Source organism: Ursus maritimus, unplaced genomic scaffold, assembly GCF_017311325.1.
Source record: "Ursus maritimus isolate PB19 unplaced genomic scaffold, ASM1731132v1 scaffold_21, whole genome shotgun sequence".
Classification (NCBI taxonomy): Eukaryota; Metazoa; Chordata; class Mammalia; order Carnivora; family Ursidae; genus Ursus; species Ursus maritimus.
The window spans coordinates 24,511,458-24,583,546 of NW_024424564.1; the positions used below are offsets into that span (position 1 = coordinate 24,511,458).

At 36.9% G+C, this 72,089-nt stretch overlaps 1 protein-coding gene across 1 annotated transcript; it reads left to right on the forward strand.

Annotated features, from left to right (window-relative positions):
* The first annotated feature begins 27,164 nt into the window (after positions 1 to 27,164).
* On the forward strand, positions 27,165 to 37,405 carry NTS (neurotensin). Its single transcript, XM_008687742.2, has 4 exons — positions 27,165 to 27,237; positions 29,461 to 29,522; positions 35,398 to 35,622; positions 37,253 to 37,405. The coding sequence occupies exons 1-4, from the start codon at positions 27,165 to 27,167 to the stop codon at positions 37,403 to 37,405; spliced, it is 513 nt and encodes a 170-aa protein (XP_008685964.2).
* Positions 37,406 to 72,089: the final 34,684 nt, after the last annotated feature.

The following is a 72,089-nucleotide window of genomic DNA, read 5'->3' on the forward strand; positions in this document are numbered from 1 at the left end:
AATACCCGTGGAATGGGAATTTCATTCCGTTTGGAAACCCCCCCTCCCCCACTTTCCACACCCAATCACACAAGGTGAACTAAACACATAAAAGGATTAAAAGTAAATACCCCTTCCTCCCAACCAGCTCCAGTCTGTGAAAAGTAATCTGATCGTGGCAAGCAAGAGTGAGGGCCAAGAACTTTTTGTCTACCGATTGGACACAAAAATCCCCTGCCCAAGATTTGGGGTGGGGGGGGTAGTGGGGGCGGATCAGGGCTGTAAAATACGTTGAGGAGGAGCGAAGCCGGAGACGGAATCAAGGTGGACTCAGAGGTCATTTGGAAATTGGAGCCTAAGAGTATCCCCCAGCTCCACTCCTCCACACTTCTCAAGCTCATTTTCCAAAAGTTGAAGGAGCTGAAGGACCAAAGGGCTCCAGGGCTGACTGATGACAGCATCAGCAGTCAGAACCAGCCGGGATGTGGGGTCCGATTCCCGAGGCGTTTAAACAGACCCTTGCCGGGTCGGTGGCATTTACTGAGCCTTTGGGGCCGTGCGACTTTGAAGGAAGAGCCAACTGTTTGCTCCCGCCTCTCAACTAGTGAAGTGAGAGAGGACGCGCCTGGAGGACTTCATGGAACTCGAAGTGTGCAGTGCAGGTCGAGGGGGTGAGAGCGGGCATCCCTGGTCCCACGCGAGTTCGAACCCACGATCCGCACAACCCGGGCAGAGCGCGAGCGGACGTCAGTGCCGGCAGCTGGTCACAGTGCCCACCCTGCTCCCCTGCGCCCGTCATGCCGTGGGAAAGCACCGTCCAGGGCCCAGAGCCCGCAGAATTTTCCCAGGACTTTTTTTCCTAGGATTTCGGGACCCCAGACCATCTCCCTCCCCTCCTGTCCTTCCCCCGCCTCTTCAGCTTCCCCCCTTATCACCCCCCACCCCCCGCCCCGGGCAACGCCAAGCTTCCAATCTTTGGCTTCCGCGGCTAGGGGCGGGAGCCAGGGAAAGGAAATCGAAGGGACTATGGGTTCACTCTGACTCGCATTTCAAGCTAGTGGATCTCTGGATCTTGGCAGAGAATATGAATGGCACACACTTTCTTTAGGAGCCCCAACCCCCAACAACAGCAAACAAAAAAGTGATCTTAAAGGTTTCTATAATTCTTACATGCACCAATTTAGACAAGATTCTACAGAGCTCAAAAAATCGTTTTTTTCCCCAATATTTACTATCATAATTGCTCTCTAGTTCTCCATATTGTATATACGTGTATTTCTATATGTATATAAACATATATGTTTTATGTGACATTACCTTATTTTAAATTTGTTATGTATTGTTTATAATTGTTCATAAATATTATATATAAATCCCAATTGTTATAAATTAGAAAACATTACAATAGCCAATGCCTTAATTCAATGACCTTTTTTCAATTACTGGAAAAATGGATAATTTTAAGAAAATATACCCATCTTTTAAATGGATCTATAGTAGTGTTACCAGAGAAAACCTTTAAAATACCAAAGGCAGTGATGATATATTTTTTATACATATATATTACATGCATATATACACACGTTATATTTAACATAAATAATGTTGGGTATACTTCGGTTTTGGTTTTTATGTTACAAGCAAGTCACAAAAACAATGATTTAAACTATTATGGAAGATTGCCCATAATTTCTAAATTGTTCAAAATATAATCCCCTAAAGCTATACTGTTTACTTACTAATATAATGATTGCAGTCAATTTACAAAGAATTTTGCATTTACGAATATCCCCGTGTTTCCTCTAGTTTCGGTACTCCACCCTTATTAACATTACTTGTATATATAGTTTTCACATAAAACATTTTTCATTAAGAGAGTTTTAATGGAACAAGAGGAAACAACATTACATCTTTATTAGCATAATCTTATGTTGAGTTTCAAGTTAGTACAGATGAATCTCATTTAGGATGTTATTATTCCTCACATAAAATATTCTATTAATACTATTTATGACAAACTCTTTGATGTGTAAGAATAAAACACAAAGGGTTAATGTCCCTTAGATATTAAAAGCTGAAAGGAGTAGAAAACATGGGCACTAATATTTAAATAGAAAAATAAGCAAATAACAATTTTAAAAGAAAATAATAAAACCATGTTTAAAAATATCAACTTTATAAGTAACCAGATATATATAGGTAAATTGAAATGAGGTTTTATTTTGCATCTACCAAATTGCTTGATTTTTAAAATGATGTTGCCTGAGTCTGTCAGTGTGGTGGTCAGAGTAGTCTTCTCTACATGAGTAGTGCAGATAACCATATTCCTTGTACGAATGAATTTGGCTCTACATATCAATAACCTTCAAAATATTCAAAATCCTTTAACTAAGTTTATTCTCATAAGAATGTTTTCCAAGGAAATAATCAGAGTTTTATAAAAAGCCTTATTCTTATTGATATTCATGAGAACTAAATGAAATCTTGCACACAAAGTGCAGACACATAGTATTAGACAAAGTACTATTTTTTGTACAGGGTAGAGAATTATATGAAAAATTATCTCAACTTGAAAATAAGGCAAACTAATGAATGCATGCTCTTTCAATGATACAGTGGAGCATTGCCTAACAGTTCCTCCCAAATATTATCCAATACTCTGGAATAATGCATTTTTTAACATGCTATTTACTATTGATTGGGCCCAAATTCTATGAAATTAGATGTTAAATTATTTTTTAAAAAGGTAAATTGCAAATGATTTTTTGTTCAGAAAGCAATGCAAATGATTTTATCTGGTAGAAAGATAACACAAAAGGTTATGGTTTTATTGCCCTGTAGGACATCAACAAATTTTATATTCAACCTATTTTTATTTCAGCATTCTTTCTTTAATTCACTAACTATATAGCAGTCTTTCCTATCCAACTTTGGACCAGCTTTGCAATTCTACTAGACCCCTCATTAAAAAGTTGAATCTTTGACATTTGCCCACTATATATTTCTATGAGACTCATACATTTCAATTTTTTGAAAATTAAACTTTTAATAACTCTGAGCTTGCATCAGTTTTTTTCTGAACCAGTAGGAAGTCTTCATAGAAGAAAGGTGGTTACTTACCTTAAAAGATATAATGTGTAAAAATGAGTTTTATTGATAGAGAATAGTTAGAACATCCTTTCACTCACCTATAAATATGAAGTTCAGCCAAAATAAATAGATGTTTATTTCTTAACATATTTAGATTAATGTATGAAAAATCAACATGGAAGATGGTACATTATACTTAATGAAAGAATGAATGAATATTCTTCACTCAAAGGAGGATTATATAATCTGTTGTTGAGTTGATAGCAATAGCTAAACAGTATTAGAGCATGTATGTCGAGGAAAAACCCTGTTTTGAAAGAGAAAAGAAAGAAACAAACAGAAAATAAGTGTATCAATTCTTGTTCTAGTTTATTCATAGACCCAGCCCCCTTTGTATTAGGAATTTTTTTAATTGAATTTTCCCCAGTTGTATTGAGATACAATTGGCATGCATCACGTAAGTTTAAGGTGTACAGCATAATGGTTTCACTTACAGATATTGTGAAATAATTACCATAATAACTTTAGTTGCCAGCCATCATCTCATATAGACACAATGAAAAGAGAAAACAAAAAGAGAAAAATGAATAATTTCCCTTGTGATGAGAACTCTTAGGAGTTGCTCCCTTAACAACTTTTATGCATTTCATACAGCAGTGTTAACCATAGTTATTATGATGTACTTTCTATTCCCAGTACTTATTTATCTTGTAACCGGAAGTTTGCACTTCTGGACCACCTTTTCCCAACACCCCCTGTTTTGTCTCCACTGCCTGTACTTCACTTCTCATAACCACATTCAAGGCTTTTTGTTATTATATGTACTTTTCTGTCTTTTAGCTTTATCACATATGACTTCATTAAAAGGGTAGTAGATATAGGGATTAAGATCATGAGTTTTGAAGCTACATAGACAGGGATCCATGTCATAGCTCTGCCATTTTCTAGTAAAGATCTTGGGTAGATTACTTAACCTAAGTTTCAGTTTTCTGATCTCCAAAATGAAAAAAAAAAAATGATAATAATGCATTCTCATTTTCCATTAGATGTTAGTTTAAAGGGATTTTTTTTTCAAAAATATTGTTTTGTGCCAATGTGTTGTATTCTTATTACCAGAAATTTATTCTTCACATTTGAATGATTATTTTGGCTTACTGGTATAAGTTTCATACATATCTGTGTGGGTAAGAGCCAGTTTTCCCCCAGGACCTGCATAAAAAGCATAGCAGAGCTCAGGGTCTAGATCTTGGATCATACACAGATACTCGACTTTGAGCTGATTTGTCACCACTTATATGGTCATCTGTGAGGAAATATCACACCATATGGTTTGTTATAATCAATCAGTTTATCTGATTTACTCAAAACCCCATTCTCAATTAATGGAGAAATAGTAAGATACAGAGGCTGTTCTGTTTGGACAACTGAGGACTCAGAAATAATTAAAACTGGCCCAAAGAGTGAAATCAGAACTGGGATGAGAATCTCAGACAATTAAGACAAGGCAAAAGGGCACTACTCAGTATAGAACTGTTTCTGGCAGAAGGTAGAAACTCCCCCAAAGGTCAGTAGGAAATAAGTGGCTAAACTAAACTCCAAAGGCATTATTATTAATATAATTATTATTACTCTAATGAGTATCTGTCTTCTGAAATTATTTCCTGTCTTACATTTGTTCACAGTAATACAAATCATGTCTAAAAATTGGAATGGGTATCACTTCTCACAGAAGCTTTTAAATAATGTGTGTTGGTGTCATGGGTTGTGAGATAACCTATCTAAAAGGTTTGGAGTATGGAAGAAATAATTACCTTGTATGGTTTAGGAAAAGCCCATTTCAGCTCTAGGGTTCTATGTTCTTTTGCTTCTCCAGAAAAGCTTAAAACGGCATTTTTAACTTTTGTAGGACTTATATAATAATGTGTCTAATTAGTCACCCAGCTTCAATAGGCGGCTCCAAGCTTTTAATTAATTAAACAGTGTTTGAACAGCTGACTAGTTGGGTGTTGGCCAGATACCTGTGTCCTAAATAAAAGACCAAATTTCTTCACTTAGTAGCCTTGGCTTTTATTAACTCTAATGAGATAAAGTGACAAATCCATTTGAGGGTGGCTGCCACTAGAAATTGCTCAACTTCAAAGAAAGGGTTGTGAAACACAGATACTTTAATAAAATTAGATGGGTGCGTGTCAGTGTATAAACACCCTCAGATAATACGTTCACCTACTATACTAAGTAATAGAATCGTAATATTATGGTGTAACGCTTTGCACAAATCACTTTTATGTCTGATACCTCATTTGATTATAATATGGTCAGTAAAAAAGAACATATTATTTCAGGTTTATGAATAAGAAAACCACGTTTCAAGCCACGTGATCAATCAATTTAACTGTTGCTCAAAACAAGGAACAGTTAAACTGGAATCAAAGATGGTTTTAGAGTAGCCAAGAAATATAGATAGCATCATCTCCAATCTCTCATCATATACTTGAAGAACATGAGACTCAGAGAGAAATGCACGTGCTCACGGACATGTGTCAGCATAGAGTAGAACCAAGAAGAGAATTGCTGGAGCACATTAATAACTCAGATATAGCCTTTTCAATTAACATATAAAATAGAACAAAGTAAAAATCTAGGGACTAAAAAAGACCTTAGAATTCATCCGCGCTGGGGTTCATTTTTCTGCTTGGGATATTCTGAGCGCAGAAGAAAATTAATTAATTCTGAAACGTCACACTTCACACAGTAGTACGCTTGAAAGATGATTCTCCGGGGTCAGTATTCTTTTAAAATCATATAACTGTATATGCTCAGTCAATCTGCAAGTACTTGAATAACTTGGGTCGAATTTCACAGGCCTAAATGTCCTCTATTTCACAGTTTTATAAGGAAAGAAAGTAGTTTTAATCCAATGACAAGAATTTTTATGAATTCAGGAAGCTCTAGTACAATTAAAATTTAAAAAACAGTAAGTCTTATAAAGATATATGATGTGCTTATTAGTAGAAATTTATTCTTTAAATTTTAATGTGTCTAATGAGACTAATGAGTTTAAAATGTACAACTCTCCTTTAACAAATATGGGGTAGATAAGGAAAGAAAAGGTAATACCGTATGTTTCCAGTTAGGATACTAAGCAACTCTTTAGGTAGTTCAAGCCAAGCAAAGTTTGATGCAGAGAATTGGTTACAGAAATGTTGAAAAGAATGGAGAAGCGGAAGCAGAATCCTAGGGAGCTGCTTCCATACTTCTGCTGGAACCCGTGAGCCAGCAATGGCTTCTCAACTGCTGGAGAAATGTCTTTGACCTTCTGCTCCTGCAGGGATGCTTCTTTTTTCTTTTTCTTTCTTTCTTTCTTTTTTTAGAGAGAGAGCACTCACATGGGGGGGGGGGCGTGGATGGGGGAGGAGGGGCAGAGGGCGAGGGATCAAATCTTAAGCAGGCTCCATGCCCTGCTCAGAGCCCAACACAGGCCTGGATCTCCCGACCCTGAGATCATGACCTGAGCCAAAATCAAGAGTTGTAGGCTTAACCAAAAAAGCCACCCAGGTACCCTGAGAACTGGAGGGCTGCTCCTTTCAAAAGCCCTGAAGTGGGTACTCCAACAGTAATGAGCTAATATTTGCAAGTGCCCTGGCTCCTCCCGCTTTTCAAACCTCTGCTAACATTTCTCAGTGTTAGAATTTAAGGAAGGTTGGCACTTAAGCCTCTAGCTTGGTAAAGTGTCTCTAAAATATACTTTGCAGGCTTCTAAACCTGTTGCCACAGGAGGAAATACAGAAGGATATGGAGTTGAGAACAATTAAATCATGCACAATTTGACATTTGGTAAATACTTTTCAATAGATTGCTACCTAGAAGATTACCAAGACAAAAGACATTTTCTGCGTGTGAACTAAGTGGGGATAAAACAATTCAGGACCGTGGTACATACTTCCAAGGGAGAGAGACTGAGTAAAGGCAAAGCTATCGGATATGTCCTATTTCGTGACTGAGGTAAATTTTAAAATATAACAATGGGTGCTCAGAACTTGGTGATGAAAATTCCCAGTTAATGCTCCCTTCCCTTAAAAAGGCACAAATGTTCCAAGAGAGAGAATTACTGCCATATAGTATCATTCCTACTGACTTAGATCATGTGTTCTGGAATCAGATATATCTGAATTTGAATTTGGCTTCTGTTCTTTATTGGTTGTATGACATTGGGGCATTGAGTTATTTAAACTCTATGAACTTTATTTTCCTAACTAACCTCAAATGGATAGAATCCACCCCTCATATGATTGTTGTAAAAATTACAACAGATAACATAGACCGTTCCAAGCACATAATACATGGCCAATGAATGTTAGTTCAATTCCCTCCAGTTCCTGCCACTTTGAGTATGTATGATTCAGGTTAAAATTATTATGCTGGAATGGATTGTTCCTACACAAAATTAGGCTCACTTTTCTTTTCCCACCTCTTCAACTACTCACACGTGAAACTGCCAGAATTATTACTTGTAAGGAATTAAAGTTGGTGGTTAGTATTCAGGTTTGACTGAGTTACAGATATTATCAGTAAATATTAAAGATGAATAAGCATTTGTACAGAAGGAAATAATTCAAAAATTCTTCAATTCAGAGCATTTAAAAAATATTACAAAGAACAATCATTTGTTGGTTTAAGACCTTAGAGTTTACTTTAAATATTATTAATATCAAAAATAAAAATCTTATCCCCCTTTGAAATGCATCATGTGAGAGATTAATATAAATTTTTGGTAAAGTTGAAGAGAATATTATGTAATATAGGACTACAAATTGTTAAATTATTAGTGTTAAAAGATACAAACATAATCTTAAATTTGTTAATCATTATTTCTTACCATGTATTGTTCATGTTTAAAAAACACATTGACTTGAAGCTAATTAGTTATTTGATACAATAAATATTTATTGGATGCCTAGAGTATTGCAAGGTACTGATATAAAGCTTACTATTCAAAGATGAGAAGGCAAAGTTCTGGCTTTCAAAAAGCTTGAGTAGAATAGGAAAAACAATTATAATATAAAGTATCATTGCTTGAATTGAGCTATACAGAAAGTACAATGGTGATGTGAGAGGGAAGCAATTAAATCTAAGAAGAGTTGAGGAAAAATAGTAACTCAGAGAAGTAGGTATTAGTATTCCTGTTTTATAGATGTTGACAACAATAATGATTTAAAATTATAATACAATTGCTTACATGGCTTTTGGAAATTTGTTCTTAACTGACACTTCGTGAATGTGAGTTTTTTGTGTGTATGTGTGTGAATCTCAGTCTAATTCACCACGCTGCAGCCATCTTTCCTTGTGATATGGAGAACGTATTAGCTTCATAGGTGTCAAAGCACTAATACCAATTGTTATGGATTGAATTGTGCCCCTCAAAATTAATATGTTGAAGCTCTAATCCCCAATTTGACTGTATTCAAACATAGGGCATTTAGGGAATTATCTAAATGAGGTTAAATTAAGTCATATGGGTGCGGCCCTAATCAAATAGGGCTAGTATCCTTATTAGTTACAAGAAAAAGGGACACAGAACTCTCACCAAAAGCACACACAAGAAAGGGTCAGATGGACACAGAAAGAAGGTGGGAATTTACAAGCCAGGATGAGCGTCCTCGCTAGAATTGAATTTGCCAAAACATTGATTATGGACTTCTGGCCTCCGGAGCTCAGAGAAGATGAATTTCTGTTGCTTGAGCTGCCCAGTCTGTGATATTTTGTGCTGGCAGTTCAACCAGACTAATTTAATAATAACATGAAGCATATAAACTTGGGCTAATTTTCCTTGAGGAAGAACATCACAGTACTTTTTGCCCTTTAGGAAAAAAGAAAAGAAAAAAGGAAAGCTACCTCCTATAATATCGCTTTGTGTTCTGGGAGAAGAGGTGGGTGGGTTTGCACCTGGATCTGGGAACCTCCTGGGGAGCTCAGGGGTCTCAGTCCACACCTTCTCTTTGAGGTTCAATGATACAGACTTTTGCAAAGAATAAAAGTGCCATTCTGCCTGACAGGATCCCAGAGTTGCTAAGGATGATTGAAATCCAACTGTAAGGAAGTCTGCAGGTTGTACCCTTCTCAGTAGGGTCCTACAGAAACCCCTGTATGCAGCCTTGTAAGGGAATACTCATTCTGGAAAAGTCTAAAGACACAGCCACCATAGCCCTCCAATTCTAGCTAACTTTGTTAGTGTGGGTTAGGAAGAAAGGTGTGACTCTCAAAGTTGCCCTTTCAGCACTTTCAGGGATCCAGGCTTGTTTGTAGTGGGCGCAGAGGTAGCTTTGTGGCTCCTGTCTTTGAGCTTGACACCTTGTGAGAGCAAGAGAAACAAGGGCAGCTAGAAAGCCATTGCTGCAAGTAAGCAGTTCGCATTTTCAAAATTCCCTTCCCAGTATTCTGTCAGCAGGACTCCTTTGTTTTTATAGATTAAGAGGAGGGAAGTGGGGGCGCCTGGGTGGCACAGCGGTTAAGCGTCTGCCTTCAGCTCAGGGCGTGATCCTGGCGTTCTGGGATCTAGCCCCACATCAGGCTCTTCCGCTATGAGCCTCCTTCTTCCTCTCCCACTCCCCCTGCTTGTGTTCCCTCTCTCGCTGGCTGTCTCTATCTCTGTCGAATAAATAAATAAAATCTTTAAAAAAAAAAAAAAGAGGAGGGAAGTGAAGGAGAGAGAGCTGATGCTAGATTTCCTGATGAATATAGGCATTTACTCAAGTGATTGATAGGAGAAATATAAAAATGTGACTCTACTGCTACCCCAATCTAGTGCTGAAATCTTATAGATTGTCGTATGAATGTAGTTTGACAGGAGAATGTTTTAATAAATAAGGCACTCCAATTACAGACAACTCTGAGTATTAAAAATAATAAGTTAGATATATATATACGATTTGATGAAATGATAACAGTAATTACTTTCCTTCCAGTTAAACTACATATCAAGGATTGCTAATGAAAATGCCTGAGGGTGTTAAGCAGACGGGGTTAATGAATTCAGTGACCGGATATCACTATCGGATTGCCACTGTGTGGAATGTGGGTCTATTATTGCTACATTTTCTGATTTTTCAAGAGAACCCATGAAAATCCAAACTTCTAAAAAGTTTGTATTTAAATTCCAGTTAGTTAACATACAGGGTAATATTAGTTTCAGGTATACACTATAGTGATTCAACACATCCATACAACACCTGGTGCTCATCACAGCAAGAGTCCTCCTTAATCCCCATCACCTATTTCCCCCATCCCCTGACCCACCTCCCCTCTGGTAACCATCAGTTTGTTCTCTATATAGAGTCTGTTTCTTAATTTGCCTCCTTCTCTCCTTTTCCCCCCTTTGCTCATTTGTTTTGTTTCTTAAATTCCACATATGAGTTAAAGTATATTCATCTTTCTCTGGCTTATTTCGCTTAGCATAATACTGTCTACCTCCATCGATGTCCTTGCAAATGGTTAGGTTTCATTCTTTTTTATGGCTGAGTAATATTTCATTGTATACACATGTATACCACCTCTTCTTTATCCATTCATTAGTGGATGGACACTTCAGCTGTTTCCATAATTTTGCAATTGTAGATAATACTGCTATAAACTTCAGGGTGCATGTATCCCTTTGAATTAGTATTTTTGTATTCTTTGGGTAAATACCTAGCAGTACAATTGCTGGATCATAGGGTAGCTCTATTTTTAACTTTTTGAGAAACCTCCGTACTGTTTTCCACAGTGGTTGCATCAGTTTGCTTTCCCACCAGCAGTGCAAGAGGGTCCCCCTCCTCTGAATCCTGGCCAACACCTGTTCTTTCTTGTGTTGTTAATGTTAGCCATTCTGATAGGTGTGAGGTGGTATCACATTATAGTTTTGATTTGTATTTCCCTAATATTGAGTGACATTGAGTATCTTTTCATGCGTCTGTTGCCATCTCTATGTCTTTTTTGGAAAAATGTCTATCCATGTCTTCTGCCCATTTTTTAATTGGATTATTCATTTTTGGGGTGTTGAGTGTGGTAAGTTCTTTATATATTTTGGATACTAACCCTTTATCAGATATGTCATTTGCAAATACCTTCTCCCGTTCTGTGGGTTGTCTTTTAGTTTTATTGATTGTTTCCTTAGCTTCTGTTTCCAGAAGCTTTATTCTGAAGTCCCAATAGTTTGTTTTTGCTTTTGTTTCCCTTCCTTTCCCTAGTTAGGAAGTAGTTGCTATGGCTGATGTCTAAGAAGTTATTGCCTATGTTACCCTCTAGGATTTTTATGGTTTCAAGTCTCACATTTAAATCCTTACTCCATTTGGAATTTATTTTTGTGTATGGTATAATAAAGTGGTCCAGTTTCATTGTTTTGCATGTTGCTGTCCAGTTTTCCCAACACCATCGGCTGTATTTCTATACACCATTGAAGAAGCACAAAAAGAAATTAAGGAATCAATCCCATTTATAATTGCACCAAAAACAATAAGATACCTAGGAATAAACCTAACCAAAAAGGTAAAAAATCTGTACTCTGAAAATTATAGAACACTGATGAAAGAAATCGATGAGGACACAAAGAAATGGAAACATTCCACGCTCATGGATTAGAAGAACGACTATTGTAAAAATGTCTATACTACCCAAAGCAAACTACACATTTAATGCAATCCTTATTTAAAAAAAAAAAAAAACCAACATTTCTCACAGAGCTAGAACAAACAATCCTAAAAGTTTTATGAAACTACAAGAGACTTGAATAGCCGAAACAACCTTGAAAAAGAAAAGCAGAGCTGGAGACATCACAATTCTGGACTTTAAGTTATGTTACGAAGCTATAGTGATTAAAACAGTATGGTACTTGCACAAAAACAGACACATAGATCAATTGAACACAATAGAAAACCCAGAAATGAACCCATAACTGTATGGTCAATTAATCCTCAGCAAAGCAGGAAAGAATAGCCAATGACTTTTTTTAAATATGACATCTTACCATATTAAATGCATGGCAACAAATTACGATTTTAAAGATGCTGAAGCCAAATTCAATATTTCTGAATGCAGACACCAACCAGAGTGTTCGAGGTTGAGATCTAACTATTAATTAACAATAATGGATTAAGAAGAGTTATTCAAGGCCACCTGACAAACTTCACTGAAACAAGATTGAATTCATTTTCATATCTAAAGAAATAATGTCTTGGTCAAAGAGATGCTAGCCAGCGACTGAAACATAGAGAAGTAGAGAGAGAGAGAAGTGACTTGCCAAGCAATCTCTGTACAAGTACTGCCCATCCCAAGAATCAGTATATCAGATCTTGATATAGTAGACTCTGCATAGCCCTACAGATGAGGGCTTGAGAATTTGAGCTCTTGAGCCAGACTCCATATGTTCGAATCCCACAACCACTTACTAGTTACTCAGACTCTCTGGGCCTCAGTGTCTCTATTTGTAAAACAGGGATTTTAATGGAATGTACCACATCAACATGCTCTGGGAAAGTAGTGTCTCGATAAATATTAGCTATTATTCCTGTGAGAATGAAATATTAGATTACCAGAGCCTGGTGCCAGAAACCATTCTTATCATTTAATGGTCATTGTGCTGAATTCATTCTCATAAAACAATTCCTGATTATAATAGACTTGTGTGCCGTGAAAGAATGTCTTGGCCTGAGGATGTGAGAGCAGACACTGTAAAGATCTTAGTATAATTTAAGAAATTGCTTTTGTGATTAAAGTACTTTATTCTCTGGTGAGTTCAGTTATCACAAATTAGTTGCCTAGAATTTGATTATATCTAGAACTGAGACATGATCCAGTTCTCCAGATCCTAAACCATGTTGAATTCACCAAGATAGATGCCAACCAAAGAGGACCCATGCAGTTAGAGTGTTCTTTTCTTTCACCATGAGATTCTTCCTTCAGATTTTCTCTTTCCAAACAGCATAAAAGAATGTAGCTCTCTTATTCACTGTTTAATCTCTAATCTTTAGCTCAGGGCTTAACAAAAAGTAAAGGGTCAATAAATATAAATTGAAAGAATTAACTAAAAATGAATGAATACTTAAAAAAAAGAGCTTCTTTTTATCAGGTTGTTTGCTGACATTCACCTTGTTTCAATCAATGTGTTGTTTAGAGAGTTATTTCTGATTCATTGATGGTCCTGTTTAATTGAGTTCCAAATATTAAATATTTTGCTGCTTTTTATCGTTGGAGTAGACATTGGAGACTGGAAAATGAAAACAGAAGAAATGAAAAGCAACTAGGTCTTTCACGGAATATCTTTCACTTAGTTGAGGATAACGAGTTGCAATAATGATTGTGTGTGTGTGTGTGTGTGTGTGTGTGTGTGTGTGTGTGTATAACACCAGTTCTGGCCACAGCAGAGTAATGGAGTAATAGATATCAGGTTTACTGGTCTGACATAAAAAAAATCAACAAAACAGGATCAAATATATGAAACAACTCTTTGGAGGCTCTGGGAAAAACATAGCATACAACTGTAGTTCCTGAAAGAAGGGTAACTGTTGAGCTGAGTCCCACATTCACCCTGGTTTTCTGCCTGAGCACTTCCCAAACAGCAGCACCAGGAAGCTGGGCCCAAAGCCTCGCTGGACAAAGAGAAGAGTGGTGGCATTTTGGAACTGCCGAGGCTGCTGGTATTCTGTGGCACAAGGTAGGAGAAATGAGAGACTTGCACAGAAAAGGAGCTTCAAACATCTGCATATTTCAGACTTTGGCTCAACACAAAGCCATGGTACAAGGCTTGACTCCACGGGCCTAGCATAGAATAATTGCTGGGAGGATAAGAAAAGAACAGAGATTGTAGAAGTAGCCCAGGGTTGGGGAGAAATTTGATTTCTAAACCAGTAGAGTGAAGAAGTCTCAGAAAGGCCACCCCTTGAGAGTAAGGACTGTGCCGAAAGCAGTGATCTCTCAAATCTGGTCTGCAGAACCGCAGCATCAGCACCATGTGAGAACTTGCTGGAAATGTTAATTCTCTGACTCCAGCCCTATCCACTGAGTCAGAAATTCTGTGGGTAGAATCCAGCACTCTGTAGATCAAATTAAAGTTCACACGAAAATTAGAAAATATTTCTAAATGAGTGGTAGTGAGAATACAGTTTATCAAAATTAGTGGAAAGTAGCTCATGATTTGATGGAAATTTATAGATTTAAATATTTCTATTATAAAAGAGAAAAGACTTGAAATCAATATTCTAATGTAAAAAAAAAGAAAAGGAATAATTCAAACCAAAAGTAAATAAAAGGAAATAACGAGACTGAAAATCAGTAAAACAAAGAACAAAAGATGCAGAAAATGAGCATACCTAAAAGTTGGTCTTTTGAAAAGATAAATAAAACTAAAAAATCTTTAACAAAATTGATCCAAAAAGAAGAAAGAAAAACACAAGTGATATCAGGAATGAAAAAGAGAAGGCTGCTAGAGCTCCTCCAGACAATAAGATATAATAAAGAAATATTCTGAGCAAATGCTTATGAATAAGTTTGGTTATTTAGGTAATATAGTAAAATCCATTGAAAAACACTAATCACTAGAACAAGGCTAATCCAGTCGGGTTCTATATATGCCTTTAAAACCAGAAAGATACTTACTGAGGCAGCATCTCAAACTAGTATTGTGATCATATTGGCAGAATTTGTAGACCGTTTCCTAGCATGATCATGATGGAAGATAATTATTGTGATGTGTTCGTCTTAATATTTATGTTCATTTAAACTGTTGATTATCCATGCCTTAATTAATTTGTGACACCCCCTCAACGTCTTGTAGACCTACATGGAAGGACTTAAAGTAAGCACCAGATGACCCTTCTGTCATGATTAGTTTTTGATAAAAGATAGATTAGATAAAATAAATAGAACATACGAATAAGACTAGATTTATTTATTTATTTTTAAGATTTTATTTATTTATTTGACAGAGATAGAGACAGGCAGCGAGAGAGGGAACACAAGCAGGGGGAGTGGGAGAGGGAGAAGCAGGCTCACAGCAGAGGAGCCCAACGTGGGGCTCGATCCCACAACGCCGGGATCACGCCCTGAGCCGAAGGCAGGCGCCCAACCGCTGTGCCACCCAGGTGCCCCAAGACTAGATTTATTTTAAAAAAATTGAACTTTCCCCACAAAGTCAAGGTGTTTTTACTTGTAGATTCTAAACAATGATAAAACAATCATACCAATCTTAGACAAACTTATCAGAATATGGAAGAGAAAAGATCACCTCCCACCTCATTTTCTAAGGCCAGAAAAACACTGATATTAAAATTAGTCAAATATAGTCCAAGAAAAAAAACAAAACTACAGACCACTATCTCTCATGAAAAAACATGGAAAAATCCTTAACAAAGTACAAGGAAATTACATCCAGCAGTATATTAAAATACAACGAGAAGACTTAATGAGCCTTATCCAAGTAACAAAACATGGATTTATTATTTAAAATATCAGTACAAGCAATCCATTACATTAATAGAATGAAAAAAATCCGTATGGTATCTTAATAGATGTGAAAAAAGTATTTGACAAAAATTAATACCCATTAATTTCTAGTTCAGCAAACTAGAAAAAGAAGGAAAAAAATTTTGGTTAGCATAAAACTTAATTGTGAAATATTGAACTCCTCTCACTTAATATCAGGAATAGGGTAAGGATTTCTGCTCTTGCCACTTTGTCTCAAAATTGTTCTAACGATTCTAGCAAATTCAATCAGGGGGAAGAAAACACAAGCAAGCAAATGACTTAAAGTTTAGAAGGAACACATACAGATGTCTTTATTGGTAGATAATATGATTGTTTAAGTAGAAAAACCAAGGGAATATACAAAAAAGCTAGTAGGTCCAATAAGTGAATTTAATAAGATCGCAGGACACGATGATAAAATACATTATCTATCTGGTGTTTATATGCTAACAATAAACAATTGGAAAATGAAATTTAACAGACCACTAGTCTGAAAACCGTAAAGATGTTACTGAGGGAAGTTAAGTATAAAAAGACCCAAAAAAAAGGTATTTCAAATATCTATTATCCTCAATTTGTTCTCTAGATTCGTGTCAAACCCAATCAAAAGAAGGTTTTAAAATATAAACAAAGACCTCAATTTTAAAATTGATGGGAAATACACAGAGCCTAGAGTAGCAAAAATGATTTGGCTGAAGATGAAGTTGGGGAATTTATACTTGCTGATTTCAAAGCTACTATAAAGCCACAGTAACCAATAGAGTGTGACATTTACATAAGGACAAATAGATCAATGAAAGATAACAGATCCATACACATCTGATCAATGGTTGTTTAAAGGAGGTGCCAAAAAATTTCAATGCGGAAACAAACATCTATCCAACAAATAATATGGAAGCAGTTGAATATAAAAAGGCAAGTTTTAATCTTGACCTCTGAAGCATTTACAAAAAAAATATATGTCTTATAGATCTAAATTTAAAAGCGAAAATTATAGAGCTTCTCAAAACAAACATAGAGAAACATTTTCATGACATCGGGATAAGCAAAGATTTCTTAGGATATTAAGAGCACTAATCAGAAAGAATAAAAGGGGTAAATTAGATTTCATCAAACTTACACACTTGTTAATTGAAAGACATCCTTATAAAAATAACCAAGTTGTAAACCGGGAGAAAGTATTTGCGATATATGTACCTACTCACAAAACCGTATAATGTAGCAATAAAAAGACAAGCGATCCAAATAAATAACAAGTAAAGACCTGAAAAGAACACTTCCCCCCCAAAATATAAAAATGTTTACCAGGCACATGAAAGAGTTCAACGTTATTAGTCATGAAGGAAAAGCAAAGTGAAATCAGATACCACTCTATACCTAATACAATGACTAAAATTCAAAAGAATGGCCACACCAAATGTTTGCAAGAATAGTATTGGTGGGATTTTAAAATGGTACAACCCACATAGGAAACTGGCAATTTGTTTTTAAGTTAACCACACACCTACTCCATCACCCAGAACATCCATTCCAAATATTTTATACAAGAGCAGTGAAGATTTATGTCCAGGAAAATACTTAAATGTGAGTGTTCATAAGAGCTTTATTCATAATAACTCCAACCTGGAAAAACACAATGTCCATTTCAAAGGAGACTGTACACACAAATGATAATACGTGTCTACAACAGAATAATAACAGCAATGACGTGCAAGCTGTTCATATGTGCAATAACTTAAGTTAGTCTTAAAAACATTATACTGCACAATAGTAATGCTCACAAAAAAGTACACAATGTTTGATTGCATTTATATGAAGATCAAGAATAAGCAAAACTAAGTGTTTGCCTGTGATGTCAGAGGAATTCACTGGGAATGTGCATGAGAAAATTTTCAGGTGTGAAAAATGATCTTCATCTTTAATGGGTTTTGAATTGCACAAATCCAAACATTTGTCAAAATTCATCAATCTTTACACTTAGGATCTAAGCCTTTCACTGTATGTACATTATACCTCAACTAAAAAACAAGCCACGGAGGGACAAAAGTTCTATATTGGACTACCATTAAAAGATCTCCAAATTGGAAAACAAAGAGTCTTTGGAGAGAAAGAAGAAAAAAGTTTACATGGAATTTCTGAGATAGAGTCTAATTTAAGATCTTGAGAACAGATTCTAGAATGATCCAAAAAGATTAAGATACATAAATGTCAAATAGAGGATAATCGGAAGCACAGACTCACACAGTTGAGTGCTTGGCATACACACTTTGTGCATACACATTTTGTGATCTGTGCATACCGTATAGGAAAAAAAATAATCCACATATTGATGAAATCAGCTCAGAGAGTTAAAATCTAAAGCCACAACTCAACAGTGATTGGAATAAGACTTAAACCAGGGACTAACACAATGGTCTTGAGGCTCAGTTCAGGACAGAGACATTTCAATTTGTCCTGCCAGGGAACAAGATTTCTTATTTCCTTCAAGGGTCCTTCTAGCTGGGGTAGGAATCAGATTGCCATGAGACAGATTAACCGGAGAAAATCAACTTTAATTGCGTACATACAGGGAATCCACACAGGTATAGAAATTCCAAAGACAGTCAGGCAAAATGAGGTATATCTGTCATTCCGAACTAAGGAGAAGGGGTGTGGGTCTGGGACATCAGAGGAAAAGAATGCAATTCACAGGGCAATAAGAAGAAGAACAGATATTTAGTAATTAGATGTTTACACTGCCATGCAGATGGGACACTCAGATAAAACCTATTTCTGCTAGTAACTCTTGTTCTGGGAGAGACCTCCAATTTAGACTTTTTTATATAGTTAAGGGAGGGGCAAAATTCTTCAATTGCCTTCAGCTCAGAATAATATTCATGTCAAAAGTGGTCTACCTTGGCCCATGTAGTTCACTGAGTATCGTGAAAAAGAAAAATTAAACTAAATATTTGCATTTAAAGATTGTGACAGTTCCATAAAAATCTGAATTTCTGGGAAATGCTGAAAAATTGGAAGATCTTTCATCTTGGGTCTGTATTTTCACACGAACAAAAACAATGTGAGCTCGGTTGCAAGCAGATGACCCTCTTAAATGAGACTTACAGTAGGTCGTACTATCTTCCTGCTGCCTGTAGGCATTGAGTGTGGATCCCTGACGTATGGCCACGGTTACCTGACTTCAAGGCCAAAGAGGACAGAGAAAAAAAGGTGATATTATAACATAGAGGGGAGACAAAAGATCATATGAAGAGAGAATCCATGATTTAGAAACTAACAGATTTGTTTTTATTGAAAGATAGCAATGGAAACTAATAATGCCCAAAGCAAGACATTATAGTTTAACAGAAAAGGACAAAATGAGAGGCCTGTCCAAAAGGAAAGCCCATTTGATAGTGACTAACACTCTTTGGATGTTTCCCAACTCATTGTGGAAATGCTGCACTAGAAAAACTCACAGAAGATCAATTCATTTCTCAAACTAGCTTGACTGATGTTGGAGAATAACCTTTCTCTTAGGGTAAGAAGTGAAGTTAGGCTGAGCAGTCATGACCAATGTGACAAAGGCTTGGAAGGGGAAGGAAATTTGTAATGCACGAAGAGTATCTAGGTCTGTGTTTCCTTCCCTGTAAAATGGAAGTATAAGACTAGCTGTTCAATACGGCCCTTTCAGTTCCAACATTCTTTGCTTTAAGGGACTAGGATAGCATTAAAGCACGCTGTAGTACCCCAAGAGGGCTTTTCTGATATTTTCATTCTATACGTACTAGTGCTCCACCTAGAGTACAAAGTGGGAAATGTTCTTCTTCCAAGGCCACTCGCTGGACTCCCCTTGGGCTGTGAGTAACCCCCCTCTCTTCTCTTCATTCTCTGATCAGACTTCCTTATCTGCCACCCTAGTTAAAACAACGCAATTCATGCAGAGCCCACTTAGATTCTACTTGGTCCTTCTGAGAAAAAGAAAGATGCTGCCTTAAAAAGTTTCTTTATCTATTATGTATAATATACACTTAAGCCTGGAAAGGAAGAAAGACAAGGTTGAACTGATGAATCGCAATCAGTTAGAAAATACAATCCAATCTGACTTTTTACTAAATGTACTTCTAAGTTAAAAGTGTTAGCCTGTCTTTTATTTGGCATACTATTTTCTACAACATGTTAATACAAGATATTCTTTAACTTGTACTTGGATGCAGTGTTAATATTAGAATGACGAGCTGTTGTAATAGAAAGCATTGTTTAGTCTCATCCAAGCTCTACTTAATAAGTCCCCTTATCCTTATTTAAACTTATTAAGTCCCCTTATCCTTATTTAAACTCTCTGCCTTTTTAAATTTTTTTAAGCTACACAATGGGAATAATATTGAACTCTCCTTCATAGTATGCTGTGTTACATGAAATCAAACTAACCTGGCACAGTGTGCCTTGGGCCAGAGAATAGGTTTTCAGTGAATGAATTTGAGGTTTAATCTTTAGTTTAGGGACGCCTCGGTGGTTCAGTCAGTTAAGCGTCTGCCTTCGGCTCAGGTCATGATCCCAGAGTCCTGGGATCAAGTCCCACATCGAGCTCCCTGCTCAGCAGGGAGCCTGCTTCTCCCTCTGCCTGCTGCTCCCCCTGCTTGTGCGCTCTTTCACAAATAAATAAATAAAATCTTTTTAAAAAAAAGTCTTCAGTTTACTCTGAGGCCTGTAGTATTGGTTATGGTGGCTGTTTTTCAACTCAGAATGCTATCTTGTTTACTTTAGTCCTCTGCCTCTAACTACCTACCTCTAACTACCTTACTCTTTCTGAACAAATTGGCTCACCAAATTGGCAACATCAATGTGTGCCTTCAGGACTACCATAATCCTACTTTTTAAAAAATGGTAATTTACAAAATGTCAATTGCAATTAAAAATAATATTCAAGACTCCCTTCAGGAAAAGCATTCTCTCATACCATTTAGCTAAACATCTCTCCAAAAGCAGTTTGCTTCCTGGATTTCACTCTTCACAGCTTGGAGAATGAAAAAGTCCTTGTGAGAGGTAAGGGAGAGATAGCTACCCTAAAACCATCAGGGAGGGGTGCTTAGAATTTCATTAGTTTCATAATTCATCCAATGAACAGTATTTACCGAGTTACTACTAGGAAGAAGCGTTATTTTGTGTTCTGAGAATAGAAGAAATAACACACACCAAAAAAGGATTATTGCTTTTGCTTACAAAAGACAAAATAATAATGGACAAATAAAGACTATAAAGATTGATTGGGACAACAGTGGGATGAGTTTTAAAATAGATGGTTGTATCAGTCAATTAACACCACAAAAACGCTGCATGACAAACGACCCTAAAACTCAGTTACTTCAAACAACTGATTTAATCCCATTCCTATGTGAGTTCGCTAGGGTTGGCTCTGCAGCCTTGCAAGACAGAGAGTTCAGCTTTGACTCATATTTCTCCTCATTTGGGGACCATCCAGGAAAAGTTCTTGAGGCAGTGGCAGAAGGAGCAAGGAGGCAAGCGCCAATGCTGCAAACACGTATCAAGTCTTTGTTTCCCTTATGTCGGCTAACAACCCATTGACTAGAGCAAGCCTCATGGCTGAAGTCATGGTCAGAGAGTGGGAAGGTATATTCCACCCACTCCGGGAGGAAGCAGAATGAGCATTTGCTAAACAGTAATCTAATTCAATGTTCACTGAAAATCTTGGAGGACAAAAGTTGGGCTGTTTGAGGAAGAGCCAGAAGGCCAGTGTGCTTGAAATACACAGACAGAAGGGAAGAATGGTAGGTAGGGTATGACAGTAGAGAGCGAGGCAGTGGCCCACTCAGGAGGATATAGGCCATAGACAGAAATTTATTCTAAGCGCAATAGGAAGCATACAGAGGGTTTTAAGCAGACGGTAACAAGAATATGTTTACCTGAAAAAAAAAAAAAAGGACAACAGCAAAACAACTTTTCTGGCTACTGTGCAGTGACTGCTTTGAAATGGATCAAGACTGTCAGAGCGAAGCTAGTTGAGTGGCTCTTGCTGTAGCCCGGGGGAGCAGTAATGGCTTAGACCTGGAGGTGATAATGGAGTGAGGAAAAGCACTTGGATTTGGAATACATATTGGTGGCAGACCTCCACCTCAGAGGTTTTTGATAGCTTGGAAATGGTAGGGAGTGAGAAAAAATTATAAATTGCTTCTAGTTTTTGATCTGTGCAACATAGTGGATGATGGTCCCAAACCTGAAATGGAGAACACTGGAAGAATATTTTTAGAATGGTGTTTGGAGGAATCAAAAGTTTTGTTTTGGAGAGTAGGTTTGCCTAATGATCCCCCAAGTAGAGCTGCTGACGATGTGACCGGGTACATGATTTGGGTAGTCAGAGATTCTATTTGGGAGGTTATCAGGGAAGAGATAGCGTTCAAAGCCATGAGACTTACCAGGATCACCAGGGAAAGAATCTAAATTGAAAAAAGGAATAAGACCAAGGAATACTAATAACAGAAATCATTATGTTCCAAATTCAACATCTAATATCTTCTTAAGATAAAAAAAAGAAAAAGTGTTTCACTAAATCTGCTTCTAGCAAATGGTAGCTTGAGTGCATCTGTTCTGAGTGTTACAGGTGCTACCGAAATTTTTTTAGACTCTGTAACATTAAAAAAGAAGAGGTAAATTTTTCTTTCAAGAAAAATTCATCCCATTTTTTACTCTAGATAATTACACTCTAATTTGTGAAAGTAAGAAAAAATAAAAGAAGAAAGTTGTTAGGGAATTTTTTTTTTTCAGTAATGCTTTCATTTTGGTCTTATTCTAAAAGGAAACTTCTAAGGACAACTACTTGAGCGTTACACATAGTGGGTAGTGGTTTTGTGAGCATCTCCATATTTTGATATGAGAAACAAGGTGTGACAGGAGGTATGAGAAATGAGACTGTATGATATGAGAAACAATACAAGTGAGATCGACAGTAACTACAACGTGCAGCCTCCTTAGTTAAATATGGCAGCTCATTAACGTGTGGATTCCAGGCAAAGCTTGTGTTGTAATTGGAGTTTAAGTTGCAAAATATGCTTTGACTACAAAAGTCCATCATCAATTTTTCCTAGTTAATTACCTATAAAGATTCAAGAGTAGAGACAGGAAGAGCCAAAGGGAAATGAGCTGGGAATTTACAGAGATTATGGGCAAGGCATGGTTACACATAGATGGAGAAATCGGGCATTTGGTTTACATTTACCTAAGTCTTCAATGTCTGGGTTATATGCATTTCTTGTGTATGATAGTCTGTGTGGGTGTGGGTGTGTGCATGTACATAGCTATCTGTATGTCTAGAAAATGGACTTTAATTGAATGGAAAAATCAATTGAGTTTACAAAGAGATTGACATCATTGTTTGTTCAGATGAATCAGAGCTACAGTTCCAAACCAGAGACTCATTTAGAGGAATGGAGTAAACCCACAGCTTATCCTAAGCACTCAACTGACAAATACACATGATCCTAGGATGCTCTTCATTAATAATTTTTGAAAGTTGACTTTCCCAGTCAGGGAGGAAAAGAAAGACTAGAGCAAAGGCTGAGAAAACTGACTTACTTAAAGGCTCACATCAAATATTAGGACTAGTGATAATGAAGGAGTCGTAAATAATTGAAATTAGAGATGTGGCTAAAAGGACAATTATAAAGGGAAGCATGGAAAAATATGTGAGAACTTTGAAATAATTAATACTCCAGGTCAATTTAGTAGATATGTATTGAATACTAATAGATTGGAAACCTTGCAAGAATACAATGATGAGTAAGAGTCCTTTTCTTCTAGAAGTTCACAGTTGTAGAGGAGGAAAAAATAATTTTCCCTCTACACATCTAGATGCTTGACCGAGAAATCCTGTAATAAAAGACAGATTAACAGGAGAAAAACAAATAGAAGTTTAATAACATGCATACTGCCTGTATATATGGAGCTATCCATGGGAGATAACTCACCAAAATGGCCCAACCTTCCACCTTAAATGCCATCTCCAGCTAAAGACAAGAGAAGATGTTGAGATGGGTGAGGGAGCCAGGGATGGAAAAGTACCAAGAAAAGCACCATAGACAAGTGTGAGGTTGCTGTGCAGATTTAAGTCCTTCTCACTGGTAAGAGTTTCTAGAGATTTAATCATTCCTCCTCTTCCTGGGACAGAGAGGGAGACACCCTTGCAAATGGGGATCTTCCTTATTAACATAAGTATCTCTTACAAAAGGTAACTCCTACATGGTTTTCAGAGCTCCTGTGTCTTCTGTTTCTTAAAAATAACCATTTCAACAGAATCAACATGCCAAAGAGGCATATTTTGGGATGGCAAATTCTGCTCTCCTTCACAGTTTGCCACGAATAGATGAGCATTTAGCAGAAACTGGGATGAGTAGTAGATGAAACTACATTCGGAATTCAAACTTGGAAAGGTTTACTTTTACAGTCTTTTAAGAAATGCCCGATATCAGAAACGGATGACATGGAGGCCAACGGGAAGATGGAGGGCAGATTCCAGAAAACAGAAACCCCTCAGGTGAAGTGTTAGGTACTAAGGTATTAAAAGGCTGGAGAGCCTGGGGAGCTATTAATGGGAATGATGGAGACTCCAAAGGGACAGGAAGGAATCATCTGGAATGGAAGAGCTCATCCAGTTGTCTCTGAGCTTTCCCATCTCCAGACTAAGACCACAGACCACTCTTTCCAAATGCCAATCTTAACAGGCATTTCTGTTGCTTATTTCAAGTGATTACCTAATAAAGGTCTGACTTACTTCACAGTAGGAGCTCTGAAATGTATGCACGCAAGGATGTTGCAATCTAGAGGTCCTCAGAATAAACCTATTTAGATGGATAAGTAGATAAACTTATTTGGAGTTAGCCACTCTGTGGTGACCTCAAACTGGAAGGCCAACACACGAAGATTATCAAAGGGTGATAGTCAGACCCTGTATTAGTTATTTTATGGGCTAAATAAATGCCAGCAGGATTTTAGGCAAAGCCTTTAAAATAAAAATAGTTTATCCATCTCCATAGGAAAGCACCTAAAATCCTGCTTTAAAGGCATCATTTGGGTACTTCCTAGAATACTTTTTTTTTTTAAGATTTTATTTATTTATTTGACAGAGAGAGAGACAGCCAGCGAGAGAGGGAACACAAGCAGGGGGAGTGGGAGAGGAAGAAGCAGGCTCCCAGCGGAGCAGGGAGCCCGATGCCGGGCTCAATCCCAGGACCCTGGGATCACACCCTGGCTCTGGACGAGTCAGACGCTTAATGACTGAGCCACCCAGGCGCCCCTCCCTAGAATACTTTTTAAAGGCAAATACCCACACATAGTCTACCTTCTGAAAACAAATCATTTACTCATCACTTGAAGGCACCGAAGCTAAAAAGGAAAAGGGTAACAGATTTTTTAAAATACCAATAGAGATCAGATAAAGTTTATCTATATAATTTTACCACAAAAAATTACACATATTTTTTTTTCCCCCTAGAGGAAAAATAGTGTCTAGCTTCTATTTGATTTTGGACCATTTGACATTAGGTAACACATTTCCCCCCAACTCTTTCAGATTTATTATATATTTAAAACAATTCTCACATTTACAGCTAATATTCAAGTGATATTTTGTGAACATTTCCTTGAGCTTTATTTACTAATCACTTGAGGAGAATAGGAATCACACTTCCTCTTTACTAGTAGGCTGCTGTCACACATTTTTAAAGATTATTTTTTGTATTTGCAATCCAAAAGCAGATACAGCAACTAATTTAAATATCGCACAAGGAATATAAAGTTCCTCTATCTTTTTCATCAAAGTGGCTTTAAAAGGATTGTATCACAAAGATGGTGAGAAGAAAGTAAATATAATCCTCAGAATTCTAAGTAAAAATAAAAAGCCTTTTAAACCTCTGCTGCGCCCTCTTGTGGTAGGAAGGCAAATGTTTAGCAGTATATATTTCACATTTCTTTGCCAATTAATGACCCTTCGCATAAAACGTTCTTCAAGTGAGTCATGTTCAATATTGCGTTGTACATTAAGTTCATAAAGCAAGCTAAAAGTAACAAAAATATCATCCGTTGTTAAATTTCTGAACATCAAATTATACAAATGATTCCTTGCTGTTTTAAATAATTACTGAATGTTTGGAATTAAACTCTTTTCTTAAGATTAAGGTAAAATAGAGAAGTTAATCTCATACAATATACCATAAAATATAAATCAACCCTCTATAGAAAATAATCCAGATTTTTCTCCATTGTTATTACATGACTAATATATCTAAAAAATGAACAAGTCTCAGACATTTACCTTCAAATATTCGCATTCCTAACAGCATCCCCTTTACAGATCACTCCGTGTTTCCTGAAATACTTACCACAAGAAGAAAGCTTCACTCCGAAAGACATTTTGAGCAATTTTTTTTTTCTGAGAACCCAGAGATGAAATGAGCATCATTGTAATTTATAAAAGACGATGTGAAGATGCGGTCTTAGAAATCTGACTTTGGTGGATGGTGATTGCTTAGGATTGTTTTCCTTCCAAAAGCACAGTTTCATTCTTATGACTATAACAAGGGGGGAAAATGTTGCAATGGTGAAAACCAGTGAGAAGGGGATTATAAAAAAGAATAGGATATAGCATCAATAAATCCAAAAGGAGCAGAGCAATGCAGAGAGAAAAGAGTAAAGTACCGGAAAACATCAATGATATACTAATACGTATTTCACATAAATAGTTTATAGTTGGATTTCATAAACATGACATCGTTTTTGTAAGACATTTAGCCAAAAGTCAGCATACACAATTCAGTCATTCTCCCAGTTACATAAAATAAAAACTTTTCAATTTGTTAAGAAATAATGTCCTATTTCTTAGAGCTACTAGTCTTTCTTTTTTAAATTGTTTTTTCTTTCTTCCTTTTTTTTCCTGCTTAATCCCTATACCTTAACTGATTCCCTGATTATCTTCTACTTTCTTCCTTCTTCTAGCATTCATTATGTAAAACCTATATTTGCCCCTAAACCACAAAATATTTGCTCACAGGTGTGGGTTATCAGAAATGAACCCCAACTCTAAGATTTCCAAAGCTTAAGAATCACTGATTTCATGCATTCATCCTGGAGACTTTGCTTATATTAGAAATAACAGATCTCATGCTTCACAAAATCAAAATGACAACTTCTTGGAGTCAGAAATGAGAGGAAGTGGGGAAGGAGAGGCACTGTAAGTTTTGTTTTCCAGTATGCTCTATATGGAATTGCTTTTGAATGATTCCTGTGCGTCAGAAATCTGGAGCAACAGTGGCAATAAGGGTAGATGTCACTTTCATTTGAAGTTCAGAAGTGGGGGAGGAGAGTGGGGGGACAAAGGAAAGGGGGAGGAGGAAGTGGAGAGAGGAGAGGAGGGATAGAGATGAAGGAGGGCACATCCTGAGCAGTAATCCCTGTGCTCTCATGACATCATCTTTCTGCATGTATATATAGGGAATGGCCAAAGCATCTCTCATAGTGCACTTTCCAAGTCAGCTGAAGGCAAGAGGAAGCGCCAGAGAAAGCCCCCTTCAGCGTGTCTGTGACATCTGTGGACTTCGCTTGCTAGAAGGCTCAAGGAGATGATAGCAGGAATGAAAATCCAGCTGGTATGCATGATACTTCTGGCTTTCAGCTCCTGGAGCCTGTGCTCAGGTAAGCTCAGCTGCATTTCACAATTCCCTGAGGTGATTTCTTTTTCTTTTTTTGCACTGTGTTGCTACTTATGTTAATGCATCCAGGGAGAAGAGTTTTCCCTTTATTCTGAATTTGCTTTTTAGTGATAGAAACGGAATATATTCTTTCTCTGTCTTTATGATTACAAGAACTGAAAGATTTCATTTCCCTTTTTAAATCTGCGAAGTAATAAAAGAGATTTCAATGAAACACTTCATGCCCTCCCCTTGGAATGTAACCACCAGAGGAGGAAAAAAAATGTGTAGAACTTAAATTAAGCTGGTCAAAATCTGATGAGAAGTACAGATGCACTACCTGTGAACCCATAGTTAAACCCCATTCCATTCGAAGTGCTTTTTCTCATCCTCAGTCATTCTCTTAGGAAGCTGTGGCTTCTCTCTCCCCCAAATTATTTTCTTAACTGTGTGTGTATGTTAAGATACAAATAAAGTGAAAACTGATGTTTAATGAGTGAATGAATGAACCATTATTTTCAGAAAATTATTTCTAAAAAATATAAAATATTCCAAGTACTGTTAGACACACATTTTGTACAGTCTTTCTACGTGACAAATAAGCATACTATTAATTTAATTTTTTAAGTTCATACAGAATGTAATTGGAAAACTGGTTTATTCATATAAATGGAAATTATTTACCTACAGAGTGTTTTGCATGTGATAATTAAGAAGCCATGTATTGCTAAATATCTACCAATAACTTACCTTGAAAATAAGATTTGAATTTAAAAGAGTAACATGTAATGTTATAATATTGCAATATCACATCCAAGTGGAAAAAAAAAACATAGGGGATAAATGCAGCAAAAATCATTTAGCCTGTTGTATACTTTTATATTTTATTAATATGACATTGAAATATTTAATTCAAACTCTTGCCATGATTTTATTTAAATTTTGAAATTAAATCTCGAAGATATATATGTGACTTAGCAAAATTTTTAATTTGTTTTGATCATGAGAAAAAGATCTTGAGCTTCTAACTTTGCAACATTTTTAATGATATAAATACCAAATTTTCTACAGTTATGATTTTATCTACTACATGGGGTTAAAGGTATATTTAGAGTGTATGAGAAAAATTGGGTTATTTATTAAACACTGTGTTTATTAACTCTTGGAGCTTCTTGCTGTGATAAGCCAAAATTTGTAGGGATTTTGGTATACATTTTTCATATATGGCCAAAGGAATTTGTCATTCCCTTGAGAAACAGGCTAGGCCTTGAACAAATAGGAGAAAAAGATTTCTGGTGTAACTTAGGTTCTGGATACAATTTAATCAGTGGTTTCTCTAAGTGTGACACTTCTTTTCAATGAGTGTGTACTGCAAGGAAGATAGTCATTTTAACATCTGCTTTGTTTTATGACAGATCGGTGAGTATGAATTAAATCATATAATTATGACGTTCTATAACTTTATTTCTATTATTTATAGTATTTTCTAAAGTTTTCTTCTCTGCAATATATTCACTAGGGGAAACTGGAAAGGAAGCCCTAATAAAAGTCAGAAATCCATTTTCAACACAATTACACATGTATTGATGAACAACTCCACTTTGGCTTAACCAATTTGCTTAATAACCTGTGATAATAGCTAAGTACACATAATTCTAAATTCTTATTTAAAGTGGAAAAACAAATCTTTCAAAGTGTGTTTTGTAAAATAGCATCTCAAGTTGACTAAATCTCAGTGTCTTTCTTATTCTAAAATTATCAGTAAATAATTCCCTTTGGTTTTGTCTTGAAAAAGCATCTTGTACAGATCTTTTCATTATGTTGTTTTTAAAATATCAATATGCATATATTCTATATATGTAAACTATTGCTGGTAAAAATCAACCAGCATTTTTTATGAAATCTCTATTATATGATATAATCAGGTGTTTTTTTTTTTTAATACTGAGATTCAGAGATTAAACAACTCCAATATGTCAATAGCTCTTTTGGCATATAATCATATGTTTATTTTCTTAGGAATGTTTTTATTATTCTAGCTGCCTGTTAGCCCAAAATAAAACCATAATTATTTTTTTCTGAATATTATTTTAAGGATAATAAATGCATAGAAAAACAATAAGCCTCTAAGACTAAATTTTTTTAGATTAATCTAAAATCTGTAGGTTACAATATAATTATTTGATATATGATTATATAGTAAACATGTGGTTTTGATTTTACTCAGATTCAGAAGAGGAAATGAAAGCATTAGAAGCAGATTTATTGACCAATATGCATACATCAAAGGTAACTTTTTCTTTTCTTTAACCAAGGATTGAAAAACATACAAGCTCTTGTTATAAACATGCTGTCTTTTTCCTATAGTTAATAACTTCCCATCAAGACTGAAAAGTTCATCGAGAGGCATTTCCTTTCTTGGGAAACTTTTCCTTGAGTTCAAAGGAGTTGAGGGCGTTGATGCAAAAGGGAAAGAAATCATAGTGACTATCAGCCAGCATACTGCAACCTTAATTAGGTCACAAATTATTTATGTGGAGATGAAAATGTATTTAAAGGAATCCTGTTTCCATTCCTGTCACGTCGTGTGCGGTAAGGGTATGCCTCAAGTTAAACACATCCAGGAGAACGAAGTGACATTTTGGTTATATTGGGAAGAGTAAAATGGAGTTCTAAATTAAAAATGGAAGTTCATGACAATTCATGAAAGAAATGTGGTAGAAACTAAAGGGCAGTAGATTGCGAACAGAAGCTTGGGGAACCAAACCTCCAACTGTGACTTACGAACGATTTGATCTTCAGCAAGGGGCTTAGTTAACACTGCCTGCCTTCGTTTCTTTATTTTTAAGTGCTGAGGTTACAGTTAGATTAACACTCTCCGTATAACAGAAGTATCATCTACACCTGCTTATGTTTTTATGGAACCAAGGGAAAGTTTGTATACCTGACCCTGTAATTCCTCTCTTGGTGTCTTGAAAACAAGATTCCTAGATCCCAACCTATACCTAGGAATAAAACACAATTAGAATACACCTGATTACCATGCTACCACACAGCATCGATTTACCCAGCGTGAGTCCATCAGTGTGTATCGAAATGCAGGAATAGGGAACAGGGTTCCCAACAAAAGATGTTTCTCAAAGAAAAATAAATTTTGAGTTGAGGCAGACCCCTGGTACAATCACTATTATAAGCACTGGGATATCAAAGCAGAGGATTCCACAGATGCTCTGGTAGGAAAGTAAGTGCTCAAAACTCCTGGCTATTTTTTGAAGCAATTCTCCAATTCAGGTCCTGCCACCTCACGGTTCTCTTCCTCAATTGGATGAGCACATTCTAGGTACAACAATCCCTATTATATTTGTAGAATTATGTTTGATAGTGGGTTTGAAGGGGACATGCCCGTTTCTTGTCCTTATTTGAGAGTATAGGACATTATTATCTGAAAGCTAACAAAGATATGTCATCTACTATGATATTTAAAAGACATTTGGGGAAAATTTGAGCGCATGTATTTTTACCATTGCCCTGATCTACAAAAGTTGAATGGGTTGAAACCAAATTCTTTCATAATTTGGTAGTCTTCATATCAGGAAAGATCAAATTTAGTTTAGTCATTAAAACTCAATAACCAAATAATAACCTTAAGATAACGGATCCCACGTTTAATACTCAGTCTGAATAGCAATAGTTACAATTACCTCAACTCAAAAATAGGAAGACAAGTAAAGCCAATAGTCTATGTTTAAAAATGGGGCAGATTGGAATGCCGTAGTTTCTCAGTAGAGATTTTACCTCTATAACTCTAAGTTTACACTGACACATAAAAATCCTAAATAATCTCTAAAATGTAGTATGGTTTGGGGAGTGCTAGCTACTTTGTGAAAATGTGGAAGTAGAATTATAATTCCTTCCCCTAGAGTTATAGGGGAAAAACAATTCCAGTTTATAGAATGGTTTGGTATTTCTCTTAAAAGAAATACACAAAAATATAGGTACAATAAAATTTTTCTCTTTTATTTAGTCTTGAAATATGTCTCTAAAACACATCATGGAAAAAAAAATTGAATCCCATTGCCTCCTTTTAATTGAGAAAAGTAAAATATAGTCTATAACGAGAAAGCATCCAGAAGCATAATTATTTCAGTTTTGCTGCTAGGATGGGAACGAAAAGCTTAGCTTATTTCTTATTTTTTACAAAATTACTATCTTTTGTTTCTCTTTGACTCAATTGATTTTTGGTGTGTGCAGAGTTCTATGCAAATGAAAACTCCAAACTTTTAATCATTTTAACTAAATTATTATATTTAAAAATTTAAGAGACTAGCATTTGATATTGGTAGAACTCTTATTAAAAGCTTCAGAAAGCTCTAGGTTTCTTCTTTCCATTTTCAAGGTAAAATATGTGAGCAACTTCAGTTTTAAAGTAACGCTATTTAGATATTGAAATATTAATGGGAAATTTACTTAAGCAACAGGTCAAGAGAGAGTTCATAGCTCGAAAAGTGGAAGATAATTTTTTTCTCACAAAACAATTCTCTTTATTACCAGTGCTAGTGCTTTTGTATTGTTCTATTAAGAAAGACAACCTGGTATAGTATGTTTTCTTCAGGATCTCAAAGAAGCTGCTACAATGTTGTCATTTTCTATGGTCAAACCCAATGCCTTGTATACAGTAAGAGTTTAATAAGTATTTTTGAACTAACAATGGGAATCTAGATTCATTACTAACCCTCACATTTTGTATTCAACTATTAAACTTCAGAGTTCCACCACAGATGACTTAAATTATTTTCAATTCAGTGAAATGTTTGAATTCACAATTTGCTGGACTCACCTGAGTTCAGTGTATTATGGGGAGTGAGTATTGGTCATATAGATTAGCTCCCATTTAATTAAGGAAACAAAAATGCTACCAGAATCTTATTTAGCATTAAAAAGTTAAATCAAGTAATGGTAAGTAAGAAACACAAATACTCTTGTTTTCTTTACCTTGAAAACAAGAAGAGATAGTATTCTAAATTTCTTATCTATAGGCTTAGGTCTATTATAAACATTTGTATAAAGTAATTTGATAATTCAGAATGTTTGTTGTTAAAGAAAAAATATTCATGATTCTAGCTGAAGGTAGTAAGGAAGACTTTAGTTAAGAGGACTAGTGAAACGGGGGTTTTGCAGAGACTGGCTCAACTCCAAATACGAGTAGGGCAAATGTGCTTTTATAGCCGAGGCAGAGTGGGGCTCAGTGGATAGAATAAGAGGAAACATTAAGGATAGAAGGATTCTTGGTAGAAGACACAACAGGATTCTGATATTAAGGACAGAAATTTGATAAAGTACCTGATATTTGATCAGATATCTAGGGCGATCAGATATCAAAGGTGAGAGGCGCGCACGTGCAGTAAATTGACTCAGCATGGCTCTTGCTAACACTGGACTAAAGAGGCCAGCAAAGCCCAAGGTTGGGACCAAGTCAAGAAGGTGGCTCAGAGGAGCCTGATTCAAAGAAATTCTGCCATTTTTCTGAATGAAATAGTTGAAACCTTATTCACAATGTTCTCAAATACAAGATATCTACTTAGACATCCTTTAGTCAGTAGTGCTTTCAGTGCTGTGCTTCCTACGTATGATGGGGACTAATGGGACCTTAAATAATCATATTACTGAGTCACATAGTGACTACTTTAACGGGCAGAAGGAAACAAGATGATTAATTCAGTTTCCTCGTCCAAAAAAGTAACCAGATAAGACTAGTCCTGACAAATACTTTATGAATAAAGCATTCTGTGGTCAGATTAATTTGGGAAACGTTTGATACTATATTGTCACCATTAAAAAGTTACAAGGGGGACACCTGGCTGGCTCAGTTGGTAGAGCATGTGACTCTTGATCTCGGAGTTGTGAGTGTGAGCCCCATGTGGGGTGTAGAGATTACTTAAAAATAATAAAATATTTAAAATATATAAATAAAATTAAAAGTTACAATGAATATTTGCACATTAGAAGCTCTGAGGATACCTAAGTTCAAGAAATCTTTAAATTTCCTTTAAATTCAAGTTTTCCAATTTACTTGACAGTGGAACTCTTTGAAAAACAGTGAGTGCAGAACTAGTGTTCTAAGGAGTACACTTGAGAAAACACTCAATTAGATGATCTATAAAGAGCTTTCTAAATGTAAAAATATGGTATTCCATTAATTGACATGATATAAGGTGTTGGTGCCAGACAGTGGAGTGTGTCGTCTGTAAGTTTTCCATAGCAGAAAAGTTTAAGCATGGCTGGACAACTGTATTCACGGAGTATAGTTGAAAGGATTTCCAAACTGGTTAAAACCATCATATATTATTATATATCATAATAATGTTTTCAAGTGAATATCTCAGTACTCAAATATTTGCATGTTCTTAGTATAAAATCTTAATCAAAGGATGTGCACACTTTGAATGTTAATGCAAAACATCCTTCAAAAAGTTATAAAGAATCTACACCCAGACCGACAAATATTTAGAAGAGGAAGTGTCTGTCTCCCCATGTCCCTATAACTACACCAAGTGAGCGTACCTCTCCTTTGAGAGTCTTCTCATCTGATGTTGGCCAAGTTGAACATCTTTCCACATGTTTCTTCTTTGATGAGTGATTCTATGACTTGTTTACTCATTTTAGTTATCTAAGGTTTAAAATTTTAAGTTTTTTTTTTAAATGGTGGATTCGACAGTTTCTTTTTGAAGAGCTCTACCTGTGTTAAGGATATTAACATTTTGTGGCAGCTTTTCCCATACAGCTTGCTTCTGATGGTGGTTCATTCAGGCTGTTAATTTTCCAGAGATGTTCTACACATTTAAGTATTTAAAATTATCCTTTTCTTTGTGGATTATGGTTTGGATATTGGCTTAATAATACCTTTCTAGGTTTATAGAACAAATTCTATATATTTAGACACCATTTTATTTTTACTCATATTTAACCCATCTGGATACTGTTGATGACAATATGTCAAGAAAGTTATAACTAGATCTAAGTCCAGATTTCCTGGTAGCCAACTGTCCCAAGGATTTCAAATGCAAACTTTGCTCTATATTGTACATCCATTTGTACTTTGACCAATTTTGGAACATTATTTTCTCTTCTGTTGGGTTTAATGTTTACTCTTTCTCTATTAATTCACTCCTTTGATTACTGAGCCTGTAAGATACATTTCAATATCTGGTAAAGTAAGTTCCTCATTACCTTTTTATTTTTCTAAATCTTCTTGGTTATTCTCACACATTCATACTTCCAAATTAACATTATAATTATTTTTGCCAAATCCCCACCTCCAAATTCCAGTCTCCCTATGTTTTCCAAATTGGAACTTTGATTTGCAATTGCGTTACAGGTGGGAAGTAATTCAGAGAGAACTGACATGTGATATTATTGTTTTTGAATCCTTTCATCATTCACATCTATGTGTGTGTGTGTGTTTAGGAAAAACATATGCTTTCCTTCATCTATGCTGTTTGAAATTTCTGTTAATTTTTATTATTTTGCATTTCAGTTCTCCTAAGTCCTTATGTTTCCTCATTTTATTATTGGCACATAGGAAAGTTGTTGATGGTAATAGTGGTTTCAGACAAGATCTTATTTTTAAAAATGGTAACTCTAGAAAATATTATAATTTGCGAATAAATAAATTGATCAGCTGTGATGCTGCCTATAACTATCGATGTGTGGAATCGATTAGTGATCTCACACCTCTGTAATTATCCATATCGATTAGTATCATCGTAGTCCGTGCTCCATTAGACACTAAATTGAAGTGTACTAAAGAGAATGGTAATTTTAGTATTTCATCTGTGATGTATATATATATTTACATATTTATTCTCACTATTATTTCTATTTTTTGCTTTGCTCAGGTATGTGTGCTTGTGTGCATGTATATAACTGTATTACATTTTTTTAATGTATGAGGAATACATTTTTTTATGAGGAATTGGTACTAATCAATTTTGTGATATCAAGTTACTAAACAGACAACAGTGTAATTATTAAGCTAGAGTAACAGTTAGACCCTAAAATATAATGGCTTAACACAATGGAAATTTATTTCTTATTCATATAATACAAGTGTTAACTATCTATTTTTTCTTTAAATTTTAAGTACCTATTTTTTTCTGTACTTCAGATCAGTAAAGCAAGCATTTCTTCTTGGAAAATGACCCTGCTAAATGTTTGCAGTTTTGTAAATAACCTGAACAGCCAAGCCGAGGAAACAGGAGAGTTTCGTGAAGAGGAGCTTATTACGAGGAGAAAATTTCCCACTGCCTTAGATGGCTTTAGCTTGGAAGCGATGCTGACAATATACCAGCTCCAAAAAATCTGTCACAGCAGGGCCTTTCAACAATGGGAGGTAAAGCAAAAACAAAATACTAATATAATTATCATTTTACTAGTTAGCTTTCCTTTGTACTGATTTTTTTTTACCCTGATCATTATCATAACAGGAAGACTTACAAATATTAAAGAAGAACAAACCATGTGTTGAGGTTAACATTCCTTCAGATCTTCAAAGTGTCCTTCAAATATTTGGAGTTTAGCAAAATATTTTTTCTTCAATCTCAAAAGGGGGGTATATCTTAAGGCAGATTTGATCCACATGCTTTCATTGTGCTTAAATGGATGGCATACTCAGGCAATTTTTGGTGGTGGTGTGCCTACAAAATTTAAGAACTCAAAATGCTTTCTTAGAAACACCGAGTCATGTGTGTTTATAAACAAGCACAAAGCCCAAAAGGTTCCATTCATATTTGAATATATTAGGCAAATAAAACTGGAAAAAATCCATATATATATATATGGGTATATATATATATGGATATATATATATAAATGTCAATTGTGAACTATTTATCCAGGAATTAAAAACAACAACAATAACAATAACTCAATAAACTATGATATACACAAATCAGGTGCACATAAGATTAGAACCTTATTTTAAATGATATTGAGTGATTTAAAATAAAACGATAATATCATTCAGAACATAATATGAATAATTACAGACTATGTTCACAGAGAAGCATAAGATTAAGAAACTAGATTGTCTGACAGTACCTGTTTTATCTTCTCTGAAATTGAATGCTGTGGGTTGAAATAAAGAGTTGGTGATATGATTCAATGCATATGCATTATAATTAAAACTAAGTCTCCTCTTAGTATTTCTTATGACCCCAAAGTTTAGAGGACAATCACAAATACAAATACAATTCTTATCTTGAACATTTGTTCAAAAATTTCACAAATAAAGTGCAAAATTCTGGGACGAGTTCTTAAACACTTTCCGCTAGCTGGAATTTTTGATTCAGAACTGTACCAGAAAAAAGTGCTCAGAACTAATTTTAGAATGTGGCATATTCAGTGAGATATTAGATAAGACTCTACATGGAGATGAACTCCCTTAAGTTGTTGAATCTGAACTTGCTTCTAATTATTAGCCCCCACAATCTAAAGAGATCTTTACTATTTAAACAGAGCTTCCTCATGTGTTAATTTCTACAACTAAGGCAGAGCAGGCATTCCTCGTTGATTAAGAAATGGATCTTTGGAATGGCTTTCAAGTTAAGTCAGTAGTTAACTGACTTACAAAGAGAATACAAAATCCTGTTGCCTTTTGAGGTCAAACTTGGCTTACTAAATTCAAACCTCTATATTTTTTGTGATTTATGATATATTTTCATAACATTCTCATCGCTCTATCATAAATCAAAGCCTGAAAAATACTCATGTCTGCCAGGTGTGTGGCTTCAGCTGGAGGTATTAGTGTGTGGCCTTGAACAGAGTCAGAAAAAACCATGTTCTCATCCTGTCTCAGTCAGTGGAGAGTCATCTGTCCTTGGACAAACAGTTAATTGCTCTAAACCTTGAAATCTCATCCACATACGTCTTACTGTCTGAATAGCAAGAGAGATAAAATAGAGACAAATACTCGGAAAGACGTCATGCCTGTAAGTTTGATTCCTATTCTGCCTATCTTGCAGTTACTTCAGGAAGATGTTCTTGATGCTGGGAATGACAAAAATGAAAAGGAAGAAGTTATAAAGAGAAAAATCCCTTACATTCTGAAACGGCAGCTGTATGAGAATAAACCCAGAAGACCCTACATACTCAAAAGAGGTTCTTACTATTACTGAGAGGATAAATATTTCCTTTACATGAGATTGTGATTTATCATCCTTTAATTAAATATCAAATTATCTTTGTGTGGTAATGTGACAGAACCTGAATATTGTGTCTCTTCTACAGTCGTGGTTTATCCGGTGTGATTTTTCTGCATTAATACAAATTGGACTAAATGTTTTAAAATAAATCTACATCTTGAGCATGATCATGTGTTGTGTGTAATTAGAGTCGATATTAATTAAGTCACATATAGAATGTCTTGTGATTTTGCAGAGCACTTAATGGGTCATTTAAAACAGTCAAAATGTTTGATATTTTAAACCAAATTATAAGGGATTACAATGGAGTCCTATGGCAAAGCCTAGCATATATATCATTGACTCAAAACAAAGTTATAGTACTTCTTTTATTATTTGATTTTTTTTTGAATTGAGAGAACTACATGTTCTTTTCCAAGACTCACATAAATCTCCCAGATATGGGAAAGGTAACAGTGGTATGATAGGATCATCTTAAAAGAATGATTAATAAACTATTGTTAATTATGCCTATCTTAATGAATGATCTTCAGCTGAATTTGTCTTTCTATTAAATAAACTTAATGGCTAATAAAGACAATATCTTTCTCCACAAATTTACTTCCATTAGAAGAATTACCTTTTACCGACTTTTTTTCCTCACACTTTGACCCAGTAAATGATAGCTTTATTTTTAATTTCACCGAGGAATTTGTGTGACTAAAAGTTTTTTCCGAGTAGAACATTTCTGAGTCAGAAGGAATACTTGAAATAATTCCTCTTAAATGTCCTTTAAGACCGTACTTATGGTCTCATAAGCCATCACAGTCTATACATTCCACCATTAACCGTGGCTTTTCAGATTCTCACTCTTAATAGGGGTCTAGGAAGACCTCTCTCCACAGGGCTACAACCTAGTTCATAGTTACATAGGAGGGAAAATATCAGGATTGAAGTTGTGGAATGAAGGAGACTTCAGAACTTCAGGTACTTTTGATAAGATTGCCCTACACCTAGGCTAAACCCCATTCAGTAAGATATAGCAGCAGCGTAGTAGTCTCTGAGTTTTTCTGGTAAAACCATGACTTCTCATGACCACCACCCAACTGTCTTTCACTATCCTGTCAGCTTCAATATTAAAGAGTACCCAAGGAGGGAGCCTGGTTGGCACAGTTGGTTAGGCAGCTGACTCTTGAATTCGATTCAGGTCATGATCTCAGGGTCGTGAGATCGAACTGCATGTTGGACTCTGTGCTGGGCCCGGAGTCTACTTAAGATTCTTTCTTACTCTGCTCCTCCCACTTGTGCGCTCTCTTTCTCTGTTTCTCTCTCTGAAATAAATAAATAAATCTTTTTTTAAAAAAGTGCCCAAGGCCCTGATCCTAAGACAAAAACTATTTCCTAGTAATTAAGAGTATGTACTCTGGAGTCAGAATGTCCAGATTCACCCTGTAATCCTGGACAACTTATTTAACCTCTATTTCCTCAACTACAAAATATGGACAGTAATGGGGTTTGGAGGGGGATTAAATGGTCTCATATATGTAAAATGCTTAGAATGGAGTTTGAACATATTCATAACACAATATATTTAACAGTTCTTCCAACCACTTTCATACCATTTTATTCCTTCTCTTTCAAAAACTACAGAGCATAACACAATTGCATACTAACCTTCTGTTTTGAGCAACTACTGATCTCCTAATTCCTTGCCTCATTCAATGTCCTTGAGGACTTGCATGTCCACGTGCAAGAGCCATCCAATAATCTCCCTTCTCACTTCCAGTAATAAACATTTAATCCATTTTATCATCAATCACTTTATGGTCACACCATAGAACTTTTACTACCAATAAATTCAACCTCTCCAAAATATCAATTGGAAGCACTCTACTCTTTATACATCATCTTCTCTTTCCAGTTAATATAACCTAACACTCCCACACCAACTAATCCATTGTCTCAACCTACTTCACTCTTCACCTTCTATGCATGCCCCCACTGTGCTTTTTACTTGGCTTGGAGTCTGTGGGCCAAAACAAAAATCACTCTCTTGTTACCCTCAACAGCTTCACCTTCTATCTTATATGAGCCTGTGAAAACACCCACTTAGAGACTACATGTAGGTAGGAATGGTTAAGTTGGAGCCAAAGGGATATCAAATGGGGGAAAAAATGTGTTCAACTTGTGGGTCCTTTATAACTTAAGCAGAAATCTTATTCCCTAAACTTTGACATTTTCCTCATTTTTTGTGTATATAATATGAATTTATTTAACCACACAAAGAATATCATTTTCTTGAGGATAGCATTGATTGATAAAGCTTAATCCTTAAATAACTTCATGGAAAAAAAATGCCTCACCATCCTGGGAAACCAGACTGTTACTTGAAAGAGAAATGCATTCTAAGTTACTTTAAACAGTGTATTTTTTAACCTGGTTGATACATCTCACCATTATTTTAATCATTACAGTCTTCTGCAGGCCTTCTCATGGTTTATTTCTTCTCATCATCCAGATCTCTGCATGTATGATATGTACAATGAAACCTTTTCTTAACATCCTGTCTTTAATAACCTTCATACATGAGTCAATATCTCCACCTAACTTGCCCTATTTTTTTTTTTTTAATATTTGAAAAAGAAAAAGAAAACAAAACAGTCACTAAGAGCTATTAGCTGGGAGTTGACCTGGCACCAACAGAGAGGTCACAGGTTTCTCCTGTTAAACATATATAATTTCATTGAACTAAGACTTTGGACAGGGTCACTCTAACTGTGATGGCAAAAGACAACCAACAAGCCCACTCTGAGCAAATCACATCTGAGAAAAACAAAAACAAGAACACTGTAACCTACGAAAATGAACAAACATCCATCCTCCTTTCCCACATAATTTGAGTGACCACTGCTTCTTAACCAGCTATTGTTTTAATTCTTCTCTGTTCTTCCACTTCCTGGATAAAAACTACCCTAACACCCAAACAGAATTGCCTCTCTCTCTTTTTTTTTTTTTTTTCCAGAATTGCCCACACATCTGAAAACACCCAAACCAGAGCAAAGCCACACTTCTGGAATATTCCCCAAAGCACCTAACACAAGCTCAAGTCCTGTAAAAGTTTCCTACTTAAACCCTGTTATTGAGAAGCCACATGATTTCCCAAAGAATGAGATCTCCAGTATCAGTAAACCCAACTTCATATTAGTGTATTTCCGGTGGTCTTTGGCTGGAGGACATCATTTTATCTTTCTTATTCATAAATTGGATCCCCAAGCTTGAGCATAAGGCCTGGTAGATGTCAGCAAGAATTGGTTTCATGAATGAATAAATTAGCAGCAATAGGGCTCTTTCTGTTATAAAAATGGGGTTTAGACATAGTTTCTACAGATTTTGAAGCCCAAACTTAAAGATTACATTTCATAAGGATGAGTTTGAGCACAGGTATCTACAAGAAGTCCCTGGTCTTATGTGAAGCAACAGAGAATCTGAGGTATTGAAGTTTGTATTCACTTACAGTGACAGTCCAGGGAGCTTATCTCTCATTTTTTTTCCAGTAGTGGTTTTCACAGAAATAGAAAAAAAAATCCTCAAATTCTTATAGAACCACAATTTCCGCCTCCAATAACCAAAGCAATCCTAAGAAAGAACAAAGCTGAAAGCATCATACTTTCTGATTTCAAATTATGTAACAAAGCTATAGTAATCAAAACATGATGGTACTGGCATAGAAACGAACACATAAACCAATTGAACAAAATCAAGAGCTCAGAAATAAACCACCTGTAAAAGCAGAATCCGACCTATAAATGCAGACAACAAACTGATGGTTGCCAGAGAGACAGGGATGGGAGGGAGGGGTCAAAATGGGTGAAGGAGGGGGAGATACAGGCTTCCGGTTATGGATTGAATAAATCATGGGAATAAAAGGTACAGTATAGGGAATATAGTTAATGATATTGTAATGGCGTTGCGTGGTGACCAATGGTAGCTACACTCATGGTGAACATAGCATGATGCATAGAGAAGTTGAATCACTAAGTTGTACACTTGAAACTAATGTAACAGTGTGTCAACTATACTCAAATAAAAAAGTAAATTAATTAATTAATTAAAAAACAAATAAACCATGTGTATACAATCAATTAATATTTGGCAAGAAAGCCAAAATTACTCAGTGGGGAAAGGATAGTTTGTCTAATAAATGGCACTGGGAAAATTGGATATTTGCATGCAAAAGAATGGAACTGGTTCCCTGTCTTATACCACTCACAAAAATGAAATCAAAATGAATTAAAGATTTAAAAATAAGACCTAAAACTAGGAGTCTCCAAGAAGAACACACAGGGAAAAATTCCTTGACATTGGCTTGGCCATAGTTTTTGGATATGACACCAAAAGCAAAAACACAGTAGTGGGCTATATCCAACCAAAAAGCTTCTGCACAACATAAGAAACAATCAACAAAATGAAAAAGCAACCTACTGAATGAAAGTATTTGCAAATCATGTATCTAAAATACACAAAAAACTCATTCAACTCAATGGCCAAAAAACCCCCCAAAAACAAAAGAAAACAAAACAAACAACCTCCCCAACCAAATAATTAAAAATGGGGAAAGGACCTGAATTTTTTTTTTTTTTTTTTTTTTTGCAAAGAAGTGTAAAAATGACCAACAGGTACGAATAGGTGCTAAATATCACTAATCATCAAGGGACTGTAAAGCAAAACAATCATGAGATACCACATCACACCTACTAAGAAGACTATTATCAAAAAGCCAAGAGATAAATGCTAGCAAGTATGTAGGNAAAAGGAAAACTTTGTTCTCTGTTGATGAGAAAGTAAACTGGTACACACTATGGAAAACAGTATACATCCAAATAAAACAAAACCATTATCTTGAAAATCTATCTATACTCCCATGGTCATTGTGGCTTTATTTTCAATACCCATGGTATGGAAACAAACTTAGTGTCCACCAACACATGAATGAATAAAGAAAATGTGAATTGTACATGTATATATAATTTATTTGCATCATTTATTGTGTATGTATTGTGTGTGTATATGTGTATATATGTATATATACATATATGTGTATATATATGTATATATACATATATGTATATATGTATATGTGTATATATGTATATCCATAGAGGTATACATACACACATACATATAAAATTCATCTTTAAAAAAGAAGGAAATGTTGCTATTTGCGACAACATGGACGTACCCCGTGTAGGACATTATGTTAAATCAGACAGAGGAAGATAAACACTGCATGGTATCACTTCTATTTGGAATCTAAAACAAAACCTGAATTCATAGAAACAGAGAGTGGAAGAGTGGTTGCCAGAGGCTGGGCTGGGGGGATGGAGGAAATAGGGAGAGGTGGGTAAAAGGGTATAAGCTTTCAGTTAGATGAATAAAGTCAGCATCTGATGTAGAACAGCCGTAGTAACGACAGTTGGTAACACAGCGTCCTACCGTGGAAATTCACTAAGAGATCGGAATTGAAGTGGCTTAGCAAAAAATTTTTAAAAAAAGAAAAAGAAAGAAAGAAAGAAAGAAAGAAAGAAAGAAAGAAAGAAAAGTAAATATGTGAGGTAATGAAGTGCTAATTAGCTTGTTCACAATGTATACACGTACCAAATCATCACGCACGGTTTAATGATTTTTCAGTTTTGTCAGTTTCATTTCAACAAAGCTGAAAAAAGTACATCCGGTCCTTGTCCCTCCAGCTCTCATGCCTTTGGAGTCTGAATGCTTTGAATGAAGCATAGATTATATTTAAACTATATTGCGGATTGTTATATTGTATGAAATATCTGTTTCAAATATCCACTTTAGAAGTGACAATAATATTTACAATATAATTTACAAAATTAGAAGGCCGGGGTGCCTGCGTGGCACAGTTTGAGTGTCCGACTTGGTTTCGACTCAGGTCATGATCTCAGGGTCATGGGATAGAGCCCCAAGTGAGCTCCACGCTCAGCGTGAAGTCTGTTTGAAATTCTCACTGCCTCTCTCTCTGCTTCGCACCCCCCTCAAATAAGTAAATAAATCTTTTTTAAAAAATTAGAAATCCTATTATGTTTCTGGGATTTTATTTGCACATTCTCTTCTTGTAAATATATATTTACAAAGTTGTATAAAGAGTATAATACTATACTAAAATACACAATATTATTCAAAGGTGGATATTATTAACCTTATTTTACAGATGATAAAACTGAGGGGAGATTAAATGACCTGTCCAGTTTTGAGCTGAGTATAAGTGACAGAATCAGGATTTGCACTCCAGTGTGCTTAACTCTAAGGCCCATGGTCCTGTTGCTATACTCCTGTGAACCCCAGAAAGAACACTCTATTGGCAGCATACTGAGGTTTTAGATCATGAGGTTCCATATTTGAAATTTTACATGAATAATGGCTAAAAAACATGGAACTACATTCTTTTGTTGGGTGAAGAAAATGAACACAGTATTTCTGAAAATGTAATTTCCAATTTTATGTTAATGTGCTAATTATATGCATTCTCAAATAAGACATTTCAATACCTTTTAATTATTTTATCAGATGAATATCAGTAATTGAATGATGAATGGTTTGAAAACTTTTTAGAACATTACTTTTTCAAATATATTTGTTATATTATGCATGAATATTTCTTTTGCTGCTTTTTCCCCTGAATAAATGTCTACGTTTTCTGTGCAAAATATAATCATTAAATGGCCATACAGAAATGTCACCAAATTCTATTTTGTATTTTAATACCTGTACTATCCAAGTATGGAAATCTTCTTGCCTTTTTTAACAACTGAAAAGGTTAGCTATTATTCATTCCCATTTATTTGCATATGAAAACATAATTCAGCTTTTAATGTCAAAAAACAAAGATCTTGAAAAGAAAAGCCATCTCTTTCCCCAAAATGGAAGAACTTTTATTGTACCAAAAATAACATAAAAACTAAACCATTTGATCCTTTACCAATCTTTTTATTATTTGTAAAACACAGAAATTAGTATTATAAAACACGTCTCTTTCAGAATCTTAGAATTTAAAAATGTATTGAGGTTTCAAAAACTTTATACTCTTACTTGCCTTTTCTTTCCTGTTGAGATGTGCATTGCAAATAAACAAACGATTCTTCTTAGAAACCAGGTCGCTGGAGAATACATAAAAAAGACGGCTACCACCGGGTCACATCAGAAGAGGGTGCCCCTTCCTCCCAGTGGGCACAGCCCTGTGCTCACGTACATGACTGGGTGAGCAGAATAAGGTCAGCCCTGGGCCCACCCACCCTCTCTTTTTGATCTTTGTGCAGTGCACAACCTGCTCAAATGTAGACACTGGCCAAAGGACTTAAATGTGCTTGTCAATTCAAACATCAACTGGATGCTAATTTGAGTCCGGTTTTAAAGGAGAAACAAAAAAATCCTGTACTACAAGTCCAACAGTCGGTGCTCAATACATATTAACTTACTGATGAATTGACTGAAGTGACAAATTAGCCTTTAAGAAAGAAAGTTAATTCCAAGTCTCTATCTACAGTATAATTCTTTGGGGAAGTCAAAATTAAACCTGGACAATATTACGAATAAACGATTTTCTCCAATTTATCTTCTGCCACCATCTTTTATCATTTTTTCCTCCTCTGGGTAGCAACTTAAAATGAGTCTCTCAGACCTTTTTATTACCCCTTAGTAAATTTATTAACATGATTTTAATTACTCTTTCGGGATCAAACTTTGGCCTGCAGGGCAGAATATCATGTTTTGAAATCATTCATAGCAGCTACAAAAATATGAAAACAAATTAGCCTCATTCATTCATTTCGTCAGCAAATATTTCCTAAGCCTATGCCAGGTCTTGGGGCAGACACTGCGGATAAGTCAGTGAACAGACAGACTGTGTTCTCTCTGCCAGGAGCTCAGCAGCTCTTCCGCAAAGTCCCTTACCTGTCAAGTTCTGCCTTCTCTGTCCTTTCACTGATCTTGCATCATAAAGCCCAAGATGAACAATTCCCTCCGAAAAGCTTCTCCTCCTGTTGAAGAGAGGCTGTGTGCGCTGGAGTCCCCAAGCTCTCCATGGTTGGCTAGAGAGGAAGGTGATCTGTGATCATTCCTATACAACATGTTTAGCTGCTCAGGCATAACTAGGTACAAAGTAGTGAAGTGACATGTTGGAGGGCACAGTGATAATTTATTACAGAACTGGGATTAGAAACAAGGTCTATTTGTTCCTTACATAGGCTCTTGATGTTTGGACAATTTTCCTCCCGTTCCTCCACAAAAGTTCCATGCCGCACTAAGATAGGAAATCCGCCGGGTATCCCAGAAGGGGAAAAATTTTCCTTCTGGTTACCAGTCTTGCAGTTTTCCCCTGAATGATTGTTGATGGCGTAGACGGACTCCTGAAGCCAGCGGAACTTGATACAATAAAGCATTCGGACACCTCAGCTCACAGGATCGGAATCGTACAAGGCTTTAAACTTGTGCACATGGATGAAACTGACAACTGTAATGAAAATGAGCCTGAACGTGCCTTCTGCCCCAAACCTGTTTGAGTGGGAAAATACATCTGAATAAGCCGCACAGCCTCCAGCATGACACACATTATACATGATTCTTTTTCTTGTGTTCTTTGTTCCACACCTTTTCTCCTGCCATTTATTGTACTTACGCTTTATTCTACCCTTGTCCAATTGATCACATCTCATTCTTTTTGAGACTATGATGAAATGCCCTTTCATTCTCTTTTCTTTTCTTTTTTTGGAAGCATTTTCTAACCTACCAACTCACCACTCAGAGGTCAGTTAGGTCTCCTCTGTGCTCCCCTCTGCACTCCTCTAATACCCCTCAGATGTCGCTGTTGGCACATTTACCACCTGTTACAGTAAGAGGTTGTATGCTTCTCTGCATACATCCAAAACATCTTTAAGTTAGATATTATTAGATATTAGATATTATGCCTTGCTCATCTCTCTATCCCTTCACAGTTCCTGGCACAGTTCTTGGCACACTCATGAAGATGTTTGTTGAACAATAAATCATTGTTTAGCTGAGATGACAGGCAATTGTCATGGTGGCAATCTCTTACTCTCAACCTACTTCTTTGTGGATAATCCTTAAGAGAGATGCCCTCTAGAAAGAACCAGATCTACCCCTTTATAGGCTCAACTATAAGATACACTCTGCCTATAAGGATTTTGCTTATAGCAATTCTCCAGTTCTTATTTCAGAATGCCTATGGAGCTCTCCCCAAATCTGGAATGCCATTGGCACCATAAAGAACTCCTGGCTTTAGGGATTCACTTATGGAGCTCAGTGTGTGATAAGCAGCACAAATAGCAGAGTCCTTGAAAGAAAGCAATCCTAGCTGTCTGAGATCCATCCAGGAAACATCTGAAGTTTAATACCTTCTTATCAAGTCCAGCTACCCTGGTCGACAAATGGATTTCCACACCAGGTATCGCAACCCCCCGTCTTACGGGCGGTCAGACTTTCTGTGACAGAAAATCTTTTAGTGCTTCAAAGCTTTTTGCAAATGATGGCATCTGATTTTTATCTTGTTTCAATTTAAATTACTTCAGACTCTCATAGGGCACTCGATATATGGATTTTCACTTTAGGAGAATTCAAACAAATACTGAAATCCTATCAGCAGGAAATATGAGCCCAATGAACCTAACTAAGAGTTTTTGAGTGTACTCAGCAAGGTCCTGGGGAAAATTAAAGGGAGAGGATGTAAGCCATTTCTTGCACTATTATTCCTGGTACCTTTTAAAAAGAGGTGTAAAGCAAAGCAGTGGGCAGCTTCATTTACCAATGCACCACCTAAGGAAAGACAAGGTGTCTGACATTTACAAAAAAGGCTTCATGTCCCTAAGGCTTAAATTCAATGAATGTAAAAATACCTTCAGTGTTGTGCCTGTAAAGCTCATTCCTGTTCACTTAAGAACTTACCACTTCCCAGTAGATAGAAGCCTGCTGTTTAACTGTCTTCAAGGAAGCAATCTGACTCACTTGCTGTTCCTAACCAATTTTTATTCAAGGGAAAGCTGCCCACAGACAGAACAGTTTAGAGATGTTCAATTTCTTTCTTCCTGAAATGGCTTCCTGCTGTCTAAAATGTGCCAAAATGCAATATACATCAAAACCACAATGAGATACCACCTCACACTGGTCAGAATGGCTAAAATTAACAACTCAGGAGAACAACAGATATTGGCGAGGATGCAGAGAAAGGAGAACCCTCTTACACAGGGGTGGGAATGCAAGCTGGTGCAGCCATTCTGGAAAACAGCATGGAGGTTCGTTCCTTAGAAAGTTAAAAATAGAGCTACCCTATGACCCAGCAATTGCACTACTGGGTATTTATCCAAAGAATACAAAACTAATGATCCATAGGGGTGCAGCGATGTCCACAATAGCCAAACTATGGAAAGAGTCAAATGTTCATTGACAGATGAAATGGATAAAGATGTGGTATATATAAATCAGCAGAGAAGAAGTCAAAATGTCTCTCTTCGCAGACGACATGATACCCTATATGGAAAACCCAAAAGAAGCCACTCCCAAACTATTAGAAGTTATAGAGCAATTCAGTAACGTGGCGGGTTACAAAATCAATGCTCAGAAATCAGTTGCATTTCTATACATGAATAACGAGACCGAAGAAAGAGAAATTAGGGAATCCATCCCATTTACAAAGCACCAAAAACCATACGTTACCTTGGAATTAACTTAACCAGAGACGTAAAGGACCTATATTCTAGAAACTATAAATCACTCTTGAAAGACATTGAGGAAGACATAAAAAGATGGAAAGATATTCCATGCTCATGGATCGGAAGAATTAACATAGTTAAAATGTCCATGCTACCCAGAGCAATCTACACTTTCAATGCTATCCCGATCAAAATACCAAGGACATTTTTCAAAGAACTGGAACAAATAGTCCTTAAATTTGTATGGAACCAGAAAAGACCCCGAATCTCCAAGGAACTGTTGAAAAGGAAAAACAAAGCTGGGGGCATCACAATGCCGGATTTCGAGCTGTACTACAAAGCTGTGATCACAAAGACAGCATGGTACTGGCACAAAAACAGACACATAGACCAATGGAACAGAATAGAAAACCCAGAAATGGACCGGCTCTTTGGGCAACTAATATTTGATAAAGCAGGAAAAAACATCCGGTGGGAAAGAGCAGTCTGCTTATACCAAGGCAATGAGGAAAATTGGACATGCCTATAAGAATGAAGAGCTTGACCACTTTCTGCATCACTAGCCAAAAGCTCATGAAGTGGATGAAAGACCTCGATGTGAGACAGGAATCCATCAAAATTCTATAAGAGAACATAGGCAGCAATCTCTACATTATCAGGCCAAAGCAACCTTTTCATGATACATCCCCAAAGGCAAGAGAAACAAAAGATAAAGTGAATTTATGGGACTCTCATCAAGATTAAAAGTTTCTGCACAGCCAAGAAACAGTCAGAAAAACTAAGAGGCAGCCCATGGAATGGGAGAATAATTGCAAATGACACTCACAGATAAAGCACTGGTATCCAAGATCTACAAAGAACTTCTCAAACCTAATACAAGAAACAAATAAACAAATCAAAAATGGGCAGAAGATATGAACAGACACTTTTCCAATGAAGACATACAAATGGCTAACAGACACATGAAAAATGTTCAAAATCATTAGCCATCAAGGAAATTCAAATCAAAACACACAGAGATCACCTTACGCCAGTTAGAATGGCAAAAATAGACAAGGCCAGAAACAACAATTGTTGGAGAGGATGTGGAGAAAGGATCCCTCCTACATTGTTGTGGAATGCAAGCCAGGCCAGCCACTCTGGAAAACAGTGTGGAGGTCCCTTTAAAAAGTTAAAATTGAGCTACCCTTGATCCAGCCATTGACCACTGGGTGTTTACCCCAAAGATACAGACGTAGGGAAGAGAAGGCCATATGACCCCAATGTTCATAGCAGCATTGTCCATAATAGCTAAATCATGGAAGGAGCCGAGATGCCCTTCAACAGATGACTGGATTAAGAAGTTGTGGTCCATATATACAATGGAATATTACTCAGCTATCAGAAAGAACGAGTTCTAAACATGTGCTGCAACATGGACGGCACTGGAGGAGATAATGCTAAGTGAAATAAGTCAAGCAGAGAAAGACAACTATCATATGATTTCTCTCATCTATGGAACATAAGAACTAGGAAGATCGGTAGGAGAAGAAAGGATAAAGAAAGGGGGGGGTAATCAGAAGGGGGAATGAAACATGAGAGACTATGGACTATGAGAAACAAACTGAGGGCCTCAGAGGGGAGGGGGGTGGGGGAATGGGATAGACCGGTGATGGGTAGTAAGGAGGGCACGTATTGCATGGTGCACTGGGTGTTATACGCAGCTAATGAATCATCGAGCCTTACATCGGAAACCGGGGATGTACTGTATGATGACTAACATAATATAATAAAAAATCATTAAAAAAAAAAAAGATAAAGTCAGAGATTTTTCTAAATTAAAAAAAAAAAAGATGTGGTATATATACAATAGAGTATTACTCAGCCATAAAAAAGAATGAAATCTTACCATTAATGTGGATGGAACTGGAGGTATTATGCTAAGTGAAATAAGTTAGTCAGAGAAAGACAAGTGCCATATAATTTCACTCATATGTGGAATTTAAGAAACAAAATAGACGAACATGGAGAAGTGAAGGAAAAATAAAATAAGATGAAAATTGAGAGGGAGGCAAAGCATAAGAGACACTGAACTCCAGGAAAGAAACTGAGGGTTGCTGGAGGGAAGGGATCACTGGGTGATGGGCATTAAGGAGGGCACTTGATATAATGAGCACTGGGTGTTATATGCAACTGATGAATAATCACTAAATTCTACCTCTGAAACTAATAAAAAAAATCTTTAAACGAATCAAAAAGACTAGGGAAAAAGTGTGCCAAAATGAAACTGATAAAGGACAGCCAAAATATTTTCATGAAATCTCTGGGAAACAGTCACAGAGAAACCAGAATGCTGTAAGTGTCCAGACCAAGTAGACCTTATTTAGCAGAGTAATGTTATAAACAGCTCTTGGGTTGTTAGTACCTGACTTGAATCACTAAAGGTGACACTTAAGAGTCAGAAAAAGGTTAAGAGCAATGACGAAGGACATATTTAATGGAATTGGAGGCATAGAGAATATGGCCCAAAAAAGCCAAAAGTTTTCTAATTTGAGGCACCATTTGGATTACTAGTCATTTACCAAGATGGGCCAGTGTCTCCCAGTGTATGTGACTAGCACTTCTAATCCCCCAACAAAAAAGTTAGAAGATGTTGCATCATTCATTCCTGTCTTGGAAAGTTACAAAGCATAACAGAATATTCAAGGTTCTGAGAAGACCTGCAGCAGAGAAATTTGATTAATTTTATTTGTCTAGTGTTTCCCAAACTTCTTAGCATCAGAACCCGACCTTAACACTAACACCCCAAACCACCTGAAGAACACACTAAGAGAAATGTTGAGACATGGAATAAAATCTACATTTTCCTATATGACTCGTGCTTTGGGAGGACCAGTTTACTTTTAGCTTGGCATTTATGATGCCACTATCCTAGAAGCCTTTAAAACTGTTGAGGCATTGGCACCAGAGTAAGAGCATGGACACCACCAGTGTCAGACTGCTAAGATTCACACTATGCTAGCAAATCTCTCTGCACCTCAGTTTCCTCGTCTTTGAAATGGAGCCGGTAATCATAATACCTACTTCCTGAGGTGGTTAGTTAATTCCCAGAAAGCCCTCGGATCCGTACCTCCCCTGCGGGAAGGGCTCCGTAAGCAATATGGTCCATTCATGGAACAGCATGAGGTCTTATCAAAATATTAGGCTCAGTAAGAGAACATGAAAGGACTAATCTGCCATGTGCTCAGCATTTTTTTAAAGCTTGTTTTCCCTTCAAAGTAATTAAGCAATATACACGCATTTTGAGCAGAGAAGTGACATGACCTGGCTTTGGGGAAAATCTCTATTTAAAAACACAAAGGATGAATTGAATAGAAGTGTGACTGGAATCAAGGAAAGCAGTGACAAATAAAGAGGGAATGACCCACATGCAATGACAGGGAGATGGAGAAAAGAGAGGGGAAAAAAATCAAGAAAAATTAGGAAGAAAGAGATACAGGATTTTCTAGTTGCATAATTAAACAAGAGATGGAGTATGAACGAAGACTCTAACATCATGCCCAGATCTCTAACTTTTCTGACTGGGACAATAATGAGGCCACTTCATTAGGAATAAATAAACAAGAAAAACAGGTTTTGTAGGAATAAATTATGTGGTCAGATTGGGGAAATTTGTGTCGCTGACATCTACGAGATATTTGGGATGGGAAGGTCCAGTAAGTAGTTAACACTACGAGTCTGGAGCCTGTTACATAAGTGAGCCAAAGATGGTCCTCGTAAATCAGCCCCCAAATCACTGCCACCTTTCAGAACTCTCTGACCTGGACAGTTCCCAACTTCTGCTGCATGACATCAGCCAAACACAGGAGTGTTTTCTCCAATTCTCCTCTTTCCTGGGGTTTCCCTTGCCCTCTTCCCCTTTGAAGCAGTGGCCGGAAGGTCTCCTTCAGGACGGGACTTCTGTGCAATGCTGTCTGACGACTTATAACAGGGGATTATGAAAAGTTTCCTTGAGAAATAAACATTTGAGCAGAGATTTGACAAAGGAATATATATGAGTTCTAGGAGTTAAGTATGATATGCAGATAAAGAGGTGGAGGAATGGAAAGACTAGAAGGAAAGATTTCAGGCAGGGGAAACAGCATTCTGAACGTCCCAGGCAGGAGGAAACAGAGCCTGTTCATGGTAAGGGAAGTGTAGAAAGAAGGAGCAGCACAGGATGTGCTCGGGAAGGCAGGTCACAAAGACCTTATTGGATGAAGAATAGTTTTGTTTTTTGGATTTCAAGAGTCATCAGATACTGTGAAGTGGAGGTGGGGGTGATTGTAGCAAAGCTGCATTTTAAAATAACTTCTCTGTCTACAGAGCGGAGAACAGATTAGAAAAGGTCGAGAGCCAATGGGAGAAAAATGATTTTGGGGACTTCTGTGCTATTCCAGGCAGAGATGGTGTGACTTGGGCTCAGTGCTAGTATCGAAGATGGATGATTGAGGACAGACTTGAGAGCTGTTCTGCAGATAAAGCTGGTAGTCAGTGGTGACTGGATCAGGCGTGTTAGCTCTAGAGGTATGCTCAGAACGACTCCGAGGTTTCCGACATGCACAGCTGGATTGTTCCCCGAGGAACTAGGGAATACTAAGAGACGACAGTGTGGTTTTGTTTGGGTTGTTTATGTGTTTTCTGTTTGGTGCTTGTCGTTGATTCTTCCGGGTGGGTGGGAAGGTGTATTTGTTTCCTAGGGCTACTGGAACAAAGTATCACAAGTTAAATGACTTAAACGACGGAAATGTATAGCCTCACAGTGCTGGAAATTTAAAGTCCTAGATCAAGGTAACAGCAAGATTGGCACCTTCTGAGGGCTGTGAGGAAGGATCTCTTCCGTGCCTCCCCCTAGCTTCCTGCGGATTGCCAGCCAGCTCTGCATTCCTTGGCTTGTATAAACATCAACCTGACCCCTACCTCCATCTTCATTGGCACTCTCCCTGTGAGGGTGCGTCTGTCCAAATTCCCCCTTTTATAAGGACACCAGTCGTACTGGATGAGGGGCCCACCTTAGTCCAATATGACCTCATCTTAACTAATTACATCTGCAAGGACCCTATTTCCAAATAACTTCACATTCCGAGGTACTGGAGTTAGAACTTCAACATAGAATTTGAGGGGGACACAGTCCAATCCCTAATAGTAGAGAAATCACAGTTCAGGAGTTGACATTGGCTCGTACTGGGTCTCATAAATGTTTGAGACATCCTTTGATATTCCCACAGGGGACGGTGCTTCAAGGCGAGATCAAGCTGCAGATACAAATTATAAAATTAAGAATCGTAATTATATAGGTATGAATTAATGCCCTGTGCATTGCTGTTGTTAATTAGGGAAAGATAATAAAGAGAAGGTGGGATGGTACATTGAACTATATTGAAGAAAAATGACTAAAATCACATTTATTAATGATATCATTATTCAACTATCCATAAGGGCATATGGAAAGCACCGTATCGAAGACAGAACATGAAACTCATTAATTAAAGGAAACACTAAAACATCATCTTTCAGAACAAAAAAGGAAGGTAATATGGGCTGGACTTCACCCCATTAAATTGGCATAAGCGTTCTCTCTCCTTCCAGTAGCAGTTCAAAAACCTAATTCCTAATAATTCCTTCATAACACTGTGTGCATATGTCTGCGTCGGATGGCTTGAGTTTCAGAGGTGAAGATTTGGAATAAGGTATTTTGAATGAAAACTTTAAAAAACAAAACAAAACTTAGCTTGGAGAATTGTTAGAGTTATTCCAACCTAATTTCGTTTTCCACCAGCTACTGATGACCTTTTCATTTTTGGTCCAGTTTTTTTTTTTTAATCGTGGTTTGGGAAATAACGTAACACGTAAACATGCTGAGACCAGAGTCAGGATTTCTATGTATTTATGGACAAAGAACCAACATGTGTGTTGGACATTTATACGAACTACAAAGGAGCACAGCAGCTTCAAACAAATCTAGGATTTGATGCAGGGAGACTATTGTGAATCATATTTTGCCCTGTTCCCAGGACCAAACAGTCTTTGAAATAAGTATGTATACAGTTCTGTTTGGATCCTTCAGCCAGATGCAAAGATGAAAAGTACCCAGTCGACGGCTGGCTACGTGTTTAAAAAGAATCTCTTCATCTCTTTGTGATGGGCTGTACGTCAACCAGGTCAGCTCAACGCTTTTTGGCCATAGGTGATTTCTGAGAATGCTTCTCACTGTAGCTCGTGTTGAAGTCATCAGCCTGCTGCATCCATCCAGAGCAGTTATCGGTAATGGTGCAGAGCCTGTGTTGCTCCATTATTTGTGACTAAAAGCTCGGGGAAAACATCTCCCAGAAGCTCTCTGCTTCTGTAGCAAGGTCACACTCATTAACTGGGAAAGGGGTAGAATTCTACATTTAGCTGAACGCTCTGGCCCATGAGTTAGAAAGTTTGCCATAAATACATAAAGGAAAGTAGCCTCTGTGATTTTGAAAGGGAGTGAGGGGAAGTTTATGCCAACATGAGAATGGAGAGAAAAAGCTTTTCTCCTTTCAAGAGCTCACTGACAGGAAGTGATAAAAGAGTTCAATATTAAAATAACCAAAGGAAACATCAAATCAATATCAGAAGGAAAATTGAATGAAATAGAAAGGCCAGTACATTTTGAAGTTTTTCTCTAAAATAATGAAGAGCGATCCAACTTTTACCTTTAGGTTGGAATGGCCTGAAAAATATTGTTAGTTGGCATTGACTTTATTTATATGATGGCAAAATATTTATGTGAAAATTGAAACATTGCCAATGCATTTTCGTCTGAAGTTTAAACACAATGACTCTTTGGTAAAAAAATATATATATATATTCAATTAATATATAGACATTTATTGTACTACCTAGTTGAGTTGTTTCAAAATATTTACATATGACACTAGTTCCCTGGAATATTAATTTAATTTAATTTTTTTAAGTTTCCTTGATGGAGGAGGCCCCACCAGGCCTAGGACGGTCATTTCCTTCAAGACATTTCTAAACAACTGTATGTATCCCGGGACTACTCATCACATTGTAGGTTCAATGGAACTCCACAATTTTGATGCCTGGTCATAATTACAAGAAACTTCCTATGGCTAAGGCCATAGGAAACAATTATACCTCAAACCCAGATGAGAGAGCCAAGAGATGGAGCTCACAAAAGGTAGTTTTATAACCATAAAAGGTAATTATGCTGAGGTTTCACGGTGACATGTTTAGTATATAAGAGAGATAGAAAAACCCATTCTGAATTTCCAATGACATGAAGGCCCTCTTCCGGGGCAGAAAGGATCTCATTATCAGCTACTACATTTTGTTTTCTCTGAGGAACTGGGAACTTGGGAAGTCATTTTCACCAAACATTCCCATAGTCTAATACTCCTATCTACTTTGCTGTGTCGGCCATAACTTCTTTAGGATTTATTTGTCAGATTCCTCATTTTTGGCAAGCCTCTGGCCTACTGCTCTGAGAAAATATTTTACACAAAGTTTGGAAAATGCTCTGAAAAATTAATTCATTATATTTTAGGATTTGGCACCACCCTTAATATGCTGATATACATCGCATATCACCATGTGGGAAATAGAAGATATAGGATTTCCTAAACTGATTGAATCAGAGAACTCTCTTTATTGGAACATTTGTTGACAATGTCCATATGCACATTTTGAGAAATACCACCTGCACCAACACAAACTTAACAATTACTCCCTGAACCCCTTTTATATGCCAGGCATAGTTGTACGTACTAGGAATACAAGAAGAACAAGTTATCTGCTTCAAGAACAAGGTCACTGCTTCATGAAGCTTCTTTTCTAGACCTGGGAACAAAGATAGTGACAAATTTAAAAAACAAACAAACAATAAAATTTAACCTCATAATTTGGTTTCTGGGAAAAAAAAATCAAACAAAATTACATGAAAAATTATGGGGACAATTTTAGGTTAGGCGATCAGATCCTCAGAAAGAATATGAAATGGTTACTTCCTGAGTTAAAATTTCAGGTTTAAAAACCCAATGTACTCAGGTTAAAGGTACAAATCTTTTTAAATCTTTGGTAGAGATTTTGATGAATTTATATTTTCCTCAATGAATGCAATTCAAGAGCAAAATAAGACTAAATATCTTTTTTTCTGTTTAAATTTTTTACTTGGAAATATAATGCAGAAACATGCATAAAGTCCAAAAGTACAGCTTCATAAATTGTTCTAACGCAAAAGCTTGCGTAATTACCCCCTTGCTGAAGAAAGAGAATCCTGCAGAATCCCAAGCAATGAGCTTTCCATAAGGACAATCACTGCTGACTCTTCTGGATCTCCCTCACTTGTTACATATTTTATCACCAAAGTATGTTCTGCTAACCTCTATCTACATTTTAGCCGTGCCTGGCTTATATATGGAATCATGCACAATGTACTATTTGCTTCTTGCTTCTTTTGCTCAACATTACTTTGTGAGATCCATCCAGGTTGCTGTATGTAACTGTAGTTCATTGCCTTCTATTACTCAATGAAATTCACCACATACATTACCCATTTTCCTCTTGATGGACATTGGAATGGTTTTAATTTTTTGTTACTACAAGTAATGCTGCTATGAACGTTTTTAAGTGTGTTTCTTGGTGCACATAGTTACATATTCATCTAGTCTGAAACATATATCTAGGAGTGGAATTGCTGGCTCTTCGATGATGCATTGCCTAAATTTTCTAAAGAAAACCAAACTGCTTTCTAAAGATGTCATACCAATTTATAATCCCACCAGTAATGTGTGAAAATTCTTCTACACTTTTACCAATATTCCTTACTGTCTATCTGTAATCGTAGTCATTCTCACATGTATACAGTTGTATTGAATTTTGTTTTTAATTCACATTTCCCCGATGACTAATGAAATTGAACACTTTCTCACATATTTACTGGCTGTGTAAATATCCCCGTTTTGATATTTATCACCTAGAAGTCAATAATAAGACAAAAAAGATCTTTTTTTTTTTTTACACTCTCTATTGCATGGTACTGCAAATATCTTTTAAATGGAATTGTGGTGTCCTTCATTCTCATGATGGTATTTATAAAGAAATGATCATCTTTAATTATATTGTAGTTACATATGTAAATATTTTCTTTTATTTATGGTCAATCCTTCGTGTGTTTAAGAAATCATTCACTGTCTTGTGAATTTTTCTGTAATTTTCTGAAAGCTTTAGTATTTTATCTTTCTTGTATAGATCCAAAATCCACTTTGAAATGATTTTTGTATAAATGTGGAGAAAGGATCAATTTTCTTCTTTTCCATATGGGTATTCATTTTTACCAGCATCGCTTATTGAGGACTCTTTATTTTTGCGACTATTCCAAAGTGTTCAGTTTAACAAGAATGTGTTCCTTTATGCTTGGGTGATAGTCTGGACTCTCTACTCGTTTCCATCAGTTGATTTTCTGACCTTAAAGAATAAATACACTTTTGTTATTACTATAACCTTGTAATAGATCATTCAGCAAGTTTTCCTAATTTTAATTTCTTTTTAAAGACTGTTAATTATTCTTGGAACTTCCCTTCGATTAAAAATGTAGAATTCACTTGTTAAGTACCACACACAGACACACACACTCACACACACACAAATAAAACTTGTAAGGATTTTTATAAAGGTCACATTAAATCTATAGATCAGTTTGGGAAAAATTGGTAACTTCACACTATTGAGTCTGCCAATCCATATGCATAACTGAGTCTTTCAACTCTTTTATCTAATTCTCCTTTAATCCTTCTCAATGATATATTTATTAAAAGTTTTACACAGAGGTCTTACAAAGTTTTGTTAAAATTATTCCTAAATATTCAATATTGTAATTGTCCTTATAAATAATAATGTATTGTTTTACTGCTTCATAGCCATATAATTTCTTTTGTAGCCTAAATGATCGATTTAAGTCCTTTGCCCATTTTTTCTTTATTAGATAGTTTGCTTTTTGTGGGTTTAAGTAGCTCAGTATATATTCTGCATGTTAATCCTTTATCAGATATGTGATTTGCTAATATTTTCTTCCAATCCGTGTGCTGCCTTTTCCTGTTAATGGTGTTCTTCAATGCATAAAATTTTTTTAATTTTATAAAGTCAAATTTGTCTACTTTTTTCTTTTGTTACCCATGCCTTTGGTGTCATATGCAAGAGATTTTTGCCAAATCAAATATCATGAAGCTTATCCTTTTTTTTTTTTAAGGAATGTTATAGTTTCAGCTTTTATCTTTACATCTTTGATCCATTTAAAGTTAATTTTTGTATTTGGTATTAGGTGAGTGTTCAATTTCAGTTTTTTTTACATGTAGATATCCAGTTTTTCCCGTATGTATTTTTTGAAAAGACTGTCCATTTCCCAATCGATGATCTTGGCACCACTGCTAGACATCATGTGATTATGTATGTGAGCATTCGTGTTTGGGCTCTCTATCCTGTTACAATGGTGCATACATCCATCTTTACACCAGTACAGCCTGTTTTGATTACTGTAATCTTGAAGTAAGTTTTGAAATCAAGAAGTGTGCTTCCTACAACTTTGTTCTTCTCTGTCAGAATTGTTTTGGCTATTTGGGGTTCCTTTAAATTCCATATGATTTAGGATGGGTTTTTCTATTTCTGCCTAAAGCTGTGTTAAGGTTTTGGAAGGGGCTGGATTGAATACGTAGAGACCCTTGAACAACGTGGGGGCTAGGGGTACTGACTCTCTGCACAGTTGAAAATCATATTTTATATGTTATATACTGTATTATATACTATAATCTTGCAATAAAATAAACTAGAGAAAACAAAATGTTATTAAGGGGCGCCCTGAGTGTCTCAGTCAGTTAAGCGACTGCCTTTGGCTCAGGTCGTGATCCCAGGGTCCTGGGATCGAGCCTCGCAGAGAGCCTGCTTCTCTCTGCTGCCGCTCCCCCTGCTTGTGCTCTCTCTATCTCTAGTGGCCTCTCTCTCGAATACCCAAATAAAATCTTTTTAAAAAAGAGAGAGAGAAAATGTTATTAACAAAAATCATAAGGAAGAGAAAATATATTTACTGTATTATATTCATTAAAAAAAATCTGTATAAGTGGACCTGTGTAGTTCAAACCTGTGTTGCTCTAGGGTCAGCTGGAGATCATTTTGGGTATCACTGATACCTTAATATTAAGTCTCCCAGCCTGTGAACATGGGAATATTTTCATTTACTTATGTCTTTAATTTCTTTCTGCAGTGTTTTGTGGTTTTCATTGTATGAGACTTTCACCTCCTTGAATAAGTTAATTCCTAAGTCTCTTATACTTTTTAATGTTATTGTAAATAGAATTATTTTTCTTAATTTCCTTTTCGGATGGTTCATTGTTAGGTTATAAAAATGCAAGTGATTTTTGCGTGTTGGTTTTGTACCCTGATATGTTTGCTAAGTTTGCTTATTAGTTCCAACAGCTTGTGTGTCTGTCTTGTGGAATCTTTAGGGTTTTCTACATCTAAGATCAAATTACTTGTAACAGCAATATCCTCATCGTGTCTCCTTTTTCTCTAAAACTTTTTTTAGTAAACTGGGTTAATATAAATATTTGTGGACACTTCTAAAGCGGTAATAAACAATGAAAAGGTGGTAGAGGTGTGACCAATGATCTAAATACACCTACCTAGTAGTTGAAAGGACTGATTATTGGTCAGTCTTAGATCTCTGAGCTCCCTGACTCTGGAGTTCATCTATGCTCTTCAGCCGACTGTTGCTTTGAGTAACTGTGAATCCAGACCCAGCCTAGCTCACATGTCTCCTGGAGGGTCTCCAAAATACTCCTTTGTAATAATCAAAGATGAGTTAAATTAGAGGACATACTTACAGCTTTTTTTTTAAGCTTTTTTATTTTAAAGAGCGAGAGAGAGAAAGATCAGGGGGCAGGGGAAGGGGCAGAAGCAGTGGAAGAAGCAGACTCCCCGCTGAGCAGGGAGCCCCTATGCTGCTCCATCCCAGGACCCTGGGATCATGACCTGAGCCGAAGGCAGACACTTAACCAACTGAGCCACACAGATGCCCCTGCTTACAGCTTTGTAATTATTTTGGAAAATAGTCTTTCCTAATCTTACCAGAAAAGAGAACCTGTAAGTTATCTTTACATATTCTAGTATTCTTTGTTACATCGTTTTAAGTTCCATCCATTTTAAAGTCATCATTGGCATAATTTCCGGTTCTGAAATAACTTCATAGTAAGATGTATAAGGTGATAAGCACATCAATTATAGAATCTTATTCTTAAATTAAAGGTAAACTTCAGAGAAACACAGAAAATACCCATAAGACTATTTGTGAGCAGAAGGAAATGAAGAGATGAAGTTTTAACTATTTTTATTTTTTGCATTATATTGCCACCTGATGGCTATAAGCGGTATGAAAAGCAAAGCTTTTTTTTACACCTTAAAGTCAAGAAGCTTCATCATAGACAAATGCTGAAAAGAATCAAGTTGTAAGTATAATATACACATTCCCCAGTAGATTATCCTAAAATTAGTCAAAGAGTGGTTACATATTTGCATACTGGTTTGAGAATGAGTCAAGTTTAGGCCACACATATATTTATGAATTTGTTACTATGTTGCTCAACTTTTAACTGTTTATCATAAAACTGGATCCTTAGGATCTTGGCCAGATCCAGGAAGGAGATAGATAAATAGATTAGAGGAGCTGGCAAACATTCCCTTCTTTAATCCCGCCGTAATGCTTTTGAGCGTGCCTGCATTCTTCAGAACACAATGGAAATCCCGTCTCCTGTCCCTTATTTCTTGCATACATTTTAATATTCTTTTCTTTTTCCTTTTTTCTCTGTACACCTGCTTACAGAGGTGAGCACCAGCTCCCTGGGAAGTAGGAGAGGAAATGCCTCAGAACCAGCAGCGAATGTGGCTCAGTTTCTACTGACCTACTTACCTAAAGACAAGCAGACACGTTGTCATGAATGTTGGTTTCTTTATAAAAACTCTGTCTAGTATTTAATAAGAGTATGTCTCCTACTTAATAACCCTACCTTTTATGCTCAAGGAGTATTTTTCTTGTTGATTACAAGGAACCCTCACTAGCTGAGAATTCCCCTACTAAGCCACCAGAAGTAGGGTGCTAATACCAAATAGTGTCCCCTGAGGTTTCTAAGCTCACGTGCAAAGAGGGGCGTCAGTTACTCCTGTCACATTGTGACCCAGCATTTCTCGTGTGATATTATAGGTAATACAATTTGAGTTGAATGTGTACTGACCATAAATCATATGGTATGGCTTGCATTTTAAAATAACAGTATCGCTGTTTGCATCTTCATTTTCATCTTTATCTCATATTTGAGATAAAAATGAAGATTTCCATTTAATGGAGGCGTAATTGTGCAAATCGAATTATAAAACTACCATCCTGAAGTTGCTAACTCTTACTTAATAGTATATAATATTTGTATGTTGTATGTGTGATTCTCTGATGCTGGAGCAGGTAAAGACTGAAGGAATTATAATGCACTTAGAAAACTTGGTAGATGTCCAGAGAAGAATAGTTCAGTGATACATAATAAACCATTATTAAATATTTATCAAATAAGCAAAGAATGGCTTAATGAACAAATGAACATATGAATAGGTGGATAGAGAGGCAAATGTCTGTAAAGCGGTTCTTTCCCTCCATGAGTACAAATAGTAAACATAAAAAATTATCTTAATTTTTCCATTAGTGAAACTTTTTCTTTAATGTTCTGCTTCTTCTATGCATAGTCAATGGTGCCACTCCTAGGATTCTTTGGGGAGGGTTGTCACTAATTAATTCTCTGCGTTATAACAACCAGCTATCCAAATTAGCAAAAAAAAAAAAAGAGAGAGAGAGAGAGAGAGAGAGAGAGATCACTGGTCTGCTGAGAGGCATACAAACAGCAAGTTGTTATTAGGCCTTTAGGTTCCAAATGTGTAATAGTGAGAATAGTAGTGATGGCATGTGTGTGTGTACTTATAGTCTTCTCATGTCTTTTTTTTTTTAAAGATTTATCTATTATTTATTTGGGGGGAGGGGCAGAGGGAGAGGGAGAGAATCTCAAGCAGACTCCCCGCTGTGCATGGAGCCCGACATGGGGCTTGATTTCAAGGACCTTGAGATCATGACCTGGGCTGAAATCAAGAGTTGGACGCTCAACTGACTGAGCCAGCCAGGCCTCCCATCATGTTTTTCTTAAAACCATCTTCCAGGACCTTCCCCATTTACCATATCCTGGACACTGTTCAACAAGATGGACTATAGTATACAATAAGGGAAGATAAAAATTGATATCCTTGGCTTGCAAGGCGGGCCCAGAACCAATGAGGTGTTGCCAACAGAAACACCTAAGAGCATTTTGAGGCACATATTAGTGAAAGCCTCTTAAATAGAATGTGTAGGGATTACCAGCACTAAGATACAATCAGATGGAAAATTCTGTCAACATTTCTTCTAATAAGCTATCCTAATAGAAAACTAGAATTTCCAGATTAAAAAAAATTTCAGTAAAATGCTTAGTAAAGATTTTTCTTCTTATGGAACACTTATGACTAAACATAGAAATCAGTTCAGAACTAAAATTTTCAGTGAAGTCACAGGGTTATTCTGGCTCTAAAGAAGACTGCCATTGCTCTACAAATAACAAACTCATGATTTGTAGGGAAGTACAGCTGACTCTTGAACAATGCAGGGGTTGGAGGCATCCATACCCCACACAGTCAAAAATTCACATGTGAACTTTGACTCCCCCAAAACTTAATAGTCCACTGTTGACCAGAAGCCTTAGCTATAACCTAAACAAGTCAATTAGCACATACCTTATATGCTATATGTATCATATACCGTATTCTTACAATAGAGTAAGCTAGAGAAGAAAAAATGTTAAGAAAATCACAAGGAAGGGAAAGTACATTTACAGTACGGTACCGCATTTATTAAAGAAAACCTGCATTTAAGTGGACCTGTGCATTCCAATCTGTGTTGTGTAAGGGACGACTGTTTTTGTACACGTTTTCTATTGCCGCTACAGCAAATTGCCACAAATTTAGTGGCTTAAAACAACATAAATATATTCTCCTCCTGTTCTGAAAGCCAGAAGTCTGAAATCAGTCTTACTAGTTGCTAAGTCAAGGTACCTGCAAGCTGGTTCCCTCTGGAAGCTCTGAGGGGAGGATATGTTTCCTTGTCGCGTTCAACTTCTCGTGGTCTCCTGTCCTTGCAGTAGCCCTGCAGCCCTTCTCTCCATCTTCAAAGCTCATCAGTCCGAATCCTGGACCCATTATCACACTGCGTTCTCCTCTGCAGTTTACTCATCCTGCCACTGTCTTATGAGACTGTTGAAATCACATTGGGTCCAGCCAGTTAATCTAGAGTAATCTCTCTATCGCATAATCTCAATTTATTCCCATCTGCAAAGTCCCTCTTGCCATATAAGATAATATACACAAATTCTGGGCATAAGATATGGACACATATGAGAATTATTCAACCTACTACAGTCCCTCTGTAGCTGAAGTAGACAACTAGGAATACGGATTTAGAGGGCAATGACTTGGGGGCCAGGTGGCAAATCAAATTCTCATAGAGGCGTTTATGAAGTTTGCTAAGTATCAATTATCAATCTCTTATTCAAATATTCCAAATGTTGACTGCATTGTAACACATTATAAGTATTAAACACATAAGCACTTACATTTTAGTATATTTTTGTTCAACTCTTACTTTTACATTTCATATTTTATTGCATCAAAATTAATTTAAACCAGAAGTAAAAATTAAAAATATATACTGTTTTCATATATTCTCACATATTTCTGCCGCTTTATTTTCAAGTAAATATATTTACATGGATTTAGACTATTTTTCCTTTAATTTGATTGAAAATTCAAAACTCTAAATTATAAAGAAAGTAAGAATATGCTAGAGGGAAAGAAAATTATCAAGGAATGTATAAATAGATAGGCACCCACATTAGAGGAGGGTTAGGGAAGCATAAATATTTTTGACCACTAGGTGGTACTGCTAATCCACAGAATTGTAATAAAACAGCCAGGAAGATTTCTTTTGGAAGTTTATTCTTTTTGTTATTTTTAGACTAATTTTTAACGTAAGGTTTAAATTAGTCAATCAGTGGTTTCTCACATAAATGCTTTGCCAGTGAATTTCAATATCACATACACATGTTTTACATCATGGAACCATGTCTTTTAAAAAATGCGGTAAGGGAGCAGTTTATAGGTAATATTTCTGCAGGTTTTTTTTTAATTGTAACTTTCTGTATCATAAAGTTAGTACAAGTAAAGTGTAGTTATCCATACTCCTTCCTTTCAAGATACAGATGAGTATCAATACAGAAAAATTAAGTTTTTAAAGAATAAAATTTATATGCTGAGATTTTAGTGCTGTTAAATCTCATAATACTGAACAACACCTATTTTGTTGTTCCAAAAGGGTATTTTAAAAATCAGATAGTAAAACATATAGCTCATTTGTATGCTAGAAACAAATATAAATCCTTTCTGGGGGGAGATAACATCATTCTACACCTCAAAACACACCTAAAAGTTTTCATATTCAATGCCTAAAATAGGCAGATCCTTATAATGGATGGAACCATTATAGACAGCTTAAAATAAATGTACTGTGTATGTTCAAGGAAATAATAAATGAGACTGAGAAATTCAGCTGAGGTCTATAAAAGTAGCTCAAAGCAACAATCAAGAAAAAGACATAACTAAAAGTCCACTAGGTGCAATGAACATAACGGATGGTTTCAGTAGATTAGAGCTTTAGACAATATCAGCAACATTAAAGATAAGTCAGAAAAAACATATATAAAATGAAGTACAGAGAAACAAGAGCTTGCAAATTATAGAAACAAGCAAAAGAGACCGAGTGAATAAAGTGGACGTGCCTAGATGTGTGCCCTAGGGGTCCTAGAAAGAGGCTTAGGAAAAGAGCAGAGTGAAATACACATGGCAATGCTCAATATTGTTTCAGGAGACTTTTGTTTCTTCCTTGTGTATTTGTTACATATTTACCGAATTGAGACAGTGTATGGTATTCTGACTCTCTGCTTAAAGACAAAACAAACAAAACTGAGAACTGCTCTGTTGATTATGCCATTCACAATAGCAGAGCCTAGACCTTTCCCAGAGATAAGCCAGCTTTCCCTCCCCTTGGCAACAATTGTGAGGAAGCATTTCTCAGTGGACCAGAGAGATTTTTAAAATTCTTTGAAGGTCAGGAAGTGGATTGTAACATCAAGAAGACTCTTTGAATATCCTGTAAATTTGAAATGGAATAAAATTTAAATGTTTCCTAGGTTAGTAACTGCATATGTAACAATTTCATCTTAACGACAGTAATTTATAATGGATGCTAAAGAGATAGTTCAATTGTTATTTTAGCAGCGGAGTAAGCACCTTCAGACACTTTCATTGCACAGATTTATCATTTGATCTGGGTTGGGGTTCCCGATAATCAGGAGACTCTGTGAATTACAAAATCCAGTTCTTCAACGGTATCAGCTACTGCACTCCAAGTCAATCACTCCATCTTGAATAAGTCATAAAATTATAGGTGTGGGTTTTGCTCTGCATTGTGTCTTGCAGAGTTATGGGAATAAAACATTATCAAAAAGATAGAAGTGGTCAAAATTGGACTGTCCTTGGGGATGCCTGGGTGGCTCAGTTGGTTATGCGTCTGCCTTCTGCTCAGATCATGATCCCGGGATCCTGGCATCAAGTCCTGTCGGGCTCCTTGCTCTGCAGGGAGCCTGCTTCTCCCTCTGCCTGCTGCTCCCCCTGCTTGTGCTCCCTTGCTTGCTCTCTCATGCTGTCTCTCTCTCTCTCTCTCTCTCTGACAAATAAACAAAACCTTTAAAAAAAAATTGGACCGTCCTTCAACAACAGAACTTTTTGACATAGGCTAGCCAACATCTCTTGCCTGTGAATCCAGAAGTCACTCTTTGATATGCTCACACGTTTAACATCCAGCCACACTCTGCTCACTTTTCACAGATGTCAGGGGCCCTCGTGACCCCAAGGTTTCTCCCTCCCTGATGCTCCCTTCAGCCAGAGACATTGCTGACCCTACTTCTCCACATGAGATTCCATGCTCTACCCATCTCCTTTGCCTCCCCAGATCTCGTCTATTTGTAACTAATCACTTTTGCTGGTACTTTCCAGTCACTATCCAATTTCTTAGAGTCAGCTCTAAACTTCTAGTTTGCTTTTAATTTTTTATGATTTTCTGAATTTTTCTTTTTTTAATACACTAAATTTGGAGGTAAAGGTTTAGTATTTTCTTCTAGATTTATTCTGCTTAAATATAAGCAAAATTCCTTATATTGTGTAATTTCACAATACTCTTTTTACAGGAAGTATTGTAGTTGCCCTCACTGGATAATCTGATTTGTGGATCTATGACTGCTTAGTAATTGAAATTAATTTCTAAATATGGCTAGGGCAACAAAAGTGTCTTAGTCTTATATAAAATGAAGATAACAATGTCCAGCTTTCTTTATTTACAGGGCAACTGCAAAATGGTGTATAAGGGTTTTGTCAACCATAATTCTATAAAACTATAGAATTTTTATAATTACAGTCATTATAAAAGTACTAATACTATAAGTGCTGATTTGAGACTGGAGTTAGTGAAAAAGAGCTTATTGATTTGATCAGTATATATATATATATATATCTATCTTTTTTTTTTTTTTAACAGAGACAGACAGCCAGCGAGAGGGAACACAAGCAGGGGGAGTGGGAGAGGAAGAAGCAGGCTTCCAGCAGAGGAGCCTGATGTGGGGCTGGATTCCCGAACGCCAGGATCACGCCCTGAGCCAAAGGCAGACGCTTAACGACTGCACCACCCAGGCGCCCCAATCAGTATATTTTATCTTGAAAACACAATGCTCTCTTTAGCTCGTCTCAAGTAAGATCATGCAAGATATAGCTGGAACAAGTGACTTTACGGATGGAAAGTGAACTCAAGGAGATAATATGACTTGCCCATAAGTGGTAAAGACAGAATTAAATTCAGATCATTAAACACCGCAACAAAGAGGGGCACCGAGGGACTAGAGAGTTCAGAATTCCAAGAATCCCAGCTCTGCTATTTAATAGTATGACACTGAGTTATTTTTGTCACTTGTAAAATTAAGACACCAATATTTCACACTCTTGTGTTGAGGATTAAATAATAGATGTAGGTTTGAAAACAGAAAAATAAGCATACAGAAGTCTCAAATATTATCACCCTACAATGGGCCTTCAGTAAATTCTCGTCTTTCCTCTCCTCCCCTTTTTCCCGCCTTCCCTCTCCCCCTTCCTCCGTTCCCTTTACTATGTAACTTCTCTTGTGTACTATTCGTATCCTGTTTAATGCACCCTATAAAGGTAGAATGTGTTAACTTTCTCTGCTGAAACACTTTCCAAAGTGCTAAGGAATTTATTCTGAAGGCTGTCATAAAAATATGTGGACCAATATATATATATACACCAAACATTTTTGACTTGGGTGGGTATCCTTTCATTGTGATCTGAATGTGACCAAATCTTAAGTTCTTTCAAGCTAAGGTAGGAAAATAATAACAATAATAATTTGAAGCAGAATCATGTAGTGAAGTAATTCTCTCACTGACTTCATTGGTAGTGAGCCTGTCCATTTTACATTATATACAGTTGTGGTAGTCCTTTATCTATGTTATATTTTATTTAACAGCAAAATGTGCATATATTTCCAGAGAGGTATGCATTTTTTAAATACGTAAACACAGCATCTATTTATACAAAAGTCCATTCAGAGTTATTCCAGTGTAGCTCCAATGGATTTATTATAAAGTGCAACAGTATTTTTATAATTTCATACATACCATGATGCTTAGAAATAAAAACTGCAGGCAGATAGGGGCCTCATTGTTGACTTTCATGAGTATTCTGGTCCGTTAAAACCAGATTTTAAAGATGTGATGTGCAATAACCAACTCCATTATTTTATAGTCATTTTTGAGGCCAAAAACTGTCTGAACGCTAGATAGCAGCCTGGTATACTTTTATTTTTTTTAAGCAGTTTTATTTTAAAAAGAAATAGTAGCGAATGAGAAAATTCTCATTTAAGAGTTTGCACAAAGGCCTAAAATAAATATTTAGGAATGTGCCTCTTTTGTTACCTCCATTTATCAGGACGGTTGAAGAATTAAAGATCTAGAGTTCAAGACTGTGGATGGTGCTAGAAGATACTGGTTACAGTGGTCATTATTGGGGCCTGACCCGATAGCTCATCTCACTGCTGCCGGGAGTATTGGCAGATACTGACTCACGCCTACACCCTGCTGTAGCACCTTGCCCTTGGCCAAATGGGAGCTTCTTTGTTTGGGTGCGCCATCATACCCACAAGCCTGCAGGCAATGACTAGTTGGCATGGGAGATATAAAGGGATCCAGAAAAACAGAGGCCTGGTGGCATCACTTGTCTCAAGATGGTCCGGCTCCCAGGTGTAAGTTTTACTCCAGATCTCCCGATGGGCTCAAGCTGAAGCTAGTCTCCACTTGAAATCATATCCTCACTTGGCATTCTTCCCCTGTCCTGGCCTGCTTTCCCCATTTTTTTCATGAGACCACTTTCCTAATGAATTCCTTTCTCAAGAATCCCTGTCTTTGTTTCTAGGAAACCTGACCCAAAACAGTGAGTACCAGGAATCATTCCAAGAAGCAGACTCTAAAGATGGAATTCTGGACGTGACTCATAGGCTGGCCAGATGGTAATGAGAACTGTCTCGCTGATGGTAGGCCGAGTATCAGTTATGCCAAGCCTACTACAATAACACAATTGAGAAGACTTTCATTTGTGGGGGCGCCTGGGTGGCACAGCGGTTAAGCGTCGGCCTTCGGCTCAGGGCGTGATCCCGGCGTTATGGGATCGAGCCCCACATCAGGCTCCTCTGCTGGGAGCCTGCTTCTTCCTCTCCCACTCCCCTGCTTATGTTCCCTCTCTCACTGCCTGTCTCTCTGTCAAATAAGTAAACAAAATATTAAAAAAAAAAAGAGACTTTCATTTGTGGTGAAATTAGAGGAGACACAAAGTAAAAAAGGATACACTAACTCATGCAATATCTTTGATATTTAGTAGGTATGAAAGAAGTAATAACTATAAGGATTGTGTTATCGGGGGTTTTGACAAACGAAATGACAGAATCAGATTTATCAGTGTACAATTTACAGCAAATTTTGAGCGTCAAAGAACCTCCTTCAGTGCATTGAAGGAAATCTCCTGAAGTCAAAGGGTAGGAAGGGTGAAGACTTCGGATAGTGGCAGAACTTCATTCTCACTCTTGGCAAGAAGTCTCCCATACCGAAATCAGAGCCCTGATAGAGAAGGGTTGGGTCCCTGAAAATTGGGTTGGGTAGATACCCTTGAGATGCCCCAAATCCTTCTGAATCTCCCTGCCTATGGAAGTGTCCAATCTTCCTTATTGGAAATATACTGCTGCCCCTTGCTTTTCATTCATGCAGACGCCTCAAAAGTAGCATGTTTTTATAAGCCAATGCTTGCCTATAGAATCTGTCCTAAGCTCCCTTCTGACCAACAGGCCCATAACCGAGCTAGAAACTCAGCAAGGTCTAACTGGGGAAATGCTGAGCCTGATGAAGGAGGACAGGGATATTAGACCAGAAGGGCTGCAGGATCTGGCTAAGAGTGTATAGGCAGGAACTGGAGAATATGCTTAAAGTGGCCCCTGAAGGGGCTGGATCAAGGGAGGGTGGACAGTATATAAAGCTGGCTAAGAGCATTTGTCATTATGTGGGAAACTCCTGTGTCTGAGAACTAACATCCTCGCAAGGCCCCAGAATTGCTTCTCATCTGCTGCTCGGATGGTTCTGGCAAGCATGGAAAAAGTGATGGTTCCCATAAATGAAGTGATGCAGGGACTACCAGGGCAGATTAGGGAGTAAAAAACAAAGGCTCAGAGAAAGGAACATGCTGGAATGGATCTATTCTACATGACCAGAAAACCCACCAGATGCACCATTCCTCATCATGGTGCAGAGGAAGACATGTGTTTATCAAGGAAGTAAAAACTATTCTGGTGAGGGGGCAGGATATTCTAGAAGAATCCTTGAGAAACTCAAGTGTCCCTCGTTATCTATAATCTGAGGCCAGATTAGAAGATGTTGTTACTATATCTGGGCTCATAGATAACAATGAGGTTGAGAGAATCCAGGAGAAACAGAGGCCAGGTGGCACCTCTTAAATATTAGGGGAAAAAAAAAAACTGGGTGAAATTCTCATAATAATCAGCAGGTTTGGAATGGTTGCCAGAGGGGCCCCTGTGATGTCCACATACAGCACACATATGGACTACACAACGTGTTCCTAGGGAAAGATTGATGAGCAGCCAAAAAGGTATTACTTCAACCGTATCATCAAAGGAGATTCAAGAATGAGTGAGCAGAAACCTGAGGTAGGATTCCATAATAAAAAAATCATGATCCCATGCCTGGTTTCAGACCTACATCTGTTCTCAGACACAGTTCTCAGAATCTGTCAACCCAACAAGAACTCTGGAACAAATGGCAGTGTGCAGAGACCTTCCCATCCTTCCCAGAGGCTTCCAGCCATTTACGCAGACCATCAGATACCGGGAAGGGAGAAATGCCTATTCTGAGGATGATCTGGCACAAGTGCCAATGTAATTATGTACTGAGGTTGTCCAAGGAACTATTATATCCTCCCTTGTTAGGTAAGGGATGCGTAGAGGAGGGTATAATTGAAGTCCTGGCTCAATACCATGTCACAGTGGGTCTAATAATTCCAAGGAGTGGGCCTTGGGAATGAGTCAGCTGTGGATGAAATCCCAGGTTGACCATCAACCTCTCTGTGTGGAGGGGTGGCCCATACAAGCCTATTTATTTATTTATTTATTTTAGCAAGGGGGGAGAGGCAGAGGGAGAGGGAGAGAGAATCTTAAGCAGACTCTACGTTGAGCAAGCATGGAGACTGATGCGGGGCTGGTCCCAAGGTCCTGCGATCAGAACCTGAGCAGAAACCAAGAGTTGGTGGCTCAGTCAGCTGCACCCCCCAGGAGTCCCCCATACGAGCCTCTTAAGTAAATTCCCTAGCCTTGGGAAAGGGGCATCCACAGGGCAAATCCCGGGCTGGCCAGCTACCTATATGTGGGTAGGGGTGGCTCGAGCGTCAGAGGCTTGTGGATTTCCGCATGAGTATGGGGACTCCCTGAAATGCTGGCTGCTTCAAGGGGCTTGTTTGAGAAACTGTGCGCACTGTGGCAAAGAAAGGAAACGCGTGGTGGCTGCTGGGGGCTGGCCTCTACTCCGACCACCAATGCCCAGCTAGAAGCAGAGGCTCCAGTCCAAAAGTTCGAAAATCTGAGGTTGGAGAAGCACATGACAGTGTCCACTGCTCTGCCAGCTTCAGGGCTGGCGGACAAGGTGGGAAAACAGGATAATTCGTTAGAGTCCTTAGCGTGCTGTTTACTAGGAGGGCACAAGGTGCCTCCCGTTAAGGCTTGTGACAAAGCCTGATTAGGATGCTAGGGGTGGAATCCCGGGGCAAGTGAAGAGAATAAAGAAGATGTTACAGTGATTGATGAAAAATAGACAAAATGCCCCATGCCCCTGACCCCTAAGACAAAGAAACTTTAAATAAGAATCACCCCATACTTCCAGTAGAAAACTTGCATTCTTGCTCTGTCCCTTAAAGTGGTAGATCTTCTCCTGTCTTTGAAATGGAAACACCCCAGGAGATAATCAAAACATTGGCCACAGAGACTGTAGAAGAAAACAGAGGGTGCCTGTCGAGAGGCTTTTTAAAATACCGACTGCTGTAGAAGTTCCCTTGTCAACTGCATTACAATGAACTCTCATCAGACCTTTACC

Bases quoted from the DNA above. Each gene is read 5' to 3' on its own strand.
- NTS (XM_008687742.2), top strand. From the start codon at position 27,165: ATGATAGCAGGAATGAAAATCCAGCTGGTATGCATGATACTTCTGGCT. The intron at 27,238-29,460 runs GTAAGCTCAGCT...GATTTTACTCAG, and splicing joins CTCCTGGAGCCTGTGCTCAG to ATTCAGAAGAGGAAATGAAA. The intron at 35,623-37,252 runs GTAAAGCAAAAA...CCTATCTTGCAG, and splicing joins GGGCCTTTCAACAATGGGAG to TTACTTCAGGAAGATGTTCT.